This window comes from Hibiscus syriacus, unplaced genomic scaffold (genome assembly GCF_006381635.1).
Source record: "Hibiscus syriacus cultivar Baekdansim isolate YM2019G1 unplaced genomic scaffold, ASM638163v2 tig00112925_pilon, whole genome shotgun sequence".
NCBI classification, from domain to species: Eukaryota; Viridiplantae; Streptophyta; class Magnoliopsida; order Malvales; family Malvaceae; genus Hibiscus; species Hibiscus syriacus.
This window is the reverse complement of record NW_024063420.1, coordinates 931,571-1,003,659: the sequence shown is the minus strand read 5'-3', so window position 1 is coordinate 1,003,659 and position 72,089 is coordinate 931,571. Positions and strand designations below refer to the sequence as shown.

The window sequence follows — 72,089 nt, the reverse complement described above, 5'->3', positions numbered from 1 at the left end:
ATCAAGATGATAAGTCCTTCGGGCTATCCGTAAGACCTTCGACCAGGATGTTTTCACGTGTTTTTTAAAAAATGAGAATGATTTCCAAAGTTTCTCATTTAAATATGAAAATTGAAATTTTAGAAAAGGAAGGTCATCTGTTAGTAAGTCCTTCAGGCCATCTATAAGACCTTCAGGTAAGATGTGTTCATACGATATTTTGAAAAGTAAGAAAGCGATTTCCAAAGTTTCTTTTTAGTAAGTTCTTTGGGCAAACAGTAAGTTTTTCGAGCATGATGATTAACCCTTTAGGTCATCTGCCAGTCTCACTTGAGACAACATCAAGATGGAACCACACAAAAACGCATTGTCTTTTTATCTTTGCTCTATTCTTGTTAACACAAGCATGGGCAAAGAGGGCAGCTGCAGACACCCGTTTTGTCGGGGTTATTATTATTATTATTTATTTTATTATTATTATTTTGTTTTCAGGTTACAACAAAACCTAAATGGGCCCGAATTACAACTGAAGAACCAACCGACCTAGTACCAAAGCCCAACAGAAAATCAAAACCCAAGCCCGATTAAACACCTAGGGTTTCAAACCCTATGGTTTCCAACCGTCGTTGCCAGCAAGAGAAAACCTCAGTCACTCACTCCTGTAGTGGCTCCGGCCACTCGACAACTGTCGTTTCAACCACCAACATCATCATCTCTCTGCCACGCTTCACCAAACACGCAACAAGGGGAAAATAAAACAAACAAAACAAAATCATTTCCCTCACTTGTTAACCCTTACACATGAATCAGCCGAACCCGTGATGATAGCCTCTACAAAACCTCCCAATACAAGTAAAGAGGCAATAAAAATAGGGGAAATAAATAAAATGGAAGAGAAAAAGTCATTCGGTTTTGACTAGAAAAAAATGACCAGCCAGAGAGGGAATTTAAAATAGGTTCTGGAAAAAAGAGAGAAAAAGAACTCAAAAAATTATTCAAAGGAAATAGGGCTCTCTCAGCAACCAAAAAATCCATAGAGCTTTAAAAATAAAAAAATAGAGAACAACTCATAACCAAAAATATAACATTCGCATCAGAGACGTCATCGTGTTATTCATCGGAACGTGTAGTCCTTCTAACCCTCGGAAGTAACCCTTCTTTGCTTAGATCTATGCTTGAAAAGAATTTTTTTGGGAGTTAAGGACTTTGATTTTAAGGGTTTTGAGTTTTTAAGGTTTGAAATCGAGATTTAGGAGTGAGAGGGGTTATTCGAGGGCTCGTCGGAGCTAAAAAATAGTGGAGAAGGTGCCATCCATGGTTTTCTTTCACATGGGTTCGAAGAAAAAAAGGGAGAGTTGAGAGAGGCAAGCGAGTGAGAAGGGGATTTCAAAAAATTGGGGAGCTAGGGTTTTGCAAAGCTTAAACGAGGGTTTTATATGGGGGCGCTAGACGATGTCATTTTGGTGTAAACGGGTTAGGGTTCTGTGTTTACTCGCGAGCGGTTATTTTCTAGGGAAGGGTCTCTTTGTTTGGGAAAATTATATTTTATCCACCAAAACTTTAGGGTAAAACTATTATTTGGTCCCTCCATTTTTAGCGATTGTTTACATTCTGGTCACCTATAAATGATTGTTTGCACTGTTATTCAAGTTTGATGACCTGATTTAGTAATATAACCATTTTTGTGTTCGTATACTTTGAAAAAATGAAATATTATGTTATGGTCCTCACTAGGGTAGTGTGTTTTAGTGTTTAGTCACTAATCCCATGTTTTATTTCTTAAAGTGGTTGTTTAATTTCAATTGGTGTTGATTTGGTCACCTGCTTATTAAACTGTTTAATATTTATTGCGGCCATTTTTGCACCCGAACTGTTGTGACATGCACGCATATATATTACTTAACCTAAATCATAATATTATTAATCACTTTCTAATATGCATGTAAGTGGGCAATTTATGGAACACATGATGTCGCTTTTGCATAATATGTATGATATCCTCATGAGCATAACCTCACCCAATCGATTAATTGGAATAAAGGCTATGCCATTTTATTTTACGATTGTTGTGAAGTGACTGTCTTAAGGCATAAGAAAGTCACTTTCGAGAATTTTAAAAATGAAATTGTATCATACCAAGTGAGAACCCTAAAAACTGACCATGCCTAAAATTTGGGAACAAAAGAAAAAAATGTTCGTCTATTTAAATTCATCGAGAAAAGATCGTTAGAACTTATAAAAGGTCCGATCTCGATTAAATAATCGAACATCCTTCTTCTTTTTCAAAAATTGGTAATTTTTAATTTAATTTGTTTTACTTCATTTCATGCATTCGAACGTTACAATGGAATCGTAATATTTATTTATTTCGATTGTTGTAAGAATTGACTGCCTCAAGGTATGATAGGTTGTTTCGTCTCGATAGGAAATAATTAAATATTATTAGGTTTTGTTTTAAAATTCAAAGAATAGTGTTTTAAGGGATTTTTAAATTAAATTGAATTCGAACTTGTAGATTTCATTTCAAAAACACTTAATTAACCGATTAGGTACCGATTTAGGGCGTTGTGGGTGTGCTAATCATTCACCACGCGTAATCGATTCCCGAACTCAATTTTCTGGTTCGCAGACCTGAAAATGTTGTTTTAATAATTTTTAACAATTAAATCTTATTAAAATAACAAAACATTTTTTGGATGCCTAATCACACCCTAATAAAAGATTGATGGTGACTCATCGAACCATATTTTATTTTATTTAAAAAAAACCCTAAATTTTTCAAAGTGATATTTTTTTAATCACTCTCTTTAATTTAAAAAAAAAAATTATCTCGACAGTTTACCGTATGTTTTATCTTATCAATCATATCCCATGGATCTTTTTTTTCTTCAAAAAAATACTAAAAAGCTTAAAAGTATATAGTTGCATGGGTAGAGATAGATTTGGAAGAATTGCTTGGAATTTCATCAAAAGGAAAGTCATTGAAAAGTCAGTAATGGAATCAAAATAACCTATCATACAACATATTTATTTAAGTGGGAATACAATGATTGTTGGACTCCCCCCACCAAGAAAGCACTTTCCTCGAATTTGTGTTAGTGCACCCACCCACCCTCCGTACAATATCATAATATATGTATATAAACATACGTCTATAGTTTAATTTTTTTTATACATTGTAAGTATTTTCATCTATTTTATAGTATGCGAATAATTATACTCGAACTTATAGTAATATTTGAATATTTTTTAAAATGTTGATTTTAATCTTTCGATTGTAATTCAATATTTTATTAAAACACAAGTAGAAATGCTTAAGTTCAACAATTATGATAGCAAATATCAGCAACATCCAGGTGGTTCATGGTAGTTTCTTAATGTGGGCTGGTGGCGGCTACTCAATAGAGGTGGGTATACAGGCTATCGGTCCGTTTAGTCCGTGGGTTTTAACGGTGCGATTTTAAACGGAACGGTTTAAAAAGCCTGCAATTATAAACGGTTTTGAATTCTAAGGCCCGCGGCCTATCCATTTAACTTGTGGGTTAAACGGGCTTACCCACGACCCGTTAAATAAAAATAATTTTAAATGTTTTAAATACAATAAAAAATAATGTTCTAACTTGTTACACCTTTAAAAATGATCTAGTAACTTGAAAAGGAAGGTATCACCGTCAAAAAAATAAATAATATTTAAATTTTATTTTAAATAGCCAGAAATAGTTATAAAATAATATTTTTTAATCATTAATATATATATATATATAAATATATAATTACTTAAACTCAAATTAAAAAAAACAATATTCACTTATATCACCAAATTGAAAAAAAAATAAAACAATAACCACATTATACTGTTATAAAACACGATTATTCAATGTTATAATATGAAGACACAGAAGTGTCAGGAAAACAGAAAAATTCAACAAAGTCAAACATTAATACAAATCTAACAAAATTTCTTTTGTAAAAGCCTTTAAAAGTTGAAAAATATGTTTTTAATTTTTTCTTTTACTTTTCTTTGTTATTTTTAATCCAAATATTACGTGTCATGTGATATATTATTAGAATATCACGTGACTTTTTATAATTAAAGAACGAAATGGATAACATACTTCATGAAAAAAATAAAAGTCAAAATTAAATAAAAAAATCTTTAAATACCAAAGTGATAATGATGTAAATTTTATAAGACTAAAATACTATATAAATCTTTTAATTTTTATTTTTTAAAATGAAGAATATTTTGATACATTGTAAATGAAAAAAAAATATCAAGCAGCGGTAGAATTATGACAAATGCCCTAATAAATTTAAGAACTACAATGGTTATAAGTAACATCATATTTATAGATAATTTATTTTCTTTTTCTATAAAATTTTTTTATGTTTATTTTATCTAAAATTTTATAAATTTTAAATTAAGTGGGCTATTGAGGGCTTCGCGGGCTACTCGCGGTTATACCCATTAAACTCGCGGGTTTAAATGTCCGGGCTAAAAAATCCACAATTTAAACGAGTTTCAATTTTTTATATTCAAAACCCGCACGGTCGCTGGTTAAACGAGTAGCCCGCGGGCCTTAGCCCATATATTCACCTCTACTACTTAAGTATAACGGAGACAAAGAATTAAATAGTTCAAATTGACTTATCACTAAATGGTGTCAAGTTTTTACTTTTTTCCCTTAATAATCTAGGATGTTTACAAGACTAATATTTGTTAAGAATTTTTATTAATAATTGATAAAACATGCACACCCTATAAACGTAATTAATTTGTAGTTTTTCAAAAATAAAAATAAATCGTTTCGACAGCTTGGCGATTCCGCTAGGGTCTTTTTTTATAGAGTCAAGCCGATAGTCAATTAATTAATTGTCTTTGCAAGTAAAAATTACAAGTTTATCTATTTTTTATTATTTTAAATAAGTATGCATGACACGCTTTCCTCTGCCTGTATGGCACGCTTTCCTCTGCCTTTATGACACATTTTCTTCTACCTTTTGGCACATATTTTGGTTGTTGATTGTTGTTTTCACTTATCTCTTTTTAAGTGTTGATTAGACATTGTCACGATTTATCAAGATGGAGCTTATATGTTAAATTATTTATCTTCCCTACTTTGGAGCTTCAGATTAGATATGGATACTCGTTATGCATTTGTGGATAGCTTTACACGCCGTTCGAGTCTAATTTACTGTTTGTCGGTGATCTTTCAGTAGTTTTATCCCCTTTTGCGGTTCATTAGCCGATGCGATCATATCTGTTTGTAACTATCTTTGTTCGAGTTTTCTTTGTTAGATTTTAATATTTTCTTGTATGGTCCTTATGTGATCATAAGTTGCTAGTTTTGTTTTAATGATTATAGAAAATTGTCCTAATTATGTGCTTAATTTATGATTATGATTGTAAGCAATTATTGTAATTTAACATATTTCTTATTTTTAAATAAAATTAGTGATTTCTTTATAAAAAATCCTAGAGTAGATTTGACTTGTCATGCATGTGCTATTTTTTTATTAAGGTGTAATCATGCCGTTAACCCTTACTCTTTATACTAATGAAATTTATTCCCACTATTTTAATTTTAAGAAATTAGCTGTTCTACTTCTCAGTTCTAAAAATTAAAAATTCTTTATTTCTTTAACAATTTAAATAAAATTATTCTTATTAAGTTAGATAGGATCACAAGAACATCACAATTCTCTCATTAAGTATTTAACGTTACGTATTTTGGAAATTTCGAATTCAAAAATTTAGTTAAATTAAATTAATATCACATGTACCTGCCGGTAACATTTACCCTACTTTCTTAAAAAAAATCGAAACAATATTTTGAAACAATATTTTAAAAAAATCCAACTATAACATTTCAGTAATTTATTGTAAAAAAATTCACTAATTTAACCTAATTTTGTGTTATTATATTTATTTGTGCGTTACAATTGTATAGTATCCTAAAAGGAGACGAGCTCGAAAAAATTCTAGTCATCAAATGAATGCTGAATCAGATTGGAAATTATCCAACAGAAAACTAAAATTAATTTCTATTTACCCCTATATATATAGAAATTAACGCTGAACCAGTCAAACACAGGATTTTAATACCCCCTATATATATATATATATATATATATATATATATATATATATATATATATATATATATAAAAGAACATAATTTCCAGTCACAGATACATGCACAAAGACAAGTTTTACAAGTCAAAATTGTTTGCTGTTATCTTGTCTTTGTGTGTGGGATAAGGCTTGCCAAATTATCGGAGTGAATAGGTGACAAGTGATAATTTGTAGTCATCAACATGTGCTGATTATGACAATTTTTCCATAGCAGAAGTTTCAAGGGTCGACATCATTTTTCGTCAGGTCGGAAAAAATACCAGTACGGTTTAAGGATTTTTCTTTTAAAATATTTTAAAATGTGAGGAATCGCCATCAATCATTTTAAGGTGCGATCGGGATATCATAAAAACCGGATGATTTTAATAAAATATTTTACTTTTATCAAAATACCAAGTTTAGGGTCTACGAAAACTAGAAAATAGGTTCGGGAGTCAGTTACGCGTGGATGCTCTAATATTAACTTCTTTAATTATGTTAATTTAAAATTTCTAATTAAAAGTTGAAGGACTAATGTACAAGGAAACTAAAATCCAGAGACCGAAATGTAAAACTTTAAAGTTTAAGGCCAAAATTATAACATTTAAAGTTTAACTTTAGCCAATAAATCAAGGTTCTTATAATTATTCTAATTAATTATTAAAAATAAAGGGGTTGAACTAAATAAGTTTTAAAATTAGTCAATAATTAACAATTTGGGGATTCGAAAAATCGACTTGAGTAATCGAGCATTTGATGCGAAAACTCGAATCGAATTGCTCCTTAATTAAAATTACGGTGAAATCTTAATTATTAAATCAAATATTGTATTAGAAGATCTTAATATAAGGACAATTTCTAAAAAAATAATTGAATAACACTAGAAATACAAATTCAAATAACAACAAATTAAATTAAAATTAAGAAATAAAAAAATTAAAATAAGAAAATAAATATGCCAGGATTAAATTGCATTATCATTAAACTACAGGGATGAAAAATTGGAAATGTAATTACAAGGGACCAAATTAAAATAAAATAAGAATTGCATAATTAAATTAAAAGAAATTGAAAAACAAATTAGTGACCAAAATCTAAAAATACGCTGAAATTGTTGGGGCTAAATAATAATTATTTATTTTTTACAAGCCTAAAATGCACTATTACATAAAAATACAAAAATTACGAAGTCAATCTAACAAAATTGAAATAAAATTAAATAATCACTACAGGTGATCAGAATGCAAAAACACGCTAAAACTAAGGGACATGAACGCAATTATACCAATCAATACATAGCATGAGTAAAAAAGGGAAAATAACAAAACGAGTGCAATATAAAAATAGGTAAATATCAGATTTGGTCTTCGAAGGTGACCAAAGTGCAAAAACACGGCTAACTATAAGGGATTTGAACGCGATTAACCCCTAAATTCCTCTATAAAACACACTTCTTATTCTTTTTTTTCATTTTACTTGATTTTCATAAGGAAAAACCCAAAATAGCCCCGCAACCCTTATTTCATTCTCCTAAGCTCGGATCTATGGTCTAAATCCCCTAACAAGGCTCCTAAATACCCCAAAAACCTCCTCGATGTTTCGACTTCCCTATCTCATACCACCACGATGATGAACAACCCCTCGATTTGACTACCCCTCTCAGGTAACTATTTGATTTCTTCATTTTTTGTGTTTGTTTTTTTAAATATACTATATATTTTTTTATTTTGAAATTGAAAAAAAAAGTTTTTACCTTAAATTTTTTTTGCTTTTCTATTGCCTCAAAAAAATGAAGGGAGAAAATCCCTTTACATACTGGTTTTTAGGTTTTGTACACAATAGTACAGAGATAAATAAAATAAAGAAACAAAATCTAATCCCTACTTGCTCTTGACATTTATTGTGTGTGATGATTTGATTTTTACATGCTTGAGATTTCTGAGGATCTAGTTCCGCTAGGCTTGACGACAGTGACGATCGACGCGGCTGGACATAGGACAAGCTCGGTCAACAGCTGGAACTCATCTTTGGCTGAAGCGGTGGTAGCTGATAAGAGGGGTTAGGGTTAGGATTAGGTTAGATATTTAGGTTAGGACTTTGGTTTGTGCCCGAGTTTGGGTATTTTGTAATAATAAATAAATAATAATATTTTATAATAATAATAATAATAATATAAGAGTTGAAAAATGGTTATTATAGTTGTCTCTCTTTGCTCATTACAGTGGAACGGAATGAAGCAAAGACATAAAACACCGTTTTTCAACGCGATCACTGTTTGTCGAGTTGCGAACTCTTCGCTGGGGATGTCAATCCACCTCCTTCTGTGATGGATAAGACGTGATCGAACAAGTTCTTCTTATTATGAATTTATTCTCTTGGAAACGTTGATCCAACTCCTTATGTGATGGAATCAATCGTAGTGCTGATGCTGATCCAAATCCTTATTTGATGGATGAGCCAAAGTCGGTGTTGTTCCAACTCCTTATATGATGGAATCGAACTAAGTTTGAACAAGTTATTCTCATTATGAACTTCTTCTACCTCGTCGGATGAGTTTTTCTCATTATAAACTCTCCACTGGAAATATTAATCCACCTCCTTCTGTGTTGAAATCAAACCAAGGTTGAACAAGTTCTCATTATAAACTTCTTGTCCCTCATCGGATGAGTTCTTCTCATTATGAACTCTCCATTGGAAATGTTGATACACCTCTTTCTGTGATGGAATCGAACAAAGGTTGAACAAGTTCTTCTAATTATGAACTTATTCTCCCTCGTCGAACGAGTTCTTCTCATTAAGAACCCATCCATTGGAAATGTTGATTGGTTTATCCTCTCTTTGAAAAGTTTTAAACCTATAAAATATTATCATATGTTATCGATTTGTATTTAAAGTACCCAAAGGTAATGACCCGATGGTCATCAATTTTTGCTGAGATCCATTTTTTTCAATGGTAAAAATATAGACTGATTTTTTGTTGAAATCATCTTCTTCCTCATGAAATCGTGAGATGAAATCTTTGTTTACTCTTTGAATTCATGTCATATGTTCAAAACTTGATGAAAAATGAATTTGTATGCTCCTATTTTTTTTCAAATACCTAAATATGCATGATTTGATTTTCGTGTTTCGAGTTCTAAGGTCTTGTAGATCTTTATTTTTCTATCTCTGTTGAGTCATCATCTTTGCTGGGTCCCTGCCTAGTCTGTGATCTTGGCTTTCTTTATTTCTAAAATCAAGATTGATATTCTATGCATGCTTCTGCCAGGAAGCGACCAAAGATATGCCTTGGAACAAATTATGTTATTGTCAATTCATTATTTTGTCATTCAGGTTATTGACATCTCTCGTGTTGACTTCCGTCAACCACTTTCTTCAATAAGTGTGAAAATGTCATGGTGACTTGCTTTGGATTCCCTGCATTTTATAGGTTTATTCAAAGTAATACCAAGAAATTACTCGTTTGAAGTCGGATTATGTTAATCTGTTTGTGACATGAAGAAATGAATGATATGAAACTTGAAGTGATAATCATGAAATTTATTGATAAAATAAAGGTTTTTTCTATAAAGTCATGGCAATCAAAAGAATTGAGTAGGGGCTCTGGAAACAAAAGGCATATGTCCTAATGAATTCTAGCACAAGTGTTCCTGAATCAGTTAATTTGACACCTCAAGGTGATCCTCTGTATGTGAGATCTCAATGTCGCAAAGTTGTCTGCAGATGTGAAGTCTCCCATGAACTACCAGACTTTCAAGAGGGTTTACTTGCCAGATGACCCACTATCAAAATGTATTTGTGTTGCCTTTTTAGGTTTTCAACTCAAATCCTTTATTTGGTTTCAAGACGTTCTTTACGGATTTTCATTTTGAACCTTGTTTTTTATTTTCATTTTCCTATTCTTCTCATTTTCTTTTTTTCTCTCTTCTTTTTTCATTTTCTCAGGCGTAATATTTATTGATAGAGTCTGAATTTATTGGGTTTCTCAGCACTTTTATGTCCATCTCTTCCAAAATCAATGCTCCTCCGGAAAAGGCCTTTTCGACAACGTATGTTTCTTCCCAATTAGGCATCCATTTCCCACGAAAATCTTTATGAATATGCAAGATATTTTTAAGCACTAAATCACCCTCTCAAAATTCTCTTTGGCGAACTTTCTTATCATGGGCTCGTATCATCCTTTTTTGGTACATATGTCCATGACATATGGCTTTCAGTCTCTTTTTTTCAATAAGATTCAGTTGATCAACCTAAGATTGAACCCATTTTGCTTCATCTAACTTTACTTCTTTTAAGATTCGAAATGATGAAATTTTGAACCTAAATGGGTACGACTGCCTCTGTTCCATAGACCAAGGAGAAAAGGGTTGCCCCTGTCGATGTTCGCACAGTGGTTCTATATCCATATAGGGCAAAGTGTAATTTCTCATGCCAATCTTTGTAAGTTTCAGTAGTCTTCATAATAATCCTTTTGATGTTTTTGTTTGATGCTTCCACAGCCCCATTTATTTTTGGGCGGTAGGTTACAAAGTTGGTATGTTTTATATTAAGCTGCTCATAGAGTTCATCCATCATATTGTTATTCAGATTAGTAGCTTTATCTATGATGATCCTTTCTTCCAATCCATATCGACATATTATCTTTCTCTTTATGAATTTGCAAAGGGTTGATCTCGTGATATTGGAATATGAAGCAGCCTCTACCCATTTAATTAAATAATCAATCACCACTAAGATAAAGCGATGCCCATTTAAATCTTTGGTGTGATTGCCCCAATGATGTCTGTACTCCATATAGAGAACGACCAAGGTTAGATTCTAACATGTAGAGATAAATGTGGTGCCTGAATTTTATCCGCATATATCTACCATTTGTGGCATCTTCTTACATAGTCGACACAATCTATATACATCGTGGCCCAATGATACCCATATCTCATGATTTTTCTGTCCATAGATAAATCATTTGCATGTGTTCCACCATGCACCTCTTCCATAACGCTCTTTGCTTTTTTGGCGGTCACACACCTTAACAAGACTTGATCACTACCCCTTCTATATAAGATTTCTCTATCAAGGAAATATCCAGCTGCCATTCTTCTTATTGTTTTCTTATCAATTTCATATGCACCTAGAGGATATGTTTGGTATCTCATATGTTGTAAGAGATCATGGTACCATAGATAACCATCCACTTCTTCTAGGAGATAGCAAGGTGTTGGGGTTTCATACACTTACATATTTATTGGCATAATGTATATTTTCCTATTAGCCTTAAACATCGCAGCCAACGTAGCCAGAGCATCAGCCATTTGATTATCCTCTTGGGGAAGATATCTTAATGTAACATCCTCAAATTCTTTTAATAGTTTGAGGACCAAATTTTGATATTCAATTAATTTTTGGTTCTTTGTCTCTCATTCTCCCCTTAGTTGATACACTACTAAGGAGGAATCTCTATATAGCCTAAGTGTTTTGACTTTTCTTTCAATGGTTACTTTTAATAATTCCAATCTACTAGTGAATGGATAATAAATTTCTTCTAGGGAAATCAACACTACCCCAATTCCTTTCCCCAAAGTGTTAGAGGCTCTATCAAAGTATAATTTCCAAGAATTATCATCCATGGAACTTTCTTCTTCAGTGGAGATGTACATCAAATCCTCATATGGAAAATTAAAGTTTAGAGGCTCGTAATCTTCCGAGGCATGACTCACAAGAAAGTCGGTTATATCACTCTCTTTTATTGCATTTTGGCTCACATAGACAATATTAAATTCATATAACAACATCTGACACCTGGCTAGTCTTTCAGTCAATGTAGGATATTCCATCAGGAATTTTAATGGATCCATCCTTGATATTAACCACGTGGTGTGGTATAACATGTACTTCCTGAGCCTTCGGGTTGCCCAAACTAAAGCACAACATAACTTTTGAATTGGTGGGTATCAAGTCTCGCAATCGGTGAATATTTTTCTCAAGTAATAAATTGATCTCTCATTTTTCCCTGATTCATCATGTTGCCCTAACATGCACCCTATTGAATTCTCAAAAAAAATTAAGTAGAGAATTAACGGCCTTCCAAGCACTAATGCTACTAGGATTGGAGCATTAGAAAAGTATTTCTTGATAATCTCCAAAGTCTTTGGTATTCATCGTTCCATACTTTGGGGTTATTCTTTCTGAGCAATCTGAACATTGGGTCACACTTATCGGTCGGCTGAGAAATGAACTGAGATATATAGTTCAGTCTCTCGAGGAACCCTCGAACTTCTTTCTGTGTGCAAAGTGTTGGAAGATCTTGAATTACCTTGACTTTTTCTGGTCAATCTTAATTCCTTTCTAACTCACCACGAAGCCAAGTAATTTCCTTGATTTTACTCTGAATGTGCACTTGGCTAGATTGAGCTTTAATTGGAACTTTCTCATCCTTTGGAAGAGTTTTTTTAGGTTTTGTATATTTTTTTTTCAGTTCAGGATTTGGAAATCATGTCATTCAAATATACTTCAATTTCTTTATGTATCATATCATAGAAGAGAGTTACCATGGTTCTTTGATAGTTACCCTATCATTTTTCAATCCAAATGGCATCACTTTGTAGTAGAAAGTGCCACACATAGTTTTAAATGTTGTTTTATCCATGTCTTCAGGATTCATTTTGATCTGATTATATATCGAGAAGCCATCCATAAAGGAAAACCATGAATTCCCCACAGTGTTATCCACCAAAGAATCTATATAAGACAGGGGAAAATTATCTTTTGGGTTAGCCCTATTAAGGTCCCCGATAATCCACGTACATGCGAACCTTCCCATCTTTCTTAAGTACCGGGACTATATTGGCTACCCATTCAGGATACTTTGCCTCTTGAAGGAAACCTACATCAATATGTTTCGTCACTTCCTCTTTTATCTTTAATAGCATCTCCAGCCTCATTCTCCTAAGTTTCTTCTGATCTGGCTTGCATTCTTTGTCTAATTGGCAACTTATGGACTTCTATATCAGTGTTTAACCCAGACATATTTTGGTATGACCATGCAAAGATGTCTCTGAACTCTTGGAGCAAACATATCAATTCTAGTCTTATTCCCGCGGACAGAGTAGTGCCAATTTTTATCTCTCTCTTTATTTATGATGTTCCCAAATTCACAAGCTATGTTTTTTCCTTGTGAGGTAGAATATGTTTCTTTTCCTTTTCTACCAATCTTAATAACTCATTAGGAACCTCACAATCTTCCTCATCTTCACACTCATTGACTTCTTCCAAACACAAAGGTTGCTCCATATTGTATACTCCTCCAAATTTTAAAGAACTCTCTATATGAGGGAAGAACATATGATCCCTAAGGATATCCTCACCTATTATTTTGGATTTTCTTACTTCAACCCTCTTTCTCAACTCCTAGACACATTATTAGAATGTGGGCTTGAATTTAAGCCCAAAATGGTCTCACTTCCATTCGATGGCTATTGGTCGTACCATTCCTTGTAGGTTCCTACCCAATCATTTGACAGTCTTTGCCCCTCTTCCCAGAGTTTGTCTTACTGCCATCTTGGTACAATCAAATAGTATGGGGCATTGAATTTTGCTTCTTTCAGTAATATATGTTGCATTGATGAACTCTAAGGCCCTGAAGAATCATTCCAAGGCATCCTCATTAACGTCGATGTATGGAGCATTCCAGGGTCCTCCCAATAAGCAGTTGTAGGTTAGGTGTATGTCCATCACAACAAATTCAATGTTGCAGATGGTAGGTCCAATCAACAAGAGTATCTCAATTTTGCTCATCATGTGTTTTAAGGTTCCACCGAATGCCCTGATAACATTATGGTAAGCTCTCATGTGTGAGCTGTCTACGGGCATCATCTATAATGTAGCCAACGTCTTTACATTTAGTGTAGACCCATTATCTATTAGAACCCTGGCAGGACATGGTTGTGGCAATGAGTAATGATATTTAAAGCTTTGTTGGATCCCATTCCACCTTTCGGGACCTTATCATCAGTGAATGTGATATAATTGTCTGCAGTTATATATCCCACGATTCGGTCTAGTTTATATGTCGATATATCCTCATGGAAAAATGTCTGGTTTAGCACTTTAAGCAAGCCATTTCGATGTATCTCTGAATTCATTAACATATATAATATTGAAATTTTGGTATGCTATTTGTGAAGCTGTTCTACTACGATGTATTCATTGTACTTTAGAAACCTCAAGAATTCATGAACCTGAGCTTTAGTCACTGGCTCATTAATTACTGGTGGAGGTTCTACATTAAATATTTTTGGCATTTCTACTGCCTTGGCTTTGGCTTTCGCCTTGTCTTCCTCTGTGGACATTTCGGGTGAGTAACATCTCCCACTCCTTGTGAAGTGGCCAACCTCGGTCACTTCATCTGTGATTGATTGATTTCTTTTCCTCCTCTATTCTCTCTGAGGATCTCGACCCTTCTAGTATAGACACACTTGTAGCATAAATACAAGGAACCCTTCGTGTGTCTTTAAATAGGAAAAGAGACAAAGTTGTAATCACGACTTTAGGAATCATCGACGATGAGCTTTTGTTCCTAGCTTGACTGTGATGATCACAGGTTTTCTCGTTCCTTGCATCATGTTAGAGCTTTCCGTCATATAAACATCCATCTTTATTTTGCTCTTCTCTTGATTAAATATTTCAACTTTACCATTATTCATCATTTCCTGAAGTACCTCTCAAAATTTGTGGCAATATTGAATGTCATGACCCTTTATAACTCCGTAAAAAGAATACTTTAAAGGCCTTTTTCACTTAAGTTATTGTTTGTTTAAGGGTACATATAGGTCATTTTAGATGTATGTAGCTGCATATAATTGCATTTTTTATGGTTGTGTTATTTTATTTTATTAAGGTGTTGTATGAGGAGGAAGGTGTGGTTTTTAGTGATGTGTAGGAAATAACAAGCAAAAAAGGCGACCTAAGAAGGAATGTCGTGACATCACACATTGTTGAAGCATATTGAAATGTCTTGGCATTTTGGCACAGAAAAGGACAAAAAGATATTTTCACAAAAGGACAGTTGTCAAAGCACGTGTTTGATGTTTGTAACCACATGAAGGGGTCTACTGCCACCTATGGAGATAAATGTCATGCCTAAGGAATGAATTTGGGGTTATGATGGGTATTTTGAGTTTAAAAATCAAGAATACCCTTCAATATTTTTATTATTAAAGGACACCTCACAAAAGAGAGAGTGTGTGAAAGAAAGGAGGTTACCAAGCTAGAAAAATCACCATCTTCTCCACTATTTTTCTTCCATTTTTCTTGGTGTTCCTCCATTGGTGAAGCTCGAGGGAGTGGCGAGCTAGGTATCTGAGAGGGGCTAGTGAGATAAGGCAATTCTGGTGGCCAAGGGGAGCTGCGGCAACACGTGTCGAAGGCTTTTTCATATTTTCCTTTGTTATTTTCTTTCATTTATTTTAGTTGGGTTGTTTGGCACGAATGATTTTCATGTTTTATTTCATGGAATATTTAAGCCCCACCATGAACTAACCTTATTTGGTAGGGTTGATTTTATGGATGTTTTATATTATTTTAATGGTAGATTTACATTTATCTTTTGAATTTACTTGTTTTGCTTATGAATGCTTCATCGTCTAAGTTTGTAGGAGGCATGAGAATTTCCATTACTTAGATGAAGGCTAGGTGTTCGAGAGAAACTTAGCTATTAATTCTTGTAGTATTCGAGAGAAACACAAGTAAGATACACATAAGCAATGGGTGTAATATTTTCTTAAGCTTATAATCGGAATAGTAATACTATATCCTAATCCCTTAGTACTTCAGAGAGACTAAGATAGAATTTCAATGACTAAGAGGGATAGTTTTTATCAATAGTGTAGGCTTTCATAGTTGAGACTGAGATGAGATATCATGGTATTCTATTCTATTAGGTTTTTGACTAGAGATAGCGGGAGCACTTTCAGTAAACTCCATCGAGAAAGTGAAGCTTAGGTAGATTAAATCTGCTAGAGAGATAAGTTTTAGCTTTCTTAAATCATTCCCCATCACTCATTCCCAAATTAGTTTCCCGTGTGAGGATTATCAAGTTATTTAATTTATTTTCTATCTTTACCAGTTTCCTTTGCTATGACATTTTCTTTTGTTACTCATTCATATTACTATCCTTCCACTATATATACATATTCCATTTGCCTCGGCATAATAATTTGTGAATACCATTAGTTATACTTAATTACTTTAGAGTAGTGCATAAACTTTACTCAAGATCCTTTCAATCCCTGTGGAGACGATACTCACTCATCACTATATTACTTGTTTGATTGTGTATACTTGCACATTAATTGTGTATAATTTTATAGTACTCACAACACACAACAAGTTTTTGGCATCGTTGTCGGGGATTGCAATTGACGATGTTGAGTTTAGTTGTTGCGCCGCTTTATTTCTTTTCTTTGTACATATTTACTTGTTTTTATGTTTACATTTTTAGGTGTTACGTTGTCTCATGACCCATAAAAGACCCAAAGAACCATTATTTCATATTGAACTTGAAGCTCATGTTGTTCAAATTTAGGTGAAGGATCCTACAGTTCTAAATGTCACAACAATTCCAAATGTTGGGAATGTTACTCGACCATAAACTATTAGAGATCATTTAGCTCCCACCTTGGATGACCTAAAACCTGCTATTGTAGCTCCCAAGATTTAGGCAACCTAATTGGAACTCAAACCGGTTATGTTTGACATGTTGGACTTGATTGGACAATTTGGTGGTGCTCCTCATGAGGATGCAAGACAACATGTTCGATCATTTTTAGAGGTCTGTGACTTCTTTTGATAACAAGGTGTGCATGAAGATGTGTTGAAATTGAAGTTATTTCCATATTCTTTGAAAGATCATGTCAGGGCATGTCTCAATGGATTACCTTCTGGATCGATAAGGTCTTGAGCTGACTTGTGCAAAAAAATTTGCTACGGCATAATCCACCCAATATGAACTACCATCTTAGGAATGTCATAGTATCTTTTCATCAAGCTGATGATGAGTCAATTTATGAGTGTTATGACCGCTACAAAGAATTGCTTCGTAAATGTACCAACCATGGATTCCACGACTGGACTCATGTCGTGATGTTCTACAATGGAGCCAATGCACACACGAGAATGATGCTAGATGCCTCAAAAATGACACTTTGTTTGACAAATCACCTGAAGAGACTTTTGACATTCTTGATCGAATTGCTAACCATGATTACCAATTTCTCTCTTCAAGGTTTGAAACTAGAAGAAATACATCTAGGACATTAAAGTCAGAAGCTGAAGATTCAATGTCAGCCCAACTCTCTACCATCACCAATATACTGAAGAATTTGTAACGTTCTAATGAGGTGAAAGAAGTAAAGGTTGCTAGCTCATCATGTTTGTTATGTCGTGGCAATCACCATGAATGTGAATGCCTGAAAAATCAAAAGTCCATCAATTATGTGAGAAGCTTTAATGGAGGCAATAGCAACCCTTACTCCAACACCTACAACCAAGAATATATTCAGCATCCCAATTATTCATGGGAAAATCAAGGATCTCTTAATGTCTTTCATCTCGCTCAACAGAAGCATATGGATGAGGCCCCAGCCTTTCAAACGAATATGCCATGGCATAATTTTAATAAGGGGACAACATCTTCACTTAATACAAGTTCTCTAGAGGCCACTATGCAAGACTTTATGGTAACTACAAAGGCTCTATTACAAGATCATGACACATTTATTAAGAGTCAAAAAGAATTATTACAAAGTCAATGGGCATGGTTGCAAAGTCATAATTTGTCCTTAAGAGATTTGGAAATGCAAGTGGGCCAAATTGCCACGACATTACAAGAATACCAACTAGACAGATTGCCTAGTGATACTAAAGTCACTAAAGCTAAAGACAATGAGCAATTTAGTACATTCACCTTAGGGAGTGGCACCCAGATCTACAAAGATGCTAAGTTTAGGGGGGAAACACTCGAAGAACCCAGCTATGAGATTGTGCATGAAGAATCTCAATTACAAGAGGACTCACATTCGCTAGAGAAAAAAACTGAAGGTTCAATGAGTAAACCCAATGATGACAGTCAAAATAATGCCACGGTAAAAGAAAAAGAAAAACCCCCACTAGCAGGAGTTGATGAAAGAATGGAAGCTACAGAATTATGCAACGACAATTTTTCAGGCACTGGTGATTACTTGAAGCTCGACGAAGAAGATGAATATGAGCTTAAGGATATTCCAAAGGAGATGAGTCAGTCTAGCTTACTTATAGCTAGACCAGATATGAAATTTAAACCTTTAGATTTCATTGAATTTACTTATCTTAAACCCCAAGTAGATGCCCATTTTTCTATGATAGAAATTGTGAAAGATCTAAGGAATAAAATGGATATTAAGAAAAAATTCCCTGATGAGAAATTATTATTTGCCACGGTATTATCGTGGTATGATGATATTGTCAATTTTCTCGTTAGTGATGTTTTACTTATGTACTTGAATAGCCAGGGCAAGAATAGGTTGATGCAAGATGTTTGCTACTGTCAATGGGATGACCCCTACTTCTTCAAAGACTTTGCTGCCCAAGTAATTAAAAGATGCCACGGAAAAGAGGAACAAAAAGAGATCTTATTCTACCACCAGTTAGCTTTACGTAGAGAACACTCAAGAGGAAAGAGGACTACTGCAAAGGTCCTACAAATTGGGTTCTATCAACTTACACTGAAGGTGGCACTGTTATATGTGTGGAGCATTTTGGTCTATATTGGTGCTCCAATCGAACGCAACAAAAGTGCCATAACAATTCATGATGTTTTGGAGTTTGTATCCCTTCAACCTTCTTTAATTTATGTTATAGAAGTTTTTTTTTTGTCATGAGTGTTTGTTTGTTTATTTTTCTTTTTTATTTCTTTATTTTTAATATTAGTTCTTTGTAGTAGAACAAAGTCACGCACATGTTTGCCGGGTAAAGCCCTCATGGATGATGCAACTAATTAGGACGAAGGGTGTTTTGGAGGATGAATATGATGAAATCTCACCTGGGTTGAAAGACGATCCTAATGCAAAGATGCCCGTGATATTAGGATTAAACAAGGACAAAGCCAAGGATAATGACGAGGGAACTTCATAGGCTGCTGCAAACGAATATGCTACGGCAAAGCTAGATGCAATCGAGGAATCAATAAAGCATACGAGGGAACAAATGGAGGCTCTAACTAACGATGGAACGATTTTCTTTGCCTATGTCAAGCAACAATACGTAATCGTGGAACCTGTTCATAAGGAGATGCTCCCACATTTGGCTTATAATCTTCCAGTCATCCTGGACGTGATCTTGCTAGCATTTAAGGATACCACAACATTTCCAAATGTCACTCAGCAAGATAGTACACCGTAGCCATAAGATGTTAATCCAATCAACATAGTATAGTTCCCGAGCAAGTACCTAAGTCTTAGCCCCAATCCCAAAATGAGCCCAAAAAGTCAAGGAGACTCATAATGCTGATAAGCCCTCAAGTGAGATACTTAGCCAGATAGAAATGTCTTTGCAACATTTGTCACACAGGACTAGAAGACGTCTAAAGTCATATATTGGGTGTGTGGAGACCCAGCATCCAAGAACACTAAAGTCCTTAGCACACCACCTGCTGAACCCAATTCTGACCCTGAAACAAGCCCCACCCCACTAAAGAAGTGCATCATACGTGTACTACTATCACTTCCAGTGCGACTCCACAACCATCTTAGGAAGACAAGGTACCTTGCTTGCATCGCATAGCATGTAGTCTAGTTTTAACTTAGTTTTTATTCAGCATTGAGGACAATGCTTCTCTCAAGTTTTGGGGAGGTAGTGTTCTTTGTAGAGCATATGCATGATAGTATTAGCATAACGTTATGTTATGGCATCAGAACATGGTAGGACAGTAAGAAGAAATGTTTTGATGATACCTGATAATAATGAACTTGTTAGGCTAGAAATTGAATGTAAATGACTGTTGAGAATGATAGAACTGACTCTAAGTCTTGATGCTTTGTGAATTATTCTTACATGATTTATATGTTCTCTATACTTAAGGAACTTAGGAAGTTTTTATGAAAGAACTCTGGTTAGCCTTGGCGTTAAAATATGGTATTATGCTTAAATGATAAATCACTGTTTAAGAACTCTCTTATGTCTGAATTTTGTTTAATCATGAATAAATGCTTTGGCATAGTTGTAGAGGGACACTTCTCTTTGTCATGGCATTTCTTGGAGCTCTCTTTAATAAGTGGCAGCCACGCGCATACGAGTGAATGAAAGTAGTCACGGGATGACTCTACCTGACTAGCTTGGGGGTGGAAGGTACGCTTCCTTTCACCTAGAGTATGAGATGGTAGGTATGATAAGCTGACTCCCTTCGTAGCAACGTAAAAAAAAAGAAAATAAAGAAAATAAAATGTTTATTAAGTGAAAACGAAGTATAAATGAGCTTAATGAATGAGTAAATGACATGGGAAAACTAGGGAACTCAATTAGAAATTGCCTAAATTAGTTAAGTATAGATTAGATACAATCACGCACACACAAAACCATAAAGAATCTTGACCTAGGGAAAAGTACTAGAATTCTTAATATGTCTAGCATGTTGAAGCCAATTTTTCTGAGGGTTGAAATTTAATTTTTGACTTGTTGTCCTATTATTGAAAATTTTCATGACATTTTGATTGTGTTAATTGTTATCCATTTGCTTGTGGACAAGCAATAGCTTAAGTTTGGGGGTGTGATAACTCCGTAAAAAGACTACTTTTAAGGCATTTTTCACTTAAGTTATTATTTGTTTACGGTACATATAGGTCATTTTAGATGTATATAGTTGCATATAATTGTATTTTTGTGGTTATGTTATTTTATTAAGGTGATGTATGAGGAGAAAGTAGAGGTTTTTAGTGATGTACATGAAATAACAAGAAAAAAGGGTGAGCTGAGAAGGAATGTCGTAACATCACACATTGCTGAAGCAGATTAAAATGCCTTGGCATTTCTAGCGCAGAAAAAAAAGATATTTTTAAAAAATGAAAGCTATCAAAGCACGTGTCTGCTGCTTGTAACCAACTGAAGGGGTCTACTACCACCTGTGGAGATAAACTTCATGCCTAAGGAATGAATTTAGGGTTATGATGGGTATTTTGAGTGCAAAAATCTCAAGAATACCCTTAGATATTTTTATTATTAAAGGACACCTCATAATAGAGAGAGAGTGTGAAAGAAATGAGGTTACTAAGCTAGAAAAATCACCATATTCTCCACCATTTTTCTTCTTCTATTTTTCTTAGTGTTCCTCTATTGGTGAAGCTCGAGGGAGTGGTGAGCTAGGCATCCGAGAGGAGCTAGTGAGCTAAGGAGGTTCGCGGTGGTTGAGGGGAGCTCTGGAAGCACGCATCGAAGGATTTTTCCTCCATTCCTTTGATGTTTTCTTTCATTTATTTTAGATGGGTTGTTTGGCGCGAATGATTTTCATGTTTTATTTCATGGAATATTCGAGCCCCACTGTGAACTAACCTTATTTGGTGGGTTTGATTTTATAGATGTTTAATATTATTTTAATGGTAGATTTACATTTATCTTTTGCATTTACTTGTTTTGCTTATGAATACTTCATCGTCTAAGTTTGTAGGAGGCATGAGAGTGTCCATTACTTTAATGAAGGATAGGTGTTCGAGAGAAACTTAGCTAGTAATTCTTGTAGTATTTGAGAGAAACACAAGTAAGATCCACATAAGCAATGGGGTGTAGTATTTTCTTAAACTTAGAATCAACATAATAATACTATATCATAATCCTTTAGTACTTGAGAGAGACTAAGATAGTATTTCAACGACTAAGAGGGATAGTTTTTATCAATAGTATAGGCTGCCATAGTTGAGACTGAGAGGAGATGTTGTGGCATTCTATTCTATTCTATTAGGTTCCTTTTACTAGAGATAGCGAAGCAATTTCACCAAACTCCGTCGAGAAAGTGAAGCTTAGGTAGATTAAATCTGCTAGAGAGATAAGTTTTAACATCCTTAAATCATTCCTCATCACTCATTCCCAAATAGTTTCTCGTATGAGGATTATCAAGTTATTTCATTTGTTTGCTATCTTTACCATTTTCCTTTGCCATGACATTTCCTTTTGTTACTCATTCGAATTAATATCCTTCCACCATATATACACATTTCATTTGCCTCGTCATAATCATTTGTGAATACCATTAGCTATATTTAATTGCTTTAGAGTAGTACATAAACTTTACTCAATATCTTTCCAATCCCTATGGAGACGATACTCACTCATCATTATATTACTTGTCCGATTGTGTATACTTGTACATTAATTGTGTATAATTTTATAGTACTCATAATATACAACAACCCTCTTCTTGGTGATAAACACAATACACTCTACACCCAATAATTTTTGACTCAGGATTAGCCTTGATTATCCCTACTTTACACATTTATTTGAACACCTAACTAAGAGGAGAATTGATTTCTAGAACATCCTTCTTTAACCTCCCATTTTCTTCTTCGCCGATCATATTTACTCCTTGTCCCTCAAGATTGGGCAGGGGATGAGTGTTTGCAGATGACGCTTTGAACTTTATGCCTCCTATGTTGATAAAATTTTGGACAATATTTTTAAACGTCAGGCAGTTCACGATGTAATGGCTGGCAATCCCTGCATGATACTTGCATGGGCATTGGCATTATGTCAATAAGGGGGTGTTTGGTTCAAGGATTGTGGGATTCCTATGGGATGGGAATCCCACATCCCCATGTTTGGTTGGCCGGGAATCTCATTCCCGGTAATGTTTTATTACCAATAATAGATTTTTTGGGATATATTACAGGGAATGTCATTACCTCCCTTCCCTTAGGTATTGTAACATTACAGGCGTTTTGGACTAAAATGCCCTTAATTTTTTTTTTCAAAAATATCCTTCTTCTTCATTGAATAATAAAAATTCTACGAATGTTAAATTATAAATTTATCCTTAAATTATTTTAGATTTGCAAAAAAAAGGTATATAATTAAAATTTTATATGAAGTTCAGGGGTTAAAAAAATTACCCTTTCATTAAACCTTTTTTATATTTTTAATTTTGTAAAAAAATTATATAAATATTATGAATTTAATTTTTTAAAGAAAATATATAAATATTTTACAATTTGTAATATTATACAAATATATAATAAGGACAATTTGGTCAAATATGCATTCCAATAATCTTTTATTCCTTTAACCAAACACGGTAATCTTAGATTCCTGCTAAACCAACCAAACACAAAATACAACATTCCTAGTAATCCTATTCCCTGGTAAACTTTTATTCCCACTGATAATCTTACATTCCGTGAACCAAACGTACCCTAAGGGTAAGACGGTTAGAGTTGAGTTAACTTATAGGGGCATACCATGTATGCTTTTAACAGCGAGGCATATATTTCAGAATACGGTACTGACACAGGTGAGAAGGTCATCCTCTTAGTCTCTTTCCTTGGCCATATATTCTTATGGGTATTCATTTTCTCTACCCTAGGTTGGGTGATCGTAACACTAGCAATGGCGTTTTTGTGGTAAGTGCTCATATGATTCAGATCATTCTCTTTCTTCTTGTAATAGGGCTTCTTTGACCCTTTTCTACTCTATCTTTCGAATCTTGATGGCATTTTCAATCAAGTCTCATGAAATTGCCAGATCAGCAAAATTCTTAGTGGCATCCCCCAATAGATGTCTGAGATACAGAGCCTTTAAGGTGTTCACAAAAATAACAATGGCTTCATTCTCAAGTAGTGGGGGCTGCTCCTGAGCGGCTACATCACGCCACCTTTATGCATACTTCTTGAAAGTTTTAGTTGTGTCATTTTTCTATATTTTGCAGAGTCCATTGGTCGGGGACCAAATCAGTGACATGGCAGTACTGTTCCAAAAATGCCTTAGCCAAATCCCTCCATGTTTTGATGTGGGATTTGGTTAGCTGGTTGTACCATTTCACAATAGACCTAAACAAGCTATCCTGAAAATAGTGTATCAATAGCTTTTTGTTTTCGGTATAGCCAGCCATTCTCCTACAATAATAGTGATGTGGGTCGATGGACATGTGGTCCCATCATCCTTTTTAAAGTCCACTATCTTGAACTTCGAGGGGAGGATAAGGTCAGAGACTAGGCTTAGCTCTCTGACGTCCATTCCATAAAACGACTTAATTACTTCTACCGACCTTACCCTTTCCTCTAGATTCTTAAGATACTGAGTGAGCTCACTATTAACTTTATCTTTTTATACCAATTCATTAAAGTCGGATGGTAACTCTTCTATACCCAATTCTATAGGTCTTCCTCTTGCCACAGACGAATAATTTACTAGGAATGAAGGCTCTGGGTGGTATTGTTGGTTGGCCACATAGACTCTAGGTTGAGTCTCATGTGGAGCTAGAGATCAAACAAAAATATGCACAGGTGTAAAACCTTTAGGATGGGGGGATCTAGTATAAAACTCGATGGGTGTTGAGGGTCAGAGGTGTAGCCAACTGGGTGAGATGGTTTAGGTCCAAAACTTAGTGGATGTAAGGGTTCCTGATCAGACAATGCTTGATGGTCAGCAGTGGTCTTTCCAGCATTCGAATGCTTTTTAAATATGTCCTTAATCTTCTTCGGTAAGTCGAGTTGTTAGCTTGCCATATCTACTTCGATTTTATTCATCCTCTCTATCATTTTTTCTTGTGTGTCTAGTTGATTTTGCTTGATTTGGGCTAGTTTCTCCACCATTTTCCTGGTCAACTTACGAGTACCAAATGGGTGTGAGGTGAAGGCCAGAATTACTACAAATGATTGAAAATCGTATTTTATTATTTTGTGTCTTATTAAATGAATGAATGTTAGAATGTCATGTATTAAGACTTAAAGATTAAAAAAACATGAAAATGCTAGTGCAAAGGATATTGATTCCAAAATAACCAGTTCATTCAAAAAGTTCTCAACAACACACAATGCCTAATCCATCAACAGTGTATCATTACTTCTCGAGCTCATCATCATTTCAATAATGCATCGCTCTTTTTCAGATTTGGAACCACAAAGACTCTCAGAGCAGTAGCTTCTTCAGATAACTCAAATACTTGTTGAGCAACCCTATTAGCCTGATCTAGTGCCTTCTCCATCACTTCATGCTACATGAATGGTATCATTAGTTTGATGCAGTGTAATTCTCAGCTCTTGATTAGTTAAGGGTTGACTTCCTTTGAGTTGTTGGATTCGTTCATGGCATATTTACATTGTAGCCTCCAACTCAGTAATATTATTCTTCAAAGCTTCATTTTCTTGCCTAGCCATTTCTCGGGCTGATGAGTAAATCAACTCATCTACTTTCAACTTATGAAAAATGACATTGTTGTTGTAGGGATTCTGAAAAGCCACATCCAACCTAATTAGTTATGATTCAAGTTGTTCAATTTGTTCTCGCCTCTATTCTAACTCTTGATTGGCCTCATCCCTTTGTTCCCTTAATCTCTGGGCATATTGCATAGATCGCTTCTTTTCTTCCTGGCTTCTTCTCGTACTTTTTTCTACTCCATCTAGCTTTATTTTCCAGTGAATCAGTAGATTCCATGATCCATAAATTAGGAACAATCATATTTTCCAATGAAAACAAGAAACCAGATAACACATTTCAGGTAACCATAGTTCATAAACCAGTAGATTCCATCATCCATAATTCAGGAACTATTATATCTTCCAATGAAAACATGTAACCAGAGAACATATACCATGTAGCCATAGTTCATAAGCCAGTAAATCAGTGATTTCAGAAAATCACATTTAAAACAGGTAAAACATTTTACATGTCACATAAAGAACACACTAGATGATCCAGATATTATTCAGAGCTACTTGGTAATTAGGAAGGTATTCATAATCTTATGCATCAGAGTTACTTAAGATTTCAAGTATGATAGGATAAAGTAAACAGTAGTATTTCATACATTTTGGTTCTTGGAGAATTGTTCATAATTTAACTCAATAAGGATAAAGCAATGATTTCTGGTATTCAAGATTATATATTGAATTATCAGGATTTCGAGTCCGACCGAACTACAATCCCAATACTTGATACTTGTCAACCATTCAGACTGTGACACTTCACTATTATTCACTTCTTATTACTGACTACATTAGTTGATCTGATAATATCATAATCATTCTTGATCAGTTCTTGAGGAGATGAATATGTATTTCGTAGGCATTTATTTCATTTTCACGTTGTAATAGTATCCAAAATGTCTGACAACTTGGGTCGTGCTCCATAATCTTTAGAGGCAGTACATCATTTAGGTTCATCGGTGTTCCTATAGTCTAACCAAAGACATTCACTTTATCCAAGTCATAAAGGTATTTAGATCATCTCGGTATTTGAGGTTATTTTAGTCATTTAAGGTCCATACGCATTAGTTATTTCAAAACTTGAGGATAATCCATAATTTAAATACTCAGTGACGTGTCGCACTTCTAGTAATCTAGTCTTCAAATGATCATTCAAAAAAATGAGCCGATGTATTAAGAATTTCCAAATGTATGAGTTTATTTTTGGGGTTTTTCAAATAGATAAGGAATTTAATCGGTGATTCCAAGGTTCAAGTGAATCAAAATATAAGTTCTCAGGTCGTCTCCATTATCATAGCCATTCATACTCCTTTTACGCTTTCAGGGTATTATCGTTATTCTATTCAATTCTATCAGTGGCATTACTTCCGATAAATTAGACTTCAAAGTATTCTAGTTCCTTTAGTTCTCAGGTATTTTGGTTATTTGAACATTGGAGATTATTTTAGTTATTTCGTAGCTCGAAGACATTTTGATAATTTAGATCAATCCAAACATTTGTACCTTTCTGGTAATTTGGTCAGATATATATATGTTCAGCGTTATTTTTCGCTCTTAGGGGTAATTATGTCTTTTTACTGTGTAAGGGCATTTTGGTCAAATCATAATTCAAGGTTATTCCAGTCCTTTCCTTTCATCCAATCTTTCCATTTTATTCAATTTTTCTGACTAATTCAAACAAGAATAGTACTTCCAATATTTTAGTCTTTAAGTGCTTGCTGATAATCAAGAAATACAGGTCTTATACCTTTTCGAATGTTAGGATCCGATTATTAGTGACTATCCTATCAGATTTTGAATTTAATAGATGAAATAGTGATTTATCAAATCAAAATACAAATTCTCAAGGTACTTTCACTCTCAGGTCAATCCGGACCATTTTTACCCCATAAGGGCAATTTCATAAATTTTATAATTAGGTGATTCCGGTACTAAACCTTTTAACAAAATTAATTAGAATTTAATAATTCTGAAGTCATTGGCTCTTCAGATTAATCAATGTACTTGAAATCATTTCTTACCAGTTTTTCAATTCCTTTCTGTAATTCAGTCGAGTCTTAACCAATTTATCACTTAAACCACATTCGGTTCGAGTTCATGCATAATAGACCAATCATATACATCCATACATTTATCCATTATCAACATGTTCCATAAAGCATTCAAAGAGTTAGTAAACAATTACATTGATTTTTATGCTCTACCAATCGAACATTTAAACTCCATTCGATCACTCTCAAACTTGAATTGAACGTCCAATAATTCCTCGGATACATAGCAACCGAATTTACGTCAGAAACTAAAATTAATTGAGAAATTAAATTGAATCCGAAGATAAAACACTGAAAAATAGCATACCGAGTGCAAATTTGGCAAAACAAACTTTGGATTTGGACTCAATACGTTGAAAAACATAAAATATGACTTTTCAACAATTTTTACTTTTCGGTTAAATTCAATGGGTCAAAGTCAAAGGGTTGAGTCAGACGGGTTGACTCATACGAGTTGACTCGGACAAGTTGACTTGATTCAGACCAATCTGACTGAACCAGTTCGGTCTGGCTGGACTGGTTCTAGAACCCTCCTATACTAGTAGGAGAGCTCCACGTGCACTGTCGGCGCGTGGTGGGGCGTACAATGGCGACGAGGCTCGCTTCCATCGGTTGATTCATCCTTGGTCTCCTACATACTCGAATTCATGCATTATTCACCCAAATTCACAACAAAACTTGCCAAAATCACCCAAAAATATTAGAACCTAGCTTACCCACTCCGACGATGACGAAACAGCGACAATGCTTCGACTCACGGGTTGGGTCATAAGCGCCCGGGAACGGCGAGCATGTCCACACCAGCAGTGAGGCGAACCGACGCTTAAATCGGTGGCAATCGATGAAATAAGATGGTGCTGTGAGTGTTGAAAATGTCAAAGCTTCTTCAAATAAATTTACTCAACCGATGGTCATTTTCGGTGGGGGTGGGGGTGGGGGTGCGTCGAATGGCGGTTGGATGACACTGATTTGATGGAGGCCGATGAGGTTTCGATTGGGGGTTTAGGGATTTTGGTTTTAATTTGGGGATTAGCTTGCTCGACCAGAGAAGGGTTTATTTTTCACTAACCAAAAATGGTAAAATTCAAGGTTAAGTCCATGAACTTCCCACAAGTTCCAAAATCGAGCTACAACTTTTAAAATTTTACAATTTGATCTTCAATTTCTCCCTTGTTACGACTTTAATTCGATACTTAAAATTATAAAATATAGCCCCTAAAATGGGGTACGAAAGCTCCAACCACCACACACGGTGGTTGAAGCTCCTAAATCGAACCTAAATAGCCCTGCAACCATTATTTCTTTCTCCTAAACTCAGATATAAGGTCTAAACCCTGTAATAAGGATCCTAAATACCCCTAAAACATCCTCGGTGTTTCGGTTTCCCTATCTCCGACCACTACAACGATGAATGACGCCTCGGTTCGACTACCCCTCTCAGGTAACTATTTGATTTCCTCCTTCTTTTGTGTTTGTTTTTATAAATATACATATATATTTTTTATTTCGATACTGGAAAAAAAAAGAAAGTTTTTACCTTAAAATTTTTTTGCTTTTCTATTGCCTCAAAAAATGGAAGGATGGGATCTCTTTACATACTAGTTTTTGGGTTTTATACCCAGGATTACAGAGAAATAAAATAAAGAAACAAAACCTAATCCCTACTTGCTCCTGACATTTATTGTGTTTGATGATTTGATTTTTAAATTCCCCGAATTTTTTAGGGTTTTGTTAAGATTTCTATTGATCTAGTTCGGCTAGGCTTGATAACGGGGACGATCAACGCGGCTGGATGTAGAAGAGCTCGTTCGTCGGCTGGAACTCATCTTTGGTGGCGGTGGCGGCAGTTGAGAAGATGGGTTAGGTTAGGGCTTTGGTTTGGGCCCAGGTTTGGGTTTGGGTTTGGTTTGGGTATTTTGTAATAATAAATAAATATAATAATAATAATAATAATAATAATATATAAGAGTTGAAAAATGGTGATTACACCAAGAAACAGTGCCCTTAAATTAATCTCTATGTTCTAAAACCCTCTCCCCATATTGAAAGTTCAAACTAATTTGTAGATATTGCAGCATGTTGTTGAGAGGACTATTAATGTTTTTTAAAAGTGGTTCACTTCATCGACATGAATATTAGGAGTTTGAATATTGGTGTTGTAAATTGAGAAAACTGAATTGGGAGTGTTGTTTCATAATAGATCTCTACAATATCCGATTTAAATTAATCAATTAATAAATTAGATACCACAAGACTCAACATTATCGTCATGGATATGGCCTTTACTCGCAATAGAATGTAACATGTGACTTGGTTTCTAATGGAGCTTTTTCCATTATTGTTTGTGAAGACACCAGATTTTGTCTTGCCAACCGAGGAGTCTTCATGTAACCAACAAAGAAGAGTTGGATTAAGACTCAAATACTAGTCTAAAATAGAGTTGGATTACGACTCAAGTACTAGTCTAAAATAGGGTTTTTTAGTACTATATATAAGCCTTATAATTACCACACCAGAACACACACGAGTTACATAAAAGGAATGCCAGAAAAATACGAGCAAAGAAAAAAGTATTTCGAGGTTATTGTAAACGATTCGAAGTAATAAAGGTGAAAGCTTTTTACCTTTCGTTTGTTTCTCTTTACTATTCACTTGCATGTGTTGTTAATCGCATTTTCTTTGCTTGAGAACCCCAAAGACAAATATTTTAGCCGATGACCCAGAGGGAGTTTTTCGAACTTTGATTTCAGATCTATGCTCTCTAGAGGCTATTTCGTAAAAACAAATTATATTTTTTGAATGAGGGTGCGAAAATCTATTAAAAAATGAAAACTTTTTATTTTTGCCAGTTTTAATCTTCAATATTCTTTGACATTTTCCCACTGACTTAGCTTTTATTTCAATTTAATCCCCTACTAATATCATATATGTTTACTTATATTTCCATTATTATTATTTTTTATTTCATTTATACTTTATTTTTTTTTTTATATATATATATATATTACTTTGATTTTCATATTCTTTATAATTTCTTTTATTTCTGTTTTTTTATTTATTACTATTATTACTTTTTTATTTTAATACTTATTATTACTATTATTTTTTATACATTGTTTATAAGTTATATATATATATATATATATATATATATATATATATATATATATATATATATATATTATTATAATTTATTTTTGCTATTAATGTATATATTTATATTTTTATAATTATCATTATAATTGCTATTACTATTTTACTTTTAACTTACATTTTATTTTATTTTATTTTTCTTTATTTTATGTGATTGTATTTTTTTCATTTATTTTCTATTTTCTTTGTATTTTTCCTCATTATTTTATTGTTGTTTTATTATTATTAGATTCGTTACTTCATTCTTGTTTATTTTTAGTTTTACTTCTTTTATTTTCTTATTTTTTTATCTCATTTTGTTTATTCGTGTTATTTATGTGTTTTCTTTGTTTTATTTATTTACTTTCATTAACTTTTTCCTCTAACGTGTTTCTCGCTTTTTTTTTAAAGGGATATTTTCAAATCGAATTAGGGTAAGTAATTTTGGATCGTAATTTTACCTTTTGAGTTAAACTTCCAATTTTCTTACTTAATGACAACTGGAAATTACGTAGCACCGAAAGGGCAGTTCAAGGGTGCTAACCCTTCCTTGACTGTAACCGACTCCCAAATCCGACATATCTCTGGTAAGACGCAGATCATATAAGAAATAAGGTATCCGATCAACCCACTTTTCGTAAAGTAAATGATCGGTGGCGACTCCCAAATCCATTTTCCTAAGTCGAAGCCCAATTCTGGGGCCCAACCAAAAGACGGTTACGACAGCTTGGCGACTCTGCTGGGGAAAAATAAGCGAGTCAGGCTAAGGTAATTCCCAGTTGTCTTTTTAATGAAAAGGGTAAGTTTAAATTTTAAGGTAACATTTTGATCCTTATTGCTTACTTTTGGTTATATTTTTCCGAGTAAATAGTTGACTGACCGTTTTCTAATGATTACAGCTTCCAGAATTTTTTTTTCATCTAAAGGCTCTATACCCGAGCTCCGAACCCATTTTAAGTGGGGGTGAAAGCGACGCATTCGTGTGAATTTATTCACCGCATATGCCTAGCAAGTAGCCTTCGGGATTCATATACCTTCTGTCTTCGTGTGAATTTATTCTCCGCATAGACATAAGGGAATGTGTCCTCTCGAGTTTAACTTAGTCCACACAAACCTGTAATGGGTTTAGAACTAAGGCTCTGGCAAGCCCAAGGGGGCACCGGCAAGGAGAACTCGGGTACGTTTTTTAGAACCTAAACCGGAAGACTATGGAGAATTAGAGCCTACCCTGAAACCACATTCTAAAACCTAGGATATTTTTTCATATCTTTTTTTTTTTTTTTCTTTCGTCATTTTTATTTATTTATTTATTTTTATTTTACTAAGCTTTTTTACCTTTGTGTTTATTTTTTAGCATTTGCATCATAACAAGAGGCTATTGATCCTTAAAAAGAGTTTATTTACACAAAATAATCTAATTAATGGAAAAAGTGTTGTAATACAAGAGATTAAGAACCCGAGGTACGACTATGGTCCGAGAAGACTCAGAAGGAAAAGGGAGACAGTCTTCAAGGAAACTATATGTCAGAGCTGGTTAACTATGCCTCTATCAGCCTAAAACAGAACAATGTGCAAGAACTTCGAGACATTTGGGACAGTTGGAAGAATGATCGGAAATAGAAGTTCAGTCAGGGTATGGTGACATTGCACTTTTGCTTCATGTTAAGACCGATGAGCCCTTAATCAGAGCATTGGTTCAATTCTGGAACCTAGGATACAGTTACTTCACCTTTAACCGGAGGACATGGTGCCCACCATCGAAGAGTGTACTACATTACTGCACTGCGAAAGCATCAGACTAGAGAGGGCATATATCAAACACATCAAGAGTCAGTCTTTCAAGAATGGACTGGCCAAGATTGCAGGAGTTGATGAAAAGTGGGTGACTGATCGACTCTGACACAAAGGTAGCGGGGAAGGAATCAAATGGATCCAGATAAAGCAACTAATGAAGAACCACCCTGATGAATGGAAGACTATAGATCTTTTTGCATTGGGCCTGTACGGTTTGATTATCTTTCCGAAGACCTTGGGGTGCATCGACGCAGCCATGGTGGAACTATTTGAACAACTTCCAAGGCGAGTCAACCCAGCACCAACCATCTTAGCCGAGACCTTTCGTTCTCTTAATCATTGCAGAAGAACTGGTGGAGGAAGGTTCATTGGGTGTGTTCAGCTCCTTCAAGTCTGGATTCACAGCCATTCTTGAAGACTAACGGGGTTACTTACCGCCTATTTAGCACCACCTATTCACCTTTGGGAGAGTTCATCACTATGAAATGGCATGAAGGTGCTACAAAGGAAAAATGGATGAAGGTCTTCACGCATCTTTAGGACCGGGATATTACCTGGAGAGCCCTCTGGTTGTTCCTCAGTGATGTTCTTTTCAAGTGTGGGAATTCTGACACTATGACCCTATTTAGACTTTGGGGTACAGTTAGGTATGCTCCGTTGTTGGCACTTAGATAGTATGGGGCATGTCAGTTTATCCCAGCAACATATGGATTATCTACATCAGAGTTTATGTATCACGGTGACAGTTATAAGAAGATGATCAAAGAAGCAGCCGAGTCATGGAAGAAAGTATCTCGGATGGATGTCTAGAAGATTTAGTCCGAACATACCTTTGATTATTTTTATGTCTCTTACAAGATAAAACATTTTTGTCTAAATAAGGATTATTTATAATAATGGACACTTTTCTGGATCAATGCCTATAAATTACATACATCACGCATTACATACTTTGTATTTTTATTTTCATATTTTCCATGTTTTTACAAGAGAAAGAGCAAACACCAAGTTTACCACGCAAGCATTAAATACGCATCACCCGCACAATACTCGAGAAAAGAAGAGACAAATGGAGGCCAGAATGAAAAAACTCAAGGAGAACATGACAAGACTGCAAAAGAAACTAGAAGATAAGATGGCTCAAAACAGTCAGAGCACCCTGGAGTCCATCAAGAAAAACCAGGAGTCCTTGGTCGACCAAATCGTGGCCAAGTTATCGAGTTTGCAGTAAGCTAGTGCAGTAGGGGGAAGTCTCTCCGAGGGGGAAACCACATCACCAACCCCACAGGTGGTTATTTCACCCGGAATTCTACCCAGACCACAAGAAAATTCTTCTGTTGTTAAAGGAAAAGCATCATCTGCTATTTAGGTGCAAATTGAGGTGCCATTAACGAACGGGGCCTTAGTAATTATCAATGCTGAGGAAGATATTGTGGCAAGTGTAACCACAGAGGCCCCGGTGGAGTGTTCATTCTGCTCCTTGGAATGTGTGAATTCCACCTTTTTGGCATAAGGAAGAATGATTCCTAAACCCCGACTTTCCAAGTGTACTAGAATGGAGATCATGCAGACTTTGGGAAAAGGCGCCAGGACTGAAGAGGGTTTGGGAAGTCTCTACAAGAAAGGATTAATACAGTCCTTCCTATTTCAAAGCTAGATCAGTTTGGGCTCAGTTTTCAGCCCAATTACCATGAAAATAGAAAGGAAGTTTAGAAGAACCGAGAGAAAAGACTAGCCAGGTTGACTGGAAGTGAACTTTAATGGGAACCCATGACATTCCCGCCTCTCTGCCACACATTCAGTCAGGTGGTTATGTATTTGAGACCACCTTGTCAGATTTAGAAGTGGCTTTGGAGGATTTGAGCATCAATGTCGTGACCATTGGAAATGCTGACAACGAGGATAGATCTGGGATATGCCCTCTGCCACTTGGGTTCGTGCCTAGCAGTTAGTCGGTCGAAGAACTACATGTGGTTTACAAGAGTCTTTCAAGTAATATTCGAACCGTCCCTATTTGCCTATACCCAGGGCAATAGGTGATCTTTTGTAAGGGTGAATAAACATTATGTGTAGGTTCAATGAAAGATGCATTTTTTCTTTCCTCTTCCCATGACAAACAAATTTTCCTTTTTTTCCCTTTTTAAATTCATCATCTATCTTTTTCATTTTGATACTTTATTTCACTTTCTCTTGAATTTAATTCTTGACTATTTCGTGTGGGGGATTTTCCTCTCACGCATGCACATTTTTCCTCCTTTCAGATCCCCAGATAACAATAATGTAGGCACTAATGATCCTGATCAGGAGGTCGATTTTGAATCGACCATTTGTCTCGGGGAATTTGATGAATGTGACACTGAAGAGGAGTGCAACTTGCCAATCGAATTTTTGAGAATGATAGAAAGAGAAGATAAACAAATACTGCTCCATAAAGAGACAATCAAAATCTTGAATCTGGGTACTAAAGAAGATCGAAAGGCGGTTAAAATCGGCACAACTCTTTCGACTGGAGCAAGACACAGCCTGATAGTCTTACTTCGGGAATACAGAGAGGTGTTCGCCTGGTCATATCAAGACATGCCAGGATTAGACACAGATATGGTAGTCCACAAACTGTCTATCAAACCAGAATGCAAACCAATGCAGCAAAAACTAAGAAGGATACGACCAGAAATGCTCCTTAAGATCAAGGAAGAAGTCAAGAAACAATTTGATGCCGGTTTTCTTCAAGTGGCCAAATATCCGGAGTGGGTGGCCAACATAGTACCTGTGCCGAAGAAGGACGGGAAAGTATGCATGTGTGTCGATTACCATGACCTTAACAAGCCAAGTCCCAAAGACAACTTTCCTCTGTCACACATAGACACTCTGGTGGATAATACAGCCGGGAACAACTACTTTTCATTCATGGATGGATTTTAGATACAATCAGATCAAGATACACCCTGAAGACATGGAGAAGACCACTTTCGTCACAATGTGGGGAAATTTCTGTTACAAAGTGATGCCTTTCAGATTAAAGAATACTAGGCAACATATCAGAGAGCTATGGTGATCTTGTTCCACGACATGATGCATAAAGAAATCAAGGTTTATGTCGATGACATGATTGTCAAGGTACAGACCGAGAATGAACATATCGAGTATTTAAGAAAGCTCTTCCAGAGATTGAGGAAGTTCCAGTTACGACTGAACCTTAGCAAGTGTACCTTTGGGGTAACATCCAGAAAATTGTTAGGCTTCGTGGTCAGCAGAAGAGGCATTGAGGTTGATCCTGACAAAGTTAAGGCTATCCAGAATCTACCACCACCTCGAACACAAAAAGAGGTCTGAGGTTTTTTGGGCAGATTATTACATAGCTTGGTTCATATCTCAGTTAACCGATAAATGATCTAATCTTTTGCCTTCTCTGAAAGAACAGCCCTGGAGTATGGGATGAAAACTGTCAGACTACATTCGAGAAGGTGAAGGAGTACCTGTCTAATTCTCCAATCTTAATGTCCCCCATCCCAGGCAAACCTCTATTCTTATATCTATCCATATTCGAGAGCTCAATGGGGTGTGTCCGGGGTCAACATGACAAATCTAGAAGAAAGGAAAGAGCCATCTACTATCTGAGTAAGAAGTTCACCGATTGCGAGGTCAGATATCCTCCTATCGAGAAGGTTTGTTGTGCTTTAGTCTAGGCCACAAAAAGACTCCGACAATACATGTTGTATCACACCACTTGGTTGATTTCCAAGCTAGATCCACTAAAATACATGATGGGTGTACCAACTCTATCTGGAAGATTAACTCGATGGTAGATGCTATTGTCTGAATTCGACATCAAGTACGTGAATCAGAAAGTAATCAAAGGGAGTGTCATATCAGATTTCTTGGTAAGTAGAACCGATGAAAGTTATGAGCTCTTAAATTTTGATTTCCCGGACGAAGACTTGATGGCTTTATCCTTAGAAGAAGCAAATACTTCAACAGATAGTTCCTGGAGAATATATTTCGATGGGGAATCAAATGCACTAGGAGATGGCATCGGGCAACACTGATCTCTCCAGAAGGGAGTCACAACCCATTTACCAGCAGACTGAACTTCGATTGCACCGACAACATGGCAGAGTATGAAGCCTGTGTCTTGGGAATTCAGCTGCACTAGGGCAAAGTATAAAGACCTTGCGCATATATGGAGATTCAGTATTAGTAATATATCAGCTCCGTGGAGAATGGGAAACCAAAGATACAAAACTGATGGAATACCAGAAGCTAATACTGGATCTGCTCGAAGAATTCGATGAAGTCACCTTCCACTATGTGCCAAAAGAAGAAAATCAAATGGCTGACGCTTTGGATACCTTGGCAGCCGCATTCAAAGTTGGCGGAAAGTTTGAAATGATGCCAATTGACATGCAGTTGTATGAGTACCTGGCTCATTGCTACCAGATTGAAGAAGTAAAGGACACTAAGCCTTTGTACTATGACATTTTACAGTATATCAAGCATCGAAGTTATCCAGAAGAAGCCACTGAAACCGATAAAAGAATCATCAGAATGATGGCAGCTGGATATGTCCTTGATAGGGAAGTCTTTTATAAGAAAAGCCAATATCAAGTTCTGTTAAGGTGCGTCGATATTGAAAAGGCAAAGATGATAATGGAAGAAGTACATGACGGAGTTTGTGGAGCACATGCAAATGGACATATGATGTCGAGACAAATAATGAGATGCGGATATTTCTGGTCCACACTAGAAAGTGATTGCATCAACTATGCTAGAAAATGTCATAAATGTCAGATTTACGATGATAAAATAAATGTTCCACCTCATCCGCTTCATGTCATGACGTCACCATGGCCTTTTTCTATGTGGGGCATGGATGTAATTGGGCAAATCCATCTGAAGTCTTCGAATGGTCATCGTTTCATCCTTGTAGCTATCGATTATTTCACTAAGTGGGTAGAGGTTGCTTCCTATGTCAATGTCACTCAATTTGTTATTTGTAAGTTTTTGAAGAAAGAGATCATATGTCGGTATGGTTTACCTGAATGAATCATTACTGATAATGCTACAAACTTGAACAATAAAATGATGAAGGCTGCTTGTGAGCAATTCAACATAAAGCATCACAATTCTACTACTTACAAGCCAAAGATGAACGGCGCAGTAAAAGCAGCAAACAAAAACATTAAAAGGATAGTGGAGAAAACAACCGAGACCTACAAGGACTGGCATGAGAAGTTGTCTTTCGCTTTGTTCGCTTACCGAACCTCAGTACGAACCTTGACTGGGACAACTCCATTTTCATTAGCTTATGAAATGGAAGCAGTACTACCCATTGAAGTAGAAATTTTGTCATTACGGGTCTTGACAGAAGTTAAATTGGATGACGCAGAATGGGTGCGATCCAGATACGATCAACTTAATCTGATAGATGAAAAGAGACTGAAAGCCATTCACCATGGTCCAATTTATCAGAAATGAATGATTCGAGCACATGACAAGAAGGTACGCCAGAGAATATTCCGTGAAGGAGATCTGGTGCTAAAAAGAATTTTGCCAGTTCAAAAACATTTCTGAGGAAAATGGACGCCAAATTGAAAAAGGCCTTATCTGGAGGAGCCTTTGTCCTGTCTGAAATGGACGGGCCTGAACTACCACATCCCATCAATTCAGATGCAATCAAGAAATACTTTGCTTAGGATGAAAACCCAAAAGGGCGTCCTAAGTGGGAGAAAGAAAAAAGAAAAAAGAACAAAAAGTAAAAAACGTTTAGGGTGAAAACCCGAAAGGGCGCCCTAAATTGAAAAAACAATGAAAAAGAGAACAAAAGAAAAAGAAAAGAACAAAAAATAAGGTGGGTTCAAGATGAAAACCCGCAAAGGGCATCTTGCAACCAAGGATGGGTCCAAGTTAAAAACCCGAAAGGGCGATTTGGACAATTCAAGAAATCCAGACAGTTGAAACTCCCCAGCATCTGAATTTTCCACCGACTCAACGAGTTGGAGAAAGGTTGCACTATCCTGAATGTTGTCGATTCTCAAAGATCCTTTGGAAAAGGTTGTATTCAAGGTTTCCTAACGGTTTTTCAGCTCAGAAGTGCCCACATTATTGAAATCTAAGACATTCATTTACACCTCATCATGTCTTCATCTTCCATAATGTTTGTCATGTATTATTTGTTCCTTTTTCCTCAAGAATAAAGATTCATTGAAAAGTACAGGTACTCAGAAGCCGATCGAGGCTCATGCATATACTTGAGATGGTCGAGAAGCATTTCCCAGATCAAAGATATAAAAAAACAAACATCAGATTTGAACATTGAAGAATTCAAGACCAGGGATCGAAACTTCAAGATTCCAGAATCAAGATTTCAGACAAGCAACCGGAGTTCAAGTTTTCTCTCCAGAGCCCCAAAAAACATATATGCATAACTTTTTCAATTTTAACTAGAGTCAATTTCAACTTCGCGGCGAAGGATATTGAACTCAAAGCGACACAATTTGCTCGAGAGTAGATTTCAACTTCACGACGAAGGATATCTAGCTCGAAGCCGAATTTCACAATAAAGAGGTCATCCACGGTTTCAACTTCACGGCGAAGGGAATCGTGTCCACCCACAACATATGATACTTGGATTTCAACTTCACGACGAAGGATATTCAAGTCAAAGCACAATTTTACGACGAAGGAGCCATCGCGATTTCAACTCCACGATGGAGGATATCACGTCACTCAAGACAACACAAGTTCAACTTCACAACGAAGGGACGACTGGTTGTCAACAAATAATTTCCCAATTTCATAGTCAATTTCAACTTCACAGCGAAGGATATTGGACTCGAGACAACACAAGTTCAACTTCACAATGAAGGGACGGCTGGTTGTCAACAAACAATCTCCCAATTTTAGAGCCATAGGGAAGGATATTGGACTCGAGACGACACAAGTTCAACTTCACAACGAAGGGACAGCTAGTTGTCAATAAATAATTTTCCAATTTCAGGGTCAATTTTAACTTCACATCGAAGGATATTGGACTAGAGACAACACAAGTTTAACTTCATAATGAAGGAACGGCTGGTTGTCAACAAACAATTTCCCAATTTCAGAGCCAATTTCAACTTCACAGCGAAGGATATTGGACTCTAGACGACACAAGTTCAACTTCACAACGAAGGGACGGCTGGTTGTCAACAAATAATTTCCCAATTTCAAGGTCAATTTCAACTTCACACGAAGGATATTAGACTCAAGACAGCACAAGCTCAACTTCACAGCGAAGGGGCGGTTGGCTGTCAACATACAATTTTCCAGTTCCAGAGCCAATTTCAACTTCACGGCGGAGGATATTGGACTCGGAACAATACAACCTACTTGGATTTCAACTTCACGGTGAATGATATCCAATTCTCATGCTCAACTTCACGACGAAGGGGCCATATACATATACAACTTCACAACAAAGGGTATCATACCCCAACGGATTACTCAACTTCACGATAAGGGGTCATCTGTAACATCACAACACCAAAGTCTTCAGGTAAAGTTCCACCTTCACGACAAATATCTTGAGCCAGAAGACGATTCAGAGGCCACTTGTCAAAAGCTTTGAGCTCATTTTCAACTTCACGACGAAGGATTTCGTGCTCAGAATTTTCCAATTTTGACTCTACCTCACAATGATTTCAACTCTACGACAGACGATATTCGATATGGACAAAATTTGTGTCTTGTAATCTTTGCTCCATTTTCGTTACACGATAATAAGCAAAGAAGGGCAGCTGAAGACACCAGATTTTGTCCTGCCAACTGAGGAGTCTTCATGTAACCAATAAAGAAGAGTTGATTAGGACTCAAATACTAGTCTAAAATAGGGATTTTTTAGTACTATAAATAAGCCTTATAATTACCACACCAGAACACACACGAGTTACACAAAAGGAAAGCCAGAAAAAATACGAGCAAAGAAAAAAGTGATTTCGAGGTTATTGTAAACGATTTAAAGTAATAAAGGTGAAAGCTTTTTACCTTTCGTTTGTTTCTCTTTACTATTCACTTGCATGTGTTGTTAATCGCATTTTCTTTGCTTGATAACCCCAAAGACAAATGTTTTAGCCGATGACCCGGAGGGAGTTTTTCAAAACTTTGATTTCAATCTACGCTCCCTAGAGGCTATTTCGCAAAAACAAATTATATTTTTTGAATGAGGGTGCGAAAATCTATTAAAGAAATGAAAACTTTTTATTTTTACCGGTTTTAATCTTCAATATTCTTTGACATTTTCCCACTGACCAAGCTTTTATTGAGGTGTCGATTTCAACTTCACGACGAAGGGGAATCGTGCACACAAGCAGCATCCATCTCTAGATTGGATTTCAACTTCACGACGAAGGATATCCAACTCAAAGAAGGGTTATCTATCATCAAAGACCTTCGAGTTCGATTATATTCAGCTCAGAGGTAAATCAAATTTACAGCATAGCTCAAGGCAAGAAGGGCTATCTGTCAGCGAAAATTGTCGAGTTCGATTCCATTCAGCTCGATGACACCTCAATTATAGTATTATCCGGCTACAATTGAGGTTTTCAAGCCGAAAAGAAGATCTGGGTTAGCCATGCCTTAGTAGCAAGAAGCCTTTTTTCCGTCAGCATAGCTTAAGTCGAGAAAAGCTATCTGTCAACGAAAACTTTTCGAGTTCGTTTCATTCAGCTCTAGAACATATCAACCACATTGTGGAGTCACTTTCCAGTCGAATTTTTAGCCAAGATCTTTAAACCGAGAAGAATACCAAAGTGGACTACAACGAGAAGCCACATTCTGATTCAAATCATTTCAAGATGGACTCGACTTCGCGACGGAGGAGCCATCCGCAACTCAATTCGACAGGGAGTTATTCTTCAACTCCATTGAACGAAAATTTGTGTCTTTTTATCTTTGTCCTATTTTTCGTTCCACGAAAGAAGATAAAAAGGGGCAGCTGTAGACACCAATTTTCTTAAAAGATAGAACTAGAAAGAGTTCATCTCCTAAGAGGACTCTTCCACCACCATATCTTTTAAAGCAACAACCACACCAACAAAGGTGCAACAACCGAGCAAAGAGTCTAGTTGCATTAGGATTCTATTGTTAGTTAGTTTTTTTCACTATAAATACATGTAATCCTTCCCATTTGTAACACACGATTATCATACGGGATTACGCACACACAAAAATACCCAAAGCAAATATGCAATAAGCCCCAAAGATTCGCTTGTAATTTTCAACAGAGAAATAAAAGAGGTATTTTTACCTATATTGCTTCGATTCTCGCTTGCATGTGGCTTGTTTCACTTCTTCTTTTCCATTTTTACTTTGAAAGGGTCGATGAACACAAGGGAACCGAGATCTTTTCTCTTAGATCTACGCTTCCCCAGGCTTATTTTGAAAAACCGGTTTGATTTTCGGTTAAAGGATGGGAAGAGCTTTTTAAAAATCTATATTAGTCCCTTTATTTATTATATAGATATTTTATTCATTTATTTTTATTATTCATGTTATTATTATATGTATATATATATATTTTAAATTATTTTCATTTGATTTTTTTACTATATTTTATTATTATTATATATATATATATTTCTTTAATATTTTACTCATAAGTCTATTATTACTATATATATTGTAATTATCTTTATCTAGTTATATATTTTTTTATACTTTTAATAGTTTATTTATATACCTATTATTAATATACATATATTCTTAATTATTTTTATTTGCTTATTTCTTTATTTACGTAATATATCTTATAACTTTATATATATATATATATTATTTATTATTTTTGTTTTTTTATTCATTATTATATTATTTTTTTAAAAATCTTGTGTCTTTATCATTATTATTATTAAACATTATATTATATACTACTAACTTAGAGGCTCATTTTTTTTGTTTTATTTCTAACTAAAGTCTCTCCCACTTTCCTCTTTTTGTCTTATTTCTGACTAAAGCCCCCCACTTTCGGTGAAGTGAGAGGGTAGCTTTTCTATTTTTAAATATTTGTTGTATATATATATAGCTTATTTATTTTATTAATACTTTGATGTGTGTATATATATATATATATATATATATATATATATATATATATATATTCCTTTTTCAAATATTACTATATATAATTATTACTTTACTATTTTTTTCCTTATCTTATTTATTTATTTTATTTATTTTATTTTTTTGCTTTTATTTTATTCTCTTTATCTTATTTGTTTTCTTTACCTTGTTTATCTAACACATTTCTCGATTTTTTAAGGATATTTTCAAATCAATCTAAGGTAAGTAATCAGGATCAAATTTTACCTTTTTATTTAAAATTATAATTTTCTTAATTTAAGACAACTGAAAATTATGTGATACCGAAAGGGCGGTTCAAGGGTGCTAATCCTTCCTTGACCGTAACCGACTCCCGAACTCGACGCATTTCTGGTACAACGCAGATCAGGTAAAATGGTATCCGACCCACCTAAATTCGTTTAAAAGTGGTCGGTGGCGACTCCAATCCATATTTTCCTAAGTCGAAGCCCAATTCTGGGACCCAATCGAAAGATGGTTGCGACAATGTTTATACGATAAAAAGAATTAGTGATATGTGTACATGGGCTAATAAGAGATAACATTGAATACAATGTATATGTTATAAGATATATGATATGAACATGTTGGATCATATAAACAAGAGAATAGAAATATGAATGGTAATAATATGATAATGATAGGAAAGAAGATAATTATATGCATGTGCGGATTTGATATATGAATGGATATATGTTTGGGTATGATGTGATAGCAATAATTGTTCATGCATGATTACAAGTTATAGTTTACATTATATGTTTATTGCCTCACTAAGTCATAGACTTAGCGTGTGATTGTTTCACACGTAGGTTACAGAAATGAGAAGAAAAATAAAGAGCAATGTGGAGCAAGATAGGTCAGTTCTCCTTACTGAAGGTCAGATCAGAAGAGAGGTGAATAATATGTAATTTAATATATAAAGTTCTAGTTGGCATGTACTCAAAAGAATATAATGTATAAGCTCTGAATAGTTCTGTAAACGTTTTGAATAAGTTATATGTTATAAAAGTTTTAAATTACTCACTATTTTATACAAGTAAATGTTTTAAAAAGTCAATGTGACACCTCAGACTCGGATCCGGGTCGGATACAGGTTGAGGGTGTTACAGGTTCTTGCAAAAACGTGTAATGTTTTAAATTGTAGAACCAAATAAATTCTAGTATTTAGCTAAAAATATAAATTAGTTAGTTCTTACATAAGACTAAGCCAATTTTAAAGACAGTCAAAATTTCAGGCCATTCCATATAAGACGGGAAATTCTCAGTTATGAGTTAATTTAATTTTCATAACATTTGAAAGAACATTTAATAGTGTGAGGGGAAAATTGTTAGGAGCATAAATCATAAGGTACCAAATTATAAAAATATATTTATGTCCTCCCTTAAGTGGCAATCCAATTTCATCCAATTTTTTCAATTGAGACACATTTAGTAGGCTTAGGGATTGAATCGTAAGAGGCGTAAATTATAGGAGACCAAATTTTAAAAATATATTTTTTCTTAAGTAACTACCCAATTTCATCGATTCATTCGATTGAAGAAATGCAATAGGTTGAGGGAGTAGATTGTTGGAGGCATAAAATATATCATACCAAATTGTAAAAAAAATGTTTCCCACATGGCAGCTCAAATTTTCAATTGAAGACAGTTCAAGGGAGACTAAACAGTGCAATAGGCCGAGGTACTAAAATGTAAGTGATATAAATTATAGAAGACCACATTGAAAATAAAACATCTTGTCTAGGAGCCCAGTCCAACCCATTAACACCTCTATTTCTAATGTTTTCTTTCTACATACTGGACTGAGTCGGCAAATTTGGTCAGATAATATGCCTATGAAAAATAATTGGCATATAGAGGGTGAGAGAATTATTTTTCATAGATAATATAATTATTATAGTATATATTGAAGGACGCCTGAATGACATGATAATTTTGAGAAAATACCTAAATGATATAGTGTCTTCCACCTAACTATATATATATTTGAAAATGTATAATATTATAATCTTACTAAAGACGTCATATCATTCAGGCATCTTTCTAAAAACGTCATATTATCCTAACATCTTTTGATGTATATTGTAACAATCATACTATTTAGAAAAATAATTTTCTAAACACCCTAGATAAAAGGAAAATTTCCATAAGCCAACATCATTATTATCCAAAAAAAAGACTTAATATCTGTTTTTCTCTTTAACTTTATTCAAATTCTTAACTTCATTCTTGTACTATGTTTTCTCGATTTATATTACATTCTATTATTTTATCTCATTTTCATTTGTTTCCTTTAAAAATTTATGTTATCAAGTCAAAACAATCCACATATAATAAAAATACTTTTATAAAAATATAGAAAGTTTAAAACACTAAAAAAATTAAAACATCTTTAAAAATCTCAAAATTTTAGAATTTATATTTTAAATTTATATATTTTCCAAAATTATAATTATACCTTATCTTTAAGAAATTAAAAAAAATCCATACAAATATTAAAATTATAAAAACTGAAGGAAAAATATAAATTTTTAGGGTTTTTATTTTTATAATTTCATTCATTTTTAAAAAAAATTAATATATAACTAGTAATATAAGTTTTAATTTTATAATAATATAATTTCATTAGAAGTTGCTTGTGAATGATGACTAAAAAAATTTAAATGATATTTTTTTAATTCTGATCTTTGAAAAATGTGTGAGATGATTTTAATTATGATGTAAGAAATATTTAAAAGAAATTATAGATCCAAAAACTTTTATAAAAATAAGAGTGTTTTTAGCAGTCTAAAATAATTAAAAGATTTGTAGAATATTTTTACATAATCTATGTGTATTATTGTTTAAACGTAAATCTTTGTAAAAAGATTAATATTTTCTTTTATTAATCATGTCACTTAATAGATTTGTAAAAATAAAAAAAAATCAAAGATTACCAATGCAAGGGGAAACATATTTTTTAATTGATTTAATTATGATAGATAACTATTTTTATTATAAACAAATAAATTGATTATTTTGTTGATATTTTATAATAATTATTTGCTTTTAAAAAGATCTGATAATGTGCTAGAATATTATAGTAGTAACGATATATTAGATAGCTGAATGTATTTAACGAGAGCTGGTGTGTATTTTAGATAAGTTTCAAAAGAAACGTGGCACGTGCTGAAACGCCGACTTCAGCAACTTGGGAAAAGGCGGCTTCTACACTCGTCTTACGAACAACCGCCACGGCTGAGAAGGAAAAGCCATGAGCTTGGTTCTGGAACCTCCACGTCCGCCCCAACCCAAATCCGCAGCCCCGCTCAAACGCCGGTTCGCCTCCATTCGAACCGCTTTAGCCCCAACAAACCACCAACTAAGACCCTCTCGTTTTCGATTTTATCCCACTTTCAGCTCTAGGCCTACTGTCACTGCGGTTTTGAAGTCGGAGAAGGAAAAAACTGTGGTGACACAGAAAAAGGACCCCCCGGTGAGGATAGTGGCAGTGGTTGGAGATGAAAGCGTCAGCCCACTCAAATGCGCCACCTGGGAGGAGGTTATGCTGCACACTGTAAGCCTTACAATTTTGGTTTTCATTTTTCATTTTAAACTTAATTCCAGCTTTCGTAGGTTATTAAATTGTGTATGAACAACAGGTAAACAATTTAAACTGGATATTGATAGCGGAATAGATCGCGTATGAGCTTTTTCTGTTGAGCTAATGTGGAATTTTGATATTACTGTTTTCGGACTTGTATATTGTTTCTTGATTGTGTATGTGATATTGATCAGGCAAAAAGAATGAAATGGGTGGATGAAGGATATGAAATGGTTGTTTTCACTGACAATTTCCATCAATCTAATGATGGTCAAACAGCGATGGATCTGCAAAAGGAATTGGCTTGTGCTGATATTTTGTTGGTTGTAGCTGTTACGAATCAAGACTCGGTTAACTGGATACGGTCATATAGCGAAAGCATCCCTAACATAATCTGCTTTGAATCCGATCCGGGTTTGGTTAACAAATTAGGAGGCTCCTATGTCCACAGTGAAACGAAAAGTAGTGTATTCGACAAAACAGTGGGAATTTCTCAGCTCAAGAAAACAAAGGAAGTCGTGCAAACTGTATCGGAGGCATGGGACCGGCATAATTCTGATGATATAAGGTTCTGTTTGTTGGTTATCATCAATGCTTATATTCGACCAGTCCCTGTCTTGAAAAACTTGAGATCAAAGGGCTTCTCTACCCTAAATTGCATGGTGAAGAACTGTGGACCTCAAATATTGGATTGCCTTATGGATCCTAATTGCAGGAAAGCTCTTCAATGCTTGAACAAGTGCAGCCCTGTTGATCAAGTGTGCAATTATCGGTGTATTGCTTCATATGAAAGTCCAAAACTAGAAGCATTTTCTCTATGTGTTCTTCAGAAAAACAATTGTCTTGATTTAGATTCAAAGATCCCCGAAAAGCCGTATGTGCAGCCTATGCTTAAGTTCCGAGGGAAAGACTTGTGCCATGAAACTGCTGAAGATATGTTTGTTGGTTGGTTGGGGAGTTTAGATTGGAGTTGGCGAGTTGTAGCAGGGCAGAACCCAGCTTACGATCAATTTCCATGTCAGTACCAGTTATTTTACAGGGGAAAGGCAAAGGGATCATTTTGGTATGAGCCAGTTTTCCAGGTTAAAACTTTAGAAGGAGAAATGATCTGGAGGCGGCGTAAATATCGAGTGAAGAGAGCAAACGTTCCTGGGACGTTTTACTTCAGCGTCCTGGATAATGGGGTTGTTTCAAATGAGTTTTGGACAATCGTTGACGTATGTGAAGATTTCAGTTGGGGTTTGTTCCATTACCATGGGGCAGCACGAGTGGCTGGACAGTCGTATACTGGTGCAGTGCTGGTTAGTCCGGATGGGGCATACCCTAAACAGACACAGGCCAGCAGATTATCAACAGCTTTGGGTAAATGTGGAATCAAGGAATGGGAATTATATACAGTTGATAACTGTTCATGCCAAGATCCACCATTAGGAATTCCACAAGGTTCGAGTTTACATTCTGTGGTTGATGTAAAAGACCAGAGCTGGGCTTTGGTTTAGGATAAACTAATGTTAGAACATTGGTGCTCAATTCTTATGGCAATGAGAATGTGATACTATCTATGGTTACTAATTATTTACCACAATACTACCAAATCAATGGAATCTAGAATGAAGCAACAAACAAAGTTATCGCTTTTTTGTAGTGCTGTAGCAGCAGAAACACAGGTTCGATGAACTCATTGTTGTTGGCTATGAATATCAGATAAGTATTACTTATTCTGTCAATGTCATTGATTTTTACACTGACAAGTAAATAGTGAGCAAGACCTGATAAACATTGTAAACTTGCATAATGTTCAAGTTAAGCACTGAATGTCCCTATACAACATTGAAGAGGAAACAAGAGATCCACTTGTTTTTTTTCTGATTGTGGATTCTCAAAACATGTTCAGCCAAACATGTAATGTTCGTCCTCAAATTTATTCTGGTTTCCTCGACAACCTTCACTAACAAAGCATTGGATCCAAGCGCAACCAAAATTAAATTAAAACCAAAATCTTTTCGCTAGCACCCACCACAAAAGGGACGACTACAATCATAAACTGGAAAATACACTTACCGCTTGATATTTTAAAACTTATATTGACATGGGGGCATTCAACGAGGAATACCCTTCCAAAAATAGGCATATGCCGATTGAAGTGGAGAGCACACGGTATTCTTAAGTAAAAGGCGAAAGAATAATTTGCTCTGTGCTAACCGCACAGCTCCGTTAGTTTGAAAGACAGCTACTTGTTTCTTTATAAACATGAGGAAAAGCTGTTAACTTCTTTCCCAGTGCGATGTGGGACAAAGGAACTTGGCTAGCTTGTGTTAATTTCATCTGAATCGTTCCCTCCTTTTAATTTGTACCAGGAGAAGAAAACACCAAGCTAAAATTAAGTTTTTGCTACCATCTCCAAAATTAAATAAGCATAAATCCTGCTCTCATAGTACTAGATATCGCAACTCTTAAAATTTTGACTGCATTAATATATTTTATTAATCGATTTCCAATAGAAAGTTGAGAGTATAGAGATTATACTTTTGAAATTGGAGAAGAGAGCTAAGAAGCTGTAAATGAGTGAAATTCTCAGGAAGCTAGAGCGAGAATGAGCGGTAATCATTTGTTTAATTTAAAACTGGAGTTGTCCCTACAAATGGAAATCAAATTACATCTTGTTGAGGTAATATTAATATATTATGGAAAACTAGAGTTGATGCAATACCTATGGTAGCTTGATTGAAACAAAATACTAACTTGGTAGTAGGTTTATCAGAATTAACAAACAATGTTAACTACAAGGTCAATTAGTCGGTAAGCACCAATCAACACGACTTGAAATTATTTTCACAGTTCAGGTTTTCACCTTTGTTTTATTATATATACTTCCCTCTAATAATTATGTTACCCCCATCCAATTGAAATGGTTATTGTGGGATAGCTTTAGCAATTTTACTCTCCGACATACTTGGTGAAGGAGGTTCCTTTTGAACAATATTTAGCTAAGTGGAAGTACAACAACGACCTAAAGAATAGGAAAGATGATTAAATGAACGAAACATTAACTAGGAATTGGGAAGGGGCCGCGCGAACGCAGGCCCCCACTGCCACAAATAATGACATAGGCTCTCCACACGGGGAGACCTTAGGCGGGTGCACCTTCAGAGTGCAATGAATGCCACCAACCTAGGCCATGGACCTTACTGATCACCCATCGACCTCGTCCAGGTAAGTAAGTTGCAAAGGTCGGCCATACTCTTTCTTTATAACCATTGCTCGACTCCCCGCTTTGTTGTCTTCCCGATATGGGCTTGGAGTTGTCAAATATGGGCAAATCAGACAAGTCGAGACTCAGTTTCTCCAGCAAACTAGTGACGCTAAGATATAAAATAAGAATCTGAAAAGATGATTTTAATTTAGCTTCAAAACCTCTTGCTGCTAACCCTCTGTTGCACAGTTTCTGCATGCAGTAGGGTGGCGTCGAAAATCGGAATTGATGACTAGTGGAGGAATGAGCAATTCTGGGTGATTGGAGGTGTTTCTTCACACCTCTTTACACTCTTTCAGGGTTTACTAAAGGTTCTAGCTAGTACCGGTACAAGTTTCATTGTGACCTCTAAAGTGTTGGGAAATAAAACGAGTAATTTCCCTATAACCAGATTAGTGAGAATGCGAAATAAAAGCGGAAAAATAATACCCGAAATTGATAACGGAGTTCAGCCAATTTTGCCTACGTCTTCGGACTGCTGCAGATTATTTACTAAAGAGAGAAAAGTTACAGGTGTTTACAAAACACTCACAACTTACAAGAAAACTCTTTTAAACTCTTTAGTATTGGGAGAGCTCCTAGACAGTAGTACAAGAAGTTCGATAGTTTCATAAGTTGCAGTGCTTTTACCATATGCTAAGCAGATCATTGTTGCTACATCAAGAAGTTCGACAACAGTTTCATTATTTTATTGTTGTACGTTGATGACATGCTCGTTGCAGGCTCAGACATGCAAGAGATTATAAACTTGAAGAAAAAATTGTCGAAGCAATTTGCAATGAAAGATCTGGGCGCTGCAAAGCAGATTCTTAGGATGAGGATCAAGAGAGACACAAAGTCGGGGACTTTGATGTTATCACAGACTGAGTACATCAACAAAGTACTCTCTAGGTTCAACATGCAAGATGCTAAACCAGTAAGTACACCTTTAGGTGTTCATTTTAGACTCTCCAAAGAACAGTCACCAAAGAAGAACGAAGAACGTGCACACATGGTGAAGGTACCATATGCCTCAGCAATTGAAAGTCTGATGTATGTCATGGTTTGTATTAGACCAAAAATTGCTCATGTAGTGGGAGTTGGTTAGTAGGTACATGAATAATCCGGGCAAAGTACACTGGGAAGCAGTCAAATGGATCCTCAGATATCTGCAGGGTACCACAAACAAAGCACTTTGTTTCAAAGGTGGAGATATGATACTGACATTCTATGTAGATGCTGATTTAGCTGGAAATGTTGACATCAGAATGAGCACTACAGGGTATGTCTATACTTTAGGAGGTACTGCAGTGAGTTGGGTTTCTCAACTATAGAAGATAGTTGCTCTCTCCACAACTGAAGCAGAATATGTCGTTGTTACGGAAGCCAGCAAGGAGATGGTTTGGCTCCAAAGTTTCTTGGAAGAGTTAGGCAAGAAACAAGAAAACAATGTCTTGTATTGCGACAGTCAAAGTGTTATCCATCTAGCAAAGAATCCGTCTTTTCATTCCAGGACAAAGCACATTCAATTGAGATATCATTTTATTCGGTCTCTTCTGGAAGATGGGATTTTGAAACTTGAATAGATTAGTGGAGCTCAAAATCTAGCAGACATGTTAACAAAGACGGTGACTACGGACAAACTGAAGTTGTGTTCAGCTTCAGTTGGCATGCTAGAATAACAAGACCAGAAATGTTGTTGCATTGATCGATGTGTAAAGACAAATTAAAATCAGTTTTCAAGTGGGAGATTGTTGGAATTCAAAAATTGGAGGGCTTTGGAAGTCAAAAATAGAAGCTGAAAATTGTTGAACAATTAGGCAACACATGGGCGACTGGCAAAACCAAATTAGGCAGCCATTTTGGTTGAATTTTGTGCATGAGAGAATTGCATTTTAGTTCATTCACTTTAGGGTATTTTCAAAGATCAGTCCTTAAGTTTCAACTATAAATACTCTTACCCATTTAGCTTAAAAATCATCACAAATCATTTCTTTCTCCCAATACTAAAGAGTTTAGAGAGCTTTCTTATGAGTTGTGAGTATTTTGTAAACACCTGTAAATTTTCTCTCTTTAGTAAAAGATTTGCAGCAGTTCGGAGACGTAGGCTAATTTAATTGAACTTCGTTATCAATTTCGGGTATTATTTTTGCACTTTTATTTCGCATTCCCACTAATCTGATTATAGAAAAATTACTCGGTTTATTTCCCAACATAAAGCAGCAGACGACAGTGCATTTTCCGAGCTTTATCTCTTCAAGAGGACCTCCTTATCATCCCTCCTACCGCCTTACTGATTACAAACATAGTTGACATCGTAGTTGGGATCTCCGATGCCATCAATAACCAGTATGATTCATGGGGCTCATTGTTTGGACGACTATTCTTCGCCTTTTGGGTTATCATCCACCTCTACCCCTTCCTCAAGGGCATTTTGTTTCGACTATTGTTCGGACTTATGAGTCCGAATAAATCCATTTGTTTCGAAAGATGGCCCGGTATTAGAATTTTGCGTGCTGAATTGTGATGACTAGGAGCACTACTTGTTTCACATGGCATTTGTGTTTTTGTGTGGTGAATGGTTCAGATCACGTTAGAGCAAATTATAGGTTGGGTTGGTTGATATAGGGAGGGGGATGGCACATTGTTCTTTGTTTTTACAGTTGTTTCCTTCTTTTTATTCATTAATTAAATTATCTTGGGGGTTTGCATTCTTAAAGTTGATGGGATTGCATTGGTGTCTCAAAATTTATTCCTATTAAAATTATCCTCAATTCTATTGGACGGGACCCATGGAATTTGTTCAATCAAAGTGTACTCTTATGAAATGATAGTTATGAAAATATAGAAGTATATTTGTTCCCAAGTTTATAACTCATATGCATCTTTTTCTTAGTGCAACCTTCCAAACCTCCACTGCTCCATATGCCCGACTTTCATAAGTTCACAATTTTCCCACAGCTTACAACACCGCCGCGGGAGAAGCTCCAATCGCCGCCAATCCTAAATAATTCCCAACTCTTTATCAGAGAGTTGTTATATCAAAATACAACTACGAAGTCCAAATATAAAAAAAAAGTAAAATATTATACAAGATCATTGTAACTTGGATTAGGATGGGGCCAACTTTGAGTGGAGAGCAAACAGTATTCTTTAGCAAAATGCAAAAGAATAGTTTGCTTTGTGCTCAACACACGGCTCCGTGACTCTAAAAGTAAAATTAGCTCTTTTATTTATAAAGTCGGTTGGGATGGTATATTACATTTGGTACCCATGTGGGATTGTGTTGTTCTCCAATTTCTACTCTTTAGACCTTTGGGCCTGCAATCTCTCCACTCTTCAGCCGAATTACATACTTTTTCTATCACGTTTTCTCTCATTTCTCCTGCTTTATTCTATGAAGCTTTCAGTTGTAACTTCAAAACCTCTGCACCCCTCTGATATAATGTTTCTATTTGGAGCTCAAACTCCGAATGGGACAAATATAGTTTTGGGTTTCAATGAGTTGCTGAAGCACCAAAAGGTTTTTCCTTTTGACTTTAAGCGTTGATAATCAGTTTTCTAATCAAATGCTACCAAATCATTAGAATTTAGAATGAAGTAACGAACAGAGTTATCGCTTTTTGTACTGCTGTAGTAGCAGGAACACAGCTTCGATGACCTCAGTGTTGTTGTCTACGCATTACTTATTCTGTCAACGGCATTGATATTGACACTGAGAAGTAAATTATGAGCAAGAAGTGATAAACAAGTGAATTTGCATAATGTTCAAGTACTGAATGTCCTCCATGCAGCGTTGAAGAGGAAACCAAAGTGAAAGCAGCGTTTTGTTTTTGCTTGGAATTGGAGTGGGTTTGTGTTTAAAGCTGGCAGAGGATTGGAAAATCCTAAGACCTCATCAACTGCAGAGAGGTGGGTTTGGAGAACCTTTTGCATGTTCCCAAACGCTTTAATTGGTTGGCTACTAGAAGCAAACTTCATGCACGGGGCTATCAAGTAAGCACTGAATGTCCCCAATTTACGTTAGGGAATACGAATTTAAGAAATTATATTAAAAATTTTAGGAGTTACAAAATTAGATAATTAATAAAAAAATACAAAGAAAAAACTTAAAGTCTTAAGAGAATTTAAAATTTCTATGGAGTGCTACTAGCACCTAGGCAGAGCACTGAAGAGGAAAACAGAGATCTTATTGTTTTTCTAAATGTGGATTCTCAAAACATGTTAAGCGATCATGTAAAGTTTGTCCTCAGTGAGGTATGGTAAGATGCACTGGTACAATAGTATGGAATGGCTAAGACTATGATTTTAGTCTCCTCTTCTACGTAAAACAACACAGCATAAGATCTAAGCTCAGCAAAATTAAATAAAAATCTCAACTATTTTCACAAGTACCAATTACAAGGAGAGTAAAGAGGACGACTAACAATCTAAACCAGATAATAACAACCAATCGATTGAATTCTTGAAGACTTAGATTGGGATGGGGGCATTCAACGAGGAATACCCTTCCAAAAATAGGCGTATGCCGTTTCAAGTGGAGAACACACGGTATTCTTTAGTAAAAGGCGAAAGAATAGTTCGTTTTGTGCTCACCACTCGGCTCCGTGAGTTTACAATTGAAATTAGCTCTTTTATTTATCGAGTAGGTTGGGATGGTCTTTTGTGTTTGGTAGCCATGTGGGATTGTGTTCTCCAATGTCTACTCTTTAGACCTCTGGGCCTGCAGTTCTACACTCTTGTGCCAAATTGAACACTTTTCTTTCCCTCAATTTTCCTGCTTTATTTTATAAAGCAACGGAGTAGGTTGAAACTCTAAAAGCCTTTGGTTTGATGACTCTTTGAGATAGTTGTTCCTGAAATTACTAATTCCAATGATGATGAAAACCAGCAAAATAAAGATAGGAGCACAGACAAAAAAAATAGAAAGATATGAAGGACAGAAATTGAAGGATTTTAATGATCACAAAATACAGTAATGCATGTGCCGAACCACTCTCCTAAACAGCTTATCTTTTTCAACCCGATTCATTTACGTTTGCTTTACCCAACGACATGGCCTCGCCCTCCTACCAAACTTGTTTAAATACGTTTGATTTCACATATTCATATGTATTATACCAATTGTAATATCAATCGAATTAAAGTCAATCAACTTTCACTTATCATTTCCTTTTTTTTTAAAAAAAAATCTTATTTGAATACTTGTTATATAAGGATATAATGATGGGTTGTAAGTTGTAATTTATAAAATGGAGTTTGGCGATTGCCAGTGTCAACCTCCCTTATCATCCCCAGTTAGGCCCCATACCTTAAACTGACAAAATCTCTCTTGAAAATAACCCAAAAAGGATCACTACAAAGTGCAAATTATGGTTCATATTTATCCCATTACATGTATCGTTTTGACATCACGGCTACGTTAGTTACGCCACCTTCAAGTTCAAAACAATATTGAAATATAAAACAAAGTATGTTAACTCTTCGTTTTATTTGGAAATTAAATGAATGAAAATGAGATAATAATAATTCAAAATAATCGTGATCGGTAGTTCTCAATTAAATATCTTTAAACTTACATCAATTTTTCTGACAAAATATAGACAAACAAGTATCTATCCATCAGAGAGCTTTAAGATGTTTTTCCTGTGAGAAGGAAATATTTAGAAAAATCAATTAAAATTAAAATGAAACAGCATATATCCAATTATTGTTGTCTTTTGCTGCATGATATAATTATGTATATATCATTATAGGCTCCTTTTGCACAAAAAAATTAACTTCAATTGATCATAAACTACAACCTTATATTGTGTAACATTGTCTAATGATACTTAACCATCATACGCCCGCCTATTTTTACACTCATTATTTCCCCCAAAATATAAAAGTCTCTGATTTTTATCAAAAATATAATTACCATAAAAAGTACCAAATGAATATAATATATTAGAGATAATTAATCAAAATGATGAAAGCAATGGGGGTATATGGTCCACACATGGAATATTTAATCTAGGAATGAAAAAGAAGAAGTAATTATTTAGAAAAGTGTAATTATTATGTTGAATATTGAAGAGATGATGATAACTATATAATGGGGTTGGGCTTGGAATTTGAGCAGAAATGGTGGGTTTCGGAGAAGTATATACAAAAAGTGAAATACCAAAAGGCTAAGAGCTTTTTTCTTTTCTTTTTTGGGGGGCATAAGTCAACTAGGGCCTCTTTCATGATATCCGATAGCAGAGGATCATCATTGCCCCTCCCTCATATTTTCCTAATTTCTTGCTAAAAACAACTACAAAATTAAATCAATTCATTATTATACAAACCATAGAAAATAGGGTATATTTAATCGCCCATTATTAAAAAAATTATTTAGACCACCTAAATTAAAACCTTTACAAAATGAACGTTAAAATTATGTTCTATTTTCGTTTTGGTCACTCATGATCAATTTCACTAGTGATATAGTTGGTTGAAAAAAACAACAAAAGCTTCGAACATGGGATTCAATCCTAAATCCAATTGAAAATCCTTCCTACGTCTAACAAGTAAAAACTACACCCATTTGTGTTATTTGTTTAAATGTTGATAGTATTATTTATTTTCATCTAACTACCAAGCCAATTACATGGTGACTCATGTCATCATAATACATTGACACATGTCACCAACCAAATTTATTATAAATGATAAAAATGAAAATAAAATATAATTTTAATAGTTATTTTGTATTTTCTAAATTTGAGTGACCAAAATAAAATAGTTTAGAACTGAATGACCAATTGAATAGTTTACCCTAGAAATATGATTCTGATAAATGATAATATACTTTCTTTCTTTTCAATTATTGTTTAAGACTTTTCTCGGCTACTTTTTTTTTTTTTACAAATAATATGTATAATAAAATTTAAAATTGAACCATTAAATCATGCCATTTCAAAACAGCTATATAAAAAAATATTTCGAATATAAACTTCTTGTATATATATATTTGATCATCTGAGATAAATACAAGGTAATATATGTTCAAAGATAAATCTCAATTATTTGACATTGAACACTCGTACCTCTGACATTCTTGATACTCGAATTCGGGACCTCAAAGAATAACAATAATTCTTTTACTACGCACTTCCTAGGAATGGTGCAAACTTCTTGTATGTTATGTACAAATGTATATGTTAGTTTAGAGATTAGGCGTAGTGAAGTTTGTTGAAAATGGAGAGCATGGAATTTCCAAAGCAAGTTATGTTTTTTTTTAAGCTCCTTAAAACAGGAAAATTCCACTAAACAAATGGACATGTAATGTAATTTCATGAGGTCAAAAGAGTAACATGTCTTCCACTACTTACTCTCAAAACCAGCAGCTGATTCATCGTAAATATTGAGGGAAAAAAGAGAGTGGTTTGGTCACATTAAAGCATTTCATAATAATAAATTATCAATAAAAGTAATGAATAAAAAATCATAGTTCATCTAAATTCACTTTATGTATCTCTCCTAGAAGTTTCAAGTTATTTTAGTCTCATCAGTCTATAAAGGAAAGCAAAACCTAAAATAAACACTGTATGATTCTCCTCCTCCACAAGCCTCCTGCAGAGAGATAGAGTAGAAAATGTCATCGAGCTCCCAGCAAGCCATGCTAAACCAGTGCTTCTTCGATGAAAAAGAGATGCCTTGTGCTGTTTCTCAAGTGGATTTCTTTACTTTTCCTCAAAACCTGTCTTCACCATATCCCCCTCCATTTGCCTCACATCAGCCTCTCAAACCCTTCGATATTGCACTGCCTGATCTAACACAAACCCTATTCTATCCAAAGCATAGAGTACAAGACCCTGCTTCTGATTCTGGAGGACCCCAACTCCTTTCCTTGCACAGATCTACTGCAAATTTCTGGTGAATATATGGCTTTTTACAGAAATATTTGTTCATGCTAAGATTAATATTCCCTCTCTTTTTTAGTTTTCCTTGCTTTTTTTTTCTTTGCATGTAAATGAAAAGGAAAAATATTTATCAACTCTCAATGAAAACGACAAGATTGGTTTTCATCATAGATATCTCTTCTTCTTCTTCTTTGCTGTAGGGCATGGGGGAACGAGTGCTTGGGAGCCAAGAAAATCGATGTAGAAGATCATCTAGGCGTAATGAAAATGAAGAGGATAAAAGGAAGAAGAAAGGTAAGGGAGCCTAGGTTTTGCTTCAAGACCATGAGCGATGTGGATGTGCTCGATGATGGATACAAGTGGAGAAAGTACGGCCAGAAAGTGGTAAAGAACACCCAGCATCCCAGGTGCACACTCAAATATACATCTCTTTTTTCCTTTTAACATTTGGCCTTGCTAGTACCCAATACACATGCTATGTTTCCCTGTCTTTTGGTTATCATGACTGCTAGGCTTTACAGCATTCCTCATATTGCATGATATCTGAAATTGATGGGGATTTTAATCATGAATTCACAATAGATCATAAATTTTAAATCATGGAAGAACTAATTATTAGCTTCAAAAGATACGAGATCACAATAAAAAGCGGGAAACTATAGACCAATTGATAAATTAACATAATGCCTAGAAGATCTAACAATGTTAAAAGTTAGGGATACGTAGGAAATGGGCAATGCCATAATGAAATTATATAGAAATATCCCATTTCATTAAATAGAGGCTCACTGGTTCATGCCATGAATCATTTGAAAATTAAGCAGCCATCATAAGGATGACAAAAGTTGAACATAATATTTATGAAAAATTTATAATCAAGAAGATTACTAGGGACGGACATAAAATTTTATATTAGATGTACAAATTTATAAATTGAAGAATAAAATTATAAAATTTAAGGGATGCGAAATTAAATTATCAATAAAAAATTATAAAAATATACTTAAATTATATAAAAATTTATTATTTTTTTAAAATTCGACTGTACCTCCTAACATCCCTCAATCTAGCATGTATTCTACAATAGTGATAGTAAACACTAAATAGTGAGTCTATTGCTTCATCGTTGAACAATTAACATTAGGACGATATAGTTCTTGGAGTGATCATACCATGCTAAGAAGCTGCCTAGCTAAGCTTCTGTATAAATGTATAAGTGGATGATATAAATGCACTGAAAGTATCCATCTTTTATATAGTTAGGAATTTATGAGTTGAAGAAATAATAAAATTAAATTAATATAAAATAAGACATGTGTGCAAGAGAAAAAATTTAATATGGTTTGACTTTTTTATTTCTATGGATAAGAAGAAGAAAAAAAATACACTAAGCGTAGAGATCATGAAGAGTCAAAATATGTAACATTTCATGTATCTCAAACTATAATATCTATACAAAAAATTACAATATTTCAAATCACTCTCTCAAAATCTTATAAAACTATATTTACAATATGAACTCAAATATTATATATTTAAGTATCTTCGTTCACGAATTCCTAACACATATATGTAATATGAATCCTAAGCGTTTGGTAGCTATGGATTTCACTTTTTGATTTGTCACTATGTAGAAAATCACCTAGCTAGATTTTGCTCACAAAGTAGAAAATCCAAGGCAATGATTTTATCTCTGAATACGGACAACATAATTATGCCCCCATATATGTATAATTTTAGGGTTTTGAGCATCATTTTCTTTTGTGAAAGTGTGAGTTTGAAGACCCCATTTAGCTAGAAATTTGGTACCGATTAGCATGTGTTTCTTTTTTATTATGGAAAAGAGTGAACCAAATAATCAAGGATGAAAAGCAACATATACTAGTTAAATTTGCTTTGAAAAAGAAATCTAATTAATTAATTAAAATCAATTATATAATCATTGTGCTTTGGATTAAAACCGAAGTTCCTTAGTTACAGTTAATAGTATAATAGTATATATGAGTAATTTATTTTGCAAACAAAATAATGAGGATGGAGCAAGTAGGTCCCTAACTCCTGACTTATGTTAAAGAGGAAGACTACTAATTCAAATTGGTAATAATCATAGCTAATGACTTATCATAGTTTGATTAACTTCATCATTATGAAACACACAGTGCCAGTGACCCTATCCACCTTCATGCAAAGCTTTCAGATTATCTCAATACATCCCCCTTTTTCACTTTTAATTCACATTCAAGCCCCCACATGCTTACAACAAAAATTCTCAGTGTTCACTCTAAGTAAAAGAAGTATAATTTCTTCCTTCAAAATGTTAATTATTGACCTACTATAAATTGTATACATCTACATAATGAAAAAAATGTATTGAACTGAATGCAGGAGCTACTATCGTTGTACGCAAGATAATTGTAGGGTAAAGAAAAAAGTGGAGAGATTGGCAGAGGATCCAAGGATGGTTATTACAACCTACGAAGGGAGGCACGCTCATTCGCCGTCTCCGGATCTCCATGACTCGCATCGCCCAAACTCTCACATTGACAGTTTATTCTAGTACCTTATGTTCATATGATTTTATACATTATTCGTAAATTAGATGATCTCACTTTAATAAAATATAATTATTTTATATTTATTCTGAAAATATTTTAATAATATAGAATTATTTAGTTGGGAAAATGAAAATTTGTTTGTCTTATGCACTGCACTAATAGTCAATCTACGCAGTTTGGGGTATCTAATATTGGACCTATCATGAGCTGGCCAATGTGGACATATAATTATTAATAGATAAACTTAACAATCCACGTTGCTAAAATATACATAGAGATATTCAACCTATTTAGGAACTTCACTGATTAAATAGAGTGTTGTTATTCTTAGAAATTCTAAGTTTAATAACTGCATCTGCAAGGTGTGTGTATGTTATCAATGATTAGTAAAAATATAAACAAGTATTATCTTATAATCACCACATACTATTCAATATATATATATGTGTGTGCAAAAGTTGTGCTGTTTTCCATCTTGGTTGATAATAATTTTGAAGTTCAAACCTTAAACTACCTCTTTGATTGAAAATAAATTTAAACCTTTAATAATCCTTTTTATAGTGAATTTTGTGCAGCTTCATCCATCCAAATCACTAGCTAGTGATGGGTGTGATGGAAATGTGGGCTTATGATTTTAGTATAATGACTCAACTAATGGCCCGGTTGGAGAATAACATTCAATGACCGGGTAGTAAAACATTAAAAAAAATCGCACAACAAAAAAGTTAATTTCATTATAATAAAACCTTAAATGAGGTACCTTACAAAAGGATATACAATTCATTCAAAATCACACATAATTGGAGGGAAAATAAAATATTAATAACATAAATGAAATATATTAATTTATATTAATTGAATATAGATGATCATAGAAAAAATATATAATGTTAATATAAAGTACAAATATTCTAAAGATATTTTCATTTTTGTAATTATATAGAAAATATATGTTTTTGTGTGATAATAATAAGGAAAAACGTCACTGAAATTTAACATTATTATCTCTGAATCTGATATATCCGACTCCATGTAAACTGAAAAGAAAAGCAGGCAGCCCAGGCCCTTTTTACTACACATTATATTATTGATGAACATAAATTTGTTTGTTTTACAGTTTTTTTTCCCCACTTTATGTCATGAGCTTTGAAATTCTTCAAGTTTAACGTTGGGAATTATCGGATTATTATTTATGCTGATATTTTTCACACGGCTGTATTTTTTCTAATCATTTTTTTTGGTTGAGTTTGTATTTTTTTTTTCTAATCATTGATGTGTAATGAATTGAATTTTAATTTAATTGATATGTTTATTATTATAATATTTTTAAAATTATAATTTTAAACATTTTTAAACATATAATAATTTTTATTTTTTTAAAGGAAAAGTAAACCTCATTAAAAACCCCTTCTTACTAAGATTAAACCGAAGCGTAATCGCCGTTAACGGAGAAAAAAAGAGTGCCCAAGAATATATTATCCGTCAATAAAACAACCAGTTCACCTTTTGTCCGAAAAACAAATCAAGTACCTTACAAGCACACAAAACCAAACTGTAATTGCAGACTAAACAAAACAAAGAGCTTGAATAGAAAAACAAGCCTTACACGAGAGTCAAAACCAACCAGAAACATAATACGCAGCATTGCTCTCCCAATGAAGGACTCCTACAAACGGCAGAAGCACAAAGCACAAAGCACACTTGAGATTGGAGGGAAAACACATTGGAATTACCCTTGAAAAGCTCCAACTGCAGACAGCTTACTACAGAGCAAAAAAGCATAATTCCAAAGCAGCTTACGGATGCCAAAGATGCATAAAACGGTCGATCAAAACAATAGCAGGCCTAGATCGACCTAGGCAAGAGAGAGAATCCAATTTGAAGAATCAAAGCACACACAAGCAGAACCCGTCCTTGCATCAAGAAAGCCAAAAAAAAAAACAGCAGAACCACGACTCAGACTCCCAGGAAACAGTACAACCAGAAATACTTCCACAAACCTACAATAGAACAGGCGACTAGCAGCGTCAGCCCAGCAACAAAAGCCAAAGAAAGCAACACACCAGAACTAACAAAATTTATAAATTCCTTCAACTTTATATTTTGTTCAATTTGATTTTTTAATTTTAGTCCTTCAACTTTATATTTTGTTCAATTTGATTTTTAATTGTAATGTTATCAATTCCTTAACTTCTCTATACAATACTTTTCCCCTAAAATGCCTTTCTTTTAATAAAATAAAATTATAAATATATTTTATACTTTTAGATGGCATTTAATTTATTAATTAACATTACAATGTGAAGAAATATATATTTATATTTTATATGATTATAGAAAGTCGTTAAATTAGATCAATCCACATAATAATATCATGAATATTTACAATTAAATTTGAATAGAAACTCAAAAACTCGACTTAATTCAGCTTACTCAAATTTCTTAGACTCGTCTTGACTAAAAAAAATTCAAAAAAAGTTTGAATCTTAAGATAAGACTCATAACTTGATTAACTCAAATTTTCTACTCGACTTGATTGAATATTCATCCCTAAGTCCAATCACTCTCTAACTCTGATCAACAAGCATTAGTGTCAACATAAAAATATTGACTTGAATTCTAGATCAATACATTGTTCCTATGATGTTAAGACTTAAGAACAGCGCCGTAGTTGAGCCTAGGCCTGTAAATGAACTGAACGTTCAGCGAACCGTTCGTGAACCGTGCGGCGGGAAGTTCGTTTATGTGCGTTTATTTATTAAATGAACGAACATGAACAATATTTTTTGTTCGTTTAATTAAATGAACGAACATGAACATAGGTCTCGTTCGTTCATTTACGTTCGTGAACGTTCGATTATGTTCGTTTGGTTATGTTTGTTTATGTTCGTTCGATTATGTTCGTTTATGTTCATTCATTTATGTTTAACTCAATCTTCTTAAATCAATTTTGGTGACCAATTTGTAAGTATCTTAAAAATATTAATTAATCTGATATTCTGATGACCAACTCCATAATTAACCCAATTTTATTTGGAGATTAAATCCAATATGTTAACATGTGAGGCACATCGCACCTATATTCATTTCCCCTTTTTTCCTCAAACCCTAGTGTTCACTAGAGAGTGGAGACGATCGCTGAAAGCTTCAAAACAAGTTATATTATAGTGCAATATGAAGTTTTACAGGTCTGTTTTCATCTCTTTCTCTGTTTTATTTGGCTTAATAGTTGATATGTAAAGTTATTGTAGGTATCTTCACATCTAAAACTCAAGAAAACATCATACTTCTTTCTAGAAATAGATGGGAAGATAAAGGTAACAATCGGAAGTATATGAGCATCAATAAAGAGAAAAATATATAGAATTTGCCAGAAAACAAAACAAATGTTTCTATGCAATTTCTGAAAAGAGTGTAATAGCGAAAAATGATTGTTCATATGTAATCATGGACCACTAAGATAAATGTTATAGTGTTAAATTAAAGTTGTGTGAATAATTTAATATCTTTAAAAGATCGATCAAAATATTTGATATCTTCAAACATTTCATCACTGCTAATAAACTCTTACGCTATTTATCACTGTAGATTTGGTTATTTGCATTGTCGACTATTTTTCATGAAAGAACAATGGAAGGTAGGGTCTCCAACGTTTATGTTCGTTTATGTTCGTGTTCATTTATGTTCGTGTTCGTTTATGTTCGTGTTCGTTTATGTTCGTTTATTTATTAAATGAACAAACATGAACATATTATATTCCTTAATAAACGAACATGAACAAAAAAAAATTTTGTTCGTTTATGTTCGTGTTCGTTTATGTTCGTCTATTTATTAAATGAACGAACATGAACATACCTCCGTTCGTGTGCGTTCGGTTCGTTTACAGGCCTTGAGCCTCCCTAAGAGAGGCACCTGCCCGTAGTCCCAAAATTGAAAATTTCACATATAATTAAAAAGATTAAATTATCTATTTATTCACTTATCTATTCATTTCTGTTTTGGTTATTCAATTATTACTTTTCTAAAATCATATCGAATATTATATTTTGATTATGTTTTGATTACCCATTGTTAAAAAATTAAGGTAATACTGGCATGACATTTTTTAAATTATTTTTTCAATTTTCACGTAATTATTCTTTTATTATTTTTCAACAAGATGGATGGCTAAAATCAAATCATGACCCTCTTAAAAGAAGATATGTTTGTTTTGTGTGAGTAGTTGAGTGTTTAATAAAATTTCTTATTGTTTTGTCATAATATCAATAAATGTCCATGACATTTGACCAAATAATCACATTGGTTCCTATTCTTTTTTTGGAGCATTTTGACCCCAATGTTTCATTTTGTGACAAAAAATTCCCTATGTGAATGGAAACCAAAATTTAACAAACGGAAAACGCTCCAAAATAGGGGTATTTTTGCTCTAAAATCAAAAGTTGAGGGTCAAAATACTCTAGAAAAAAGAATAAGAGCCAAAGTGATTATTTGGTCAAACATTATGGACTTTTTGTCGTAAAATGAAACGTTAGGGCCAAAATATTCTATAAAAAAAAAAGAATAACGGCCAAAGTGATTATTTGTTCAAACATTATAGACTTTTTTACCCTAAAATGAAACATTAAGGCCAAAATGCTCCAAAAAAGAATAGGAGTCAAAATGACTATTTTGTTAAATTTTAGGGATTAATTTTAGTATTATGTCTAATATTTTCTATTTAACATTTGATATATTTATTAGATGGGTTATTAAACATAATAAAATACACTTTAAAAATAAATTAATTTATTTTTATTTACTCTTACAATTCAATTTTTTTCAATATTTATAATTAGAGGTTCAAATTTTATTTTTTACCTTAGGTATCAAAATCTCATAAACGAGCATGCTTAATAACTCATATGGACAACTTGAAAATATTTTTTAGGAGATTAAATTGATATATTTTATTCAAATTATTTTACTTATTTTAAAGGATTAATTCATGTTGGGTATTTAAAAGATAAATATTGTAACACCCTCAGGCCGATGCAGGTGACCCAATCCAATCCGAGGTGTCCTATTAGGGCCACCGTAGCGACGCACAATAAGAATCTGGGAAAGATTATTTTTTGTTAAAAAGTGTAAAATCATAAAACAATTTATAAATAAAATACAAGTTCACAAAAACATTCATATATTACAAACAGAATTAAAAGTATATAAGTTTTAGACTCAGTATAAAAATCAAAGGTGACCTACATGGCCCCTAATTATACTTCTACCGTACTCTGCCAACAAAGCCAAAGGAACTCCCATTACAGGTGTTGATAGCTGAACTGGATCAATTCTTTTAACCTGAAATGGTGAGTAAAAGAGTGAGCTTTGGGAAGCTCAGTAATACAGAACTACCAAATGATGTTGAAGGACATGCAAATAAATGAAAAAGCATAAAAATTTCGTTATTAATTCAGACGTCTACATGTTTACGAGATGAGCTGAGGTTCCACTGATATTTCTTCGAGTAAAATATCTAGAGATTTCAGTTCAAAGGAAACGTTCAGAGGACCATGTTCAGGAGATCGGAATAGGATGTCTAGTTTGTTCCAACAAATTAGAGTAATAGATATAGATCCTTTAAAAATGTTAGTAGTTTAAAACATATTTTAAAACCACAGTAATACCCTCCAACCGAACACCGACATACAGTTCCCCAGAACTGCATCCATAAGGACTTACCCTAAGCACACAACAAAAGAGCCACCCTAAGGGAGTACCTTAGGGCCTATGGGCCTACCCAAGGGTCTCTTTAGGTCCGTAAGGAATTGCCAGCTTGATTAGAGCTGAACCTCCATACTCCATAATCCTACCCATATAGTATTCAGTCGAGATCAGATTGAGCAATAACTTTATTATCAAAATCATGATCCAGTAGAATGTTGTAAAAATGGCAATGTAGTGAGTTAAATCACATGAAAGCCCTCCATTTATACACCAAAATACAATCCTAAAGGAGTGCATGGGTGCTGTTGAGTTAATCGATCGACGGAATCGGCCAAGAGGGGGGTGAATTGGCAATTAAAAATTTCGTGGAAGCTTTTGCAGAAAAATTGAAAGTAATTGCACAGCGATTTACAGTGGTTCGACTTTCTCAAACAAAGTCTACGTCCACTACCTTAGCTATCCACACTAAGGATTTTCCAACAAATTCACTAATTTGTTCTTTCTTTTGAGGCCAAAGAGATAACCTTACAAAATCCCTCAAGAGTATACCCCAACTCTTGAGAACACTCTTTTTCCCAAAGAGAATATTACAAATTTGCAAACTTACAAGAAAACCTCACAAGGTAAGATGTTTGCATAATTCTAGAACAAGAAAAGAACACTCAAAGATAATTACAAATGAGCACAAATGGTGTTCTTGAAAGCAAAATGAATATTGAAAGGAAAATTGGCTTGATTTGCACAAACTTGGTGTTTGATGCTTTCTCTCTTGTTTCTCTATAATTTCTTGTTGATCAAGGGCTTCAGAACTTGTTTAAATATACCTTGAATCTCTTCTGAACGTTGGGGATGATTAGTGAAGATCATATAGCCGTTTTAGTGTGAAAACAATTAATAAAACAGTTTGGAGCGTGGGGGAAATCGGTACCCCCTATGGGGAATCGGTTCTCTAAGTGTAAAATTCAAATATTTCGACCGTTGAACAGGGGGGAATCGGTACCCCCTATGGGGGAATCGGTTTCCTATGAGCATTCTGGAAATCTCGGAGCCAAACCATTCAGGGGGAATCGGTACCCCATTGGGGGGGGGAATCGGTTCCCTCTGAGCAATCTGGAATTTTTGGCTTTGAAATGGTTCGAAATACTTTGAAAGATTATTTTGAAATTGTTTTAAGATTAAAACTTAATTTTACACTTAAGTAAGGATTAAAAATGATTTTTGAAATATTTTGAGTAATGTTTTGATATTCGAATAATTATATCGAATATACTTAGAAAATCATTTTGGAAAATCTTAAAATTCATTTAACTTAATTTGTTATATCGAAATATCAAAATGTTTTCAACAATCTCCCCCTTTTTGATATAACAAAACATTTTAGTAATTTTAAGATTTTGAAATCAAGTTTTGAAATTACTCCCCCTTACTTTAACACTTCTCCCATTTATCATTTTAAAAACACACTTAAAACACACTTCTCCCCCTTTTTGTTAAATCAAAAAGATTCAAATAAACGTGAAAAATATTAAGCCAATTGATTAGGTATATGTATGCATAAGCTATTAAGATCACAATTAAGAGAAATGTTAGCCATTAGTTCCGTAATCAATATTCATAAATAATGTGATATGGCAAAATTGGTCATATTACTAATAATGATGTAAATGATGCAATAATAAATAAATCACACCAAACATATAAGTTCAAACCATCCATAAATCCAAACAAATTCACAATCCTCAAATTCAAACATCCCAAAATATTCAAAATGTTAAAACAGTAAGTTTGGAAAACAAAGTAAAACATTTAATCATATATCCGGATTAGGAGGAGGAAAACGAGCTCACATAGCGGCCATTTCGTTAGTGAGGTCATTAATACGTGCGTTGGTTGCTTCATTATTTGCACGCATTTCCCAAAGAATTTCTAATTATTGAGCTCCCATTGTGGATAAATGGGACTCTATAGAAATAAAGCGCGAATCCATGGTCGCATATCGGTAATCAAATGTCTCCATAAAAGATTGAAAATATGGAGGCATTTGAGTCGATTGTTGTGCTTGCTCTTTGGGCTGCTCCTCGGCCTGCTCAGGTTCAGCTTCAGCTTCATCGATGTCTCGCATTAGTTGCTCAAGCTCGAGATCTTCGTCAGCTTCGGGTGGAGCTTGTGAAGAACTAGCTCCCGGAGTAGTTGCAGAAGTTCGAACCCATTCCTAGGTTTCCTTATCCTTAATCCATCCCGCTCTCGTTAAAGAAAGAAGGTTAATTTGTTTCTTAAGAGGAAAAACGACATCTAGACCGACTCTAAGCCCAGCTTTGGAAAACAGATTACTCAAAATACAACCGTAAACAAGAGATGAACAAAGTTTTTTATTAGGAACAAGATTTACGGTTTCAACAATTTCAGCAAAAATAATCTGAGGTAGGTTGATTTTAATATTATTTTTGAAACAATGTAACCACCAAAGATCTAAGGCTCTAAGAGTAGAATAACGACCTCCAGATGGTCGAAACCACCAAGAAATCATTAGATGAAGAAAACGTTCATGAAGGTCTAGGACACTTGCACTATCCCTTCTTTTATAACGAGATCCTAAAACCTATTTTTCATTTGAAATCCCTTCATTATCTAATCCGAATGTATTGGCTATGTAAGCCGAGTCAATATATAAGAATTGTTCTAGAAGGTAGGAACGAATTCCTATGGTTTCGGTTTCAGTTTGGTCTTTAACACAAACGGCATTAGAATAGAAAATACGAACAAGTTGATGGTAAACAATGGGTTCAAGGTCAAAGAGTTTATCAAATTTCCACTCTTGTAAAAGAGGAAGATATTTAAAATTGATAGCTAACATAGCTTGACGAGAAGGAATATGTTCTTCCCGGATTTTGTAAGAGTCGAAATATTGATAATACCAAAAACGATGATTTCTAGGACCAGGATGATTGAAACACGAATTTTGGATAGTCAAATTAGGATCAATAGGATTAGGATTAGAAATTGGAATAGGTGGAGGATTTGGAGGTGGATTTGGTTGTCGGTGTGAACGACTAGATGAAGACCTAGCACATTTAGGATTAGACATGGTGAAGGAAATCAGAATAGATTGGATAACCTGCAATTTTAAAAACAAATGTATGCAATTCAATTAATCCCAAAACTCAATTGAGTCCTCAATATTTCAAGGTTCTCTAAATCAATCCTAATGGGCAAAGTTTTTGAAAAACTTTTAAAAAAAATATGGTATTGAGAAACAATATATGTATAGTTTTCATAACAATAACATAATTTAATCAAAACACAATGATTTGAAAAACAACAATTTTTTTTTAATTTCGAAAATTTAAAATTTTTGGAAAATTTTTGTGTTTTTGATGAAATTAGTTGTAGCATCTAGTTTCTAATCACTAAACAATCAATGCCCGATCACTATTTCAACCTAGAACTAATTAAAACTAATCCTATGTTCAAAATCAATGAAATAGATAGTTTAGAAAAATTTACCTTGAAAGATGAAGATTGAGGGGATTTAGATGTTGTTTGCACGATTTTAATGATGATTGCAAGTTTAGGAGATGATATTTGAAGTGATTTCCGATTAAAATCAATGATTTGAGGCAAGAATGGAGATTTGAGTGTTTGAGGGAGAGAAACGGCGGAATAGGTTTTGGAGTTTTGGGTGTTCTTACCCGATTTTAACAGAACCCCAGGGGGTATCGATTCCCCTGTGGGGGGAATCGGTTCCCCTTCAAAGGGGGAATCGGTTCCCTCATGGGGGGATCGATTCCCTCTGCACCAAAATGCTAAAATCCGACTTTTAAGCACATAAAATGCTAAATTAATCTTCTCTAGTGGTATAGGCAACTCATATATTGAAAAATAATTATGTTCAAACAATTAAATTAATCTTTAAACATTATTTGAACATAAAATTAATTTTCACTAAGAATCATAAACTCCCCCTAACTAATAGCAAGAATGCAATCAAAAATTATTATTATAAGCATTTTTCAGTATTTATTAAAAGTGCTAAATTATTTTAAACACTAAGTAAAGATAGGTTAGTTAAACCTAATTCTCTTCTAAGTGTCCAAAACCTTTCCTTGTCTAAGGGTTTTGTAAAGATATCCGCTAATTGATGCAAAGTATCAACATATTCTAGAACTACATCTTCCTTAGTGACATGGTCTCTAATGAAGTGATGTCTTATTTCAATGTGCTTAGTTCTAGAGTGTTGGATGGGATTTTTAGTGAGACAAATAGCACTAGTATTGTCACACTTGATAGGAATAGTACCTACTTCAATTCCATAATCAAAAAGTTGTTGTTTCATCCATAAAACTTATGCACAACAACTACCGGCTGAAATGTATTCCGCTTCAGTAGTAGATAATGCAACACAATTTTGTTTCTTTGAAAACCAAGAAATCAACATATTTCCAAGGAATTGGCAAGTGCCGGAGGTGCTTTTCCTATCTAATTTGCATCCTCCATAATCCGCATCAGAAAAGGCATGCAAGCTAAAGCTAGAGTCTCTAGGATACCAAAGTCCTAAACTAGGAGTGTCCTTAAGGTATCTAAAGATTCTCTTAACAACTAGTAAATGTGATTCTTTAGGACATGATTGAAACCTAGCACACAAGCAAACACTAAACATAATATCCGGTCTACTTGCGGTTAGATAAAGCAAAGAGCCAATCATTGACCTATATAATTTAACATCTACACATTTACCTCCTTCATCTAAGTCAAGCTTTGTTGAAGAGCTCATTGGAGTGTTATGAGGTTTCCCATTTTCCAGTCCAAACTTCTTGAGCATATCTTTGATGTACTTAGCTTGATTAATGAAGATGCCATCTTTTCTTTGCTTGATTTGGAGTCCCAAGAAAAATGAGAGCTCCCCCATCATGCTCATCTCAAACTCACTTTGCATTAGCTTAGAAAATTCTTTGCAAAGAACATCATTAGTAGAACCAAATGTTATATCATCAACATAAATTTGAACTACTAATAAATCTTTAGCTTTTCTCTTTAAAAACAATGTAGTGTCAACCTTTCCTTTTAAAAAATCTTTTTCAATTAAAAAATTTGACAATCTTTCATACCAAGCTCTAGGAGCTTGTTTTAAACCATAAAGAGCTTTTGTCAATTTTAAAACATGATCCGGAAAATTTGAATCTTCAAAACCTGGAGGTTGTTCCACGTACACTTCTTCTTTTATAAAACCATTTAAAAATGAACTTTTAACATCCATTTGATATAATTTAAATTCATTGAAACATGCAAATGCTAATAACATTCTAATTGCTTCCATCCTAGCTACGGGAGCGTATGTTTCATCATAGTCTATGCCCTCTTCTTGAGTATAGCCTTGAGCAACAAGTCTAGCCTTGTTCCTCACTATATTACCACTTTCATCAAGTTTATTTCTAAAAACTCATCTAGTACCTACAGTAGATTTATTACTAGGCCTTTCAACTAATGTCCATACTTTACTTCTCTCAAATTGATTTAATTCTTCTTGCATAGCCATAATCCAATGTTCATCTTTTAATGCTTCTTTGATGTTGTTAGGCTCTATGCATGAAATAAATGCAACATAATTACAGATATTTCTAAGAGAAGATCGAGTAGTTACCCCTTTTGATTGATCACCTATAATTTCACCATCCTTGACATAGTTGTACTCTCTTGGAAAAGATACTTCCCTTTCTTCACTGGTTGGATTCTCGAGGGGATCATGAGTTTCCTCATCTTTTGTTTCTTCCTTTGATGATGATTTTCCAACGTCATGTCTAACGTCATTTGCTTGTACAATACCTACATCATCATTAACAGAAGAATCCTTCCTCGGAAGGGGATTATCATCGAAAACAACATGTATAGACTCTTCTACAACTAAAGTTCTTTTATTAAATACACGATAAGCTTTAGAATTTAAGGAATAACCCAGAAAAATTCCTTCATCACTTTTAGCATCAAATTTGCCAAGGTTTTCTTTACCGTTGTTTAAAACAAAACATTTACATCCAAAAGGATGAAAATAGCTAATGTTAGGCTTTTTATTTTTGAGAATTTCATATGGAGTTTTCTTTAAAATTGGCCTAATCATTACTCGATTTACAACATAACAAGCGGTATTTGTGGCTTCTGCCCAAAAATATTTTGGCAAATTATTTTCACAAAGCATGGTTCTAGCCATTTCTTCTAAAGTTCGATTTTTCCTCTCAACAACTCCATTTTGTTGAGGGGTTCTAGGTGCTGAAAAATTATGGCTAATACTATTAGAATTACAAAACTCAATAAATCCAAGATTTTCAAATTCAGTTCCATGATCACTTCTAACACTAGTGATAGAGTAACCTTTTTCATTTTGGATTATTTTTGAAAATGTGATGAAATTTTCTAATGCTTCATCTTTAGTACTTAAGAATAGAACCCAAGTGTATCTAGAATAGTCATCTACCAAGACAAATGCATATTGTTTTCCTCCCAAGCTAG

The 72,089-nt window shown here is 34.4% G+C and overlaps 2 protein-coding genes, 1 long non-coding RNA gene and 4 other non-coding genes across 7 annotated transcripts; 2 read left to right on the top strand and 5 right to left on the bottom strand.

Moving 5' to 3' along the window:
- Positions 1-33,639: 33,639 nt before the first annotated feature.
- LOC120184662 lies at positions 33,640-46,409 on the bottom strand. The gene is made up of 3 exons (XR_005522051.1): positions 46,274-46,409; positions 34,629-34,636; positions 33,640-33,649 (listed from the first exon to the last, which is right to left on the bottom strand). It is a non-coding gene; the product is annotated as an uncharacterized LOC120184662 (long non-coding RNA).
- On the top strand, positions 45,773-47,765 carry LOC120184660 (violaxanthin de-epoxidase, chloroplastic). Its single transcript, XM_039189074.1, has 2 exons — positions 45,773-46,182; positions 46,404-47,765. The coding sequence occupies exons 1-2, from the start codon at positions 45,880-45,882 to the stop codon at positions 47,706-47,708; spliced, it is 1,608 nt and encodes a 535-aa protein (XP_039045005.1). The 5' UTR covers positions 45,773-45,879; the 3' UTR covers positions 47,709-47,765.
- A 537-nt stretch (positions 47,766-48,302) lies between these two features.
- LOC120184675 lies at positions 48,303-48,421 on the bottom strand. Its single transcript, XR_005522057.1, has one exon. It is a non-coding gene; the product is annotated as a U5 spliceosomal RNA (small nuclear RNA).
- An 849-nt stretch (positions 48,422-49,270) lies between these two features.
- LOC120184669 lies at positions 49,271-49,430 on the bottom strand. Its single transcript, XR_005522053.1, has one exon. It is a non-coding gene; the product is annotated as a U1 spliceosomal RNA (small nuclear RNA).
- A 3,095-nt stretch (positions 49,431-52,525) lies between these two features.
- On the bottom strand, positions 52,526-52,642 carry LOC120184678. The gene has a single exon (XR_005522060.1). It is a non-coding gene; the product is annotated as a U5 spliceosomal RNA (small nuclear RNA).
- A 1,286-nt stretch (positions 52,643-53,928) lies between these two features.
- On the bottom strand, positions 53,929-54,047 carry LOC120184670. Its single transcript, XR_005522054.1, has one exon. It is a non-coding gene; the product is annotated as a U5 spliceosomal RNA (small nuclear RNA).
- Positions 54,048-57,013: 2,966 nt separating this feature from the next.
- Positions 57,014-59,920, top strand: LOC120184614 (probable WRKY transcription factor 56). Its single transcript, XM_039189029.1, has 3 exons — positions 57,014-57,343; positions 57,531-57,737; positions 59,716-59,920. The coding sequence occupies exons 1-3, from the start codon at positions 57,063-57,065 to the stop codon at positions 59,885-59,887; spliced, it is 660 nt and encodes a 219-aa protein (XP_039044960.1). The 5' UTR covers positions 57,014-57,062; the 3' UTR covers positions 59,888-59,920.
- The last annotated feature ends 12,169 nt before the right edge of the window (positions 59,921-72,089 follow it).

What these genes read in the sequence shown, in the direction of transcription:
- LOC120184660 (XM_039189074.1), top strand. Translation starts at nt 45,880, where the DNA reads ATGAGCTTGGTTCTGGAACCTCCACGTCCGCCCCAACCCAAATCCGCA. An exon ending in AGGAGGTTATGCTGCACACT is followed by an intron (nt 46,183 to 46,403) that starts GTAAGCCTTACA and finishes GATATTGATCAG; the next exon opens with GCAAAAAGAATGAAATGGGT.
- LOC120184614 (XM_039189029.1), top strand. Translation starts at nt 57,063, where the DNA reads ATGTCATCGAGCTCCCAGCAAGCCATGCTAAACCAGTGCTTCTTCGAT. An exon ending in AGATCTACTGCAAATTTCTG is followed by an intron (nt 57,344 to 57,530) that starts GTGAATATATGG and finishes TCTTTGCTGTAG; the next exon opens with GGCATGGGGGAACGAGTGCT. An exon ending in AAGAACACCCAGCATCCCAG is followed by an intron (nt 57,738 to 59,715) that starts GTGCACACTCAA and finishes AACTGAATGCAG; the next exon opens with GAGCTACTATCGTTGTACGC.